Source organism: Camellia sinensis, chromosome 1 (assembly GCF_055761805.1).
Source record: "Camellia sinensis isolate YWXY chromosome 1, ASM5576180v1, whole genome shotgun sequence".
NCBI classification, from domain to species: domain Eukaryota; kingdom Viridiplantae; phylum Streptophyta; class Magnoliopsida; order Ericales; family Theaceae; genus Camellia; species Camellia sinensis.
The window spans coordinates 172,569,315-172,641,403 of NC_138961.1; the positions used below are offsets into that span (position 1 = coordinate 172,569,315).

Sequence of the window (72,089 nt, forward strand, 5' to 3'; positions counted from 1 at the left end):
TCCTAGTACTCAACAACACAATGGTGTAGTAGAGAATAAGGAATTAAATATTGTTAATGTTAGGTGGATAATGGCGCAAAATGTTTCCCAATTGGAAATTGAACTAGTTTGTTGCCTATATCCCTAATTAAGAGCCCTCCATATCAGATTTTACACTCCAATTTTGAGTAATAGGTTAGTGGAGAGCCATCTATGGGCGATCTGTAACCGTTAAGCAGCTTATCTTTATGTTACTTCTCATAAGATTGTGAAGTTAAGACCTAGGGTTCTATAGCGCATTATTGTATGTTGTCTTGTAAACATAAAGGGTCGTATGGCGCATTATTGTATGCGGTCATGCAAATCCTCCGGGTCATATGCATATAGGTAAGCAGCTTTGTGGTAGTGTAACTAAGTCACATAAAGTTTTATTAGTAAAGGTGACGTGAATAGAGTTTTCGAAACTTTATAAGATGGAGAATTCCAAGCATAGCGCTCTATGTAGCCTAGTTGAGAATGAAAGAAATTTCCAATATCCTAGGGACAGTGGGAGCGATGTGCCTACTAATGGATTACTCCATTAGAGAAGAATACTCTACATTCTTAGTTGCGTGGTAGCAAATATGAAAATTTTCCACGTCATCACTGGGTGATTGAGAGGAAAACATTCATGATTGCTCCGCAAGATGATAAAGAGCCTAGGATAATGCCTAAGGCTCTAGTCCCCTTTTTTTTTTAAAAAGTGGATCAATGTTGCGCAGTTTAAGACAAAGTCTTTGAGGATTAACCATTTTTTATAATTTGGTTGACTTTCCATTATGACGCAAAACTGTTATAAAGTTATGCGTAATTTGGATAGTCATTGTTGAGGCATAAGGCTCGCTAGATACCGAAAAGTCGCACCATTGAGGAAAGTGTAGACCATGAGAAGACTTCCTCCTGGGGAGTGAGGTTATTTTGACTTAGGCTATAATTGACATAAGTTCGGAACATTGATTTGTGGACATTGTGACCTGATTTCTCATTAGAGAATTGGATAAGTAGATCCGTAGAGATTTACCTTCTGCTTTTATGGTGAAAAGTTAGGAGTGTAAAAAGGTTGCTAGTTCCAATAAATCTTTTACAGCCTAAAGCAGTTATCCAAACAGCGGTTCTTAGATTTCGTCAAGCCATGATAGGGCAACAATGATCGATGAAGACCACTGAGGCATGGTCAATGGTCCAAAAGAAGTTTTTCCTTACTTAGTCATTATGAGCCAGGAATTTATAAGGTTGTCGCCACCTAGGGTGGGCAGTCCTCTATTTTAGATATGATGGACATGGGTGATGTAATTTATATGCTCGGATGTACGATCCTTAGGGATTGTTTTAGGAAAATTCTCGGTTTGTCTTCGATGACTTACATAGAGAATATCCTAGAATGATTCTAGATGCAAAATTGCAAATCCATTGACTGACCTATCGGTAAAAGCCAGAGCCTTAGCTATTGAGTGAATCCTCGGATTGTCTTTGGGAGGACCTATATTCCTTGATTTTCTTTGTTGTGGGAGCTTAAAGTACGCTATGTGGGCGTATTCGGCATGATAAGTGTTATCTTTGGTAAATGGTCAACTGAGTTGTTTAGACATTGACCTTGCTCATTAGATTGTGGATAAAATGCTTTATTAGAAGCATATTAATTTGCTCCTTGTAAAAATTCAATGCGCTAGTTGGGCGCATTAAGAATGAACGCAAATTGGTCACCAAAAATATCTTTAGAGAGGTTATTGCGCAAGAGGTAGTGATCTTAAATCATTTCATGTGAGGTGCACATGGTGGATTCCGTTGTATATACTTATCGCAAGAGGTGCTGATAAGGCTTATGTTTGGAATCTATAATTGCGCAAACTGTGGTCATTTTTTTTTTAAATTGATCACTTATTTTGAGATGATGGGATGTTGACACTATTATGGTTTGTGTCATAATGATTAGCAAATGATGATGTCAACAGGCAAGATTGGCTCCCTCACACGAGCAATCGCCCTTGGCGCTTGGGAGCGAGCAAGGATGAGACTGGTGGTTTATTTTTATTCGGAGCCAAGAGAGGCTTAAATCATCCACTATGTATGTCGCCTTGGTTATAACCAAGATGAGGTCGTGTTAAGGATCAAACATGGATGTTAGTACCCACTTTCCATGTTGTGCCTGTTATGATTAGCCAGATTCGAGATCTCATTTGGCGCCTAGAAGGCGAGCAAATAGAGAATTCGGGTTAGGCGTTAGAAAGCGACTAGACTAATATCTGTACGGTGTATCGAGTATGACGTCACTCTTTATGGAAGAGTTACTCCACCGTAGCATGTATTCATACTATATGTGCTTGGCGACCGAGTAATGAGGTGAGAGAATGGATCCTTGCTTCCTCACCGTGTGAGTCTTACGTGTCATTATTGATATGACTTTCATTTATGTACCCTTTTGTGACTTTTGACTATGTCATAAGGTAAGGGGTTGATGTTCTGCTACTTTGGTATGTTGCCTGCGGTCATGCATGATTCGGCCTTAAGGGACATCACTGGGAAAGCGGTCAATCCTAAACTAAATGGCATGAGTGCAAAGGGAAGATCATCTAGTATTACACCACTGTTGTATATTCATTGCCGGCAACTCACATCGCTCTGTATGAGAGGCGAATTGAGTGTGAATATATTACAAGAATTGAGAGGGTCAAACATGCTCTTTTTGAGGGATTAGAGATGTTTTTTGGACCGGTGTAATTAGATGGGTCTGGGGTATATGAGACACTATTTCTTTTCTTTTTGGGTTATGCTGGCTCATTTTGAGTTTCTAGTATAGAGCTCCCACATGCAGGTGTTCTCAGCAGTCGCACGATGCAGTGGCTAGTATGAGATTGTTTATTTTGGGGGAGATTGAGATTGAGACGTGGCAGTGTCATGCCAACTTATGTCCGAGTGGGAGATGTTAGAAATTGGGCGCCCATGTGGCATGACCCTTAGAACCTTTTGAACCTCATCCAAATGGGTTTTGAATTTGAATTCAAACCTATTTGGATAGCCACTCAGGATATATATCTATCATATCATGATATGGATAGATGATATAGATATCAGATATTATCTCATTTAACCAATGGATAAATGAGATAAATATATTATATATCTGATATATGGGATATGGGTGATTATGTGGAAAAACAACGTATGTTTGTTTTTTTCCAAGATACTGACTCTCTCCCAAAATAACGATCAAAGCCATTTGCACTATGGTTTGTGTGGGTGATATTCAATCTGTGATATCACTTCACTGCTGGGTTGGTTTATCAGACTCTGGAAGCACGTGATTTATCCACGAGGTTCTATCATCACAAAGGTATGATCTAAACATTTTATCCGCTGCATATTTTGTACTTTGATTTACAGGGTTATTAAAATTTTTTACAATATTCAGAATTTTAACAAATAAAAAACAGAATAATAATTATCAATATAAAAGTAAGAGAGATATGGAAAGAAAATCAAACACTGAGATTTATAGTGGTTCAGCACGCCAGACCTATGTCCACTCCCCAAGGAACCTCTTTGAGAATTTCTTTACTATCAAAATGAATTAATACACCACCAAATCTTCACCAAGCTTGTGGATTTTGCACATGATTTACTCTTATTTATTGAGTCTCACTCAACAATAAATGCCTTACCCTTTCAAAAATCTCTCACAGAAATAATAAATAAAAATAAGTGGTACTTAAACCCTCTTTTACAATAAATCTCTCACAAAGAGTAGATATGAAAGTGTAAGAACAAAGGCCACACTTAGATCTGAAAGTGAAAGAGCAGAATACAATATACTCAAAATTTTGGAGCACACAGAAATTTTTTCTCTTCAAGTTCTTGATTTTTTTTCACACACATCACTTCTATTTATACCTAAAAATATACCCGTTGGAAGAGACAGACGCTCCTCGAGACGTCAGCTGAATTAATTTAGAAGAGAATCACGTGAAAGAAAAATTTGCAATCATGTAAATCTGAACCTTTTTAGGCTTTAGTCAAAATTGTACAAAAAAGACAAAAAGAAAAGCTATTGGAAATGATGTCTTGTATGACTTTCCATATGCCAACATGCATCTATGTAACATGATATACTCAAAGGTAGTTTAATTGCTTTCGTGATGTATTCTATTAGATGCATTATATAAAATATTATAATCAAATATTTGCATACATAGTAAAATCTTTTTTATAATAGATCTAAAAATATATATATATACCATTTTTAAATTTTTGTAGAGATTTTAAACTAGACATAACCTATCACTTCATGTGGGTATATCAATTTTTTTAAAAGAAGACAACCCATCAATATCACATTTGTCAAGATAATACAACCAATCAATCAATTTTGTCAAAATTATACAATTAATCAATTTTAATTTTGTCAAAAAGTGAATAGTGATCAGCCAACCAATCAATCAGTTTGTCAAAATATGAATAGTGATTAGCCTAATTTTTCAAAAAGTGAATAGTAGAGTTTTCAAAAATATTTTTATTTATATAATATTTTACAAATATATATATATATATAATATTTTGTATCAAATAATATAAAATACGTATATTATTTACAAATTTTCAATTAATATTTTAGACATCATCAAAATTAAACAATATGATTAACAATCTCCCCCTCTTTTATGATGGCAATATTTGTATGGGTTTTGTATAAATTTGACACAAAATAAAAATCAACAAGTTATTTGATAATTTTGCAATATAAGATATTTAAAGTACATGCATGCACATCAATTCAAAATCATATTTTTTTCTCCCCCTTTGACATCATCAAAATAAAATATGGAGATAGGAAACAAATACATTTGATAAAATAATCTGAGATGCAAAAAATATAATAATAGTCCTTAGGTCTTGTTGAGATCATTGTGGGGATTTCGTAGCATCTCTGGCTCACAAAATATTAACAAATAAAAGATTTGAGCAGATATGTATCGAGTATTGGATCGATGGAGTGTATAAAAAGTGACAAGGATAATAAGCAAAAATATGAAATTATCAAGTGTTGGAGAGAAAAATTTGTTTTACCTTCTTGTGTAATCATGTCATTCCTTATCATAGCCATCAATGGTTCGGACATGATGAGGTGCCTATAATGCAAGCAAATGAGAGGTTACCAGTGGTGCAGGTACACGTTATTCCTGTAAATGAGGGTCCTAGTGTTATTGGTAATCATAATGATATCAATGTTGTTAATAACGCTATGGTTCTGAGTATACAGGCAATGACTGCAGTTTCCAATATGACTCGACGATTACAAGTAAGAATACAAGAAAATCAGCAATAGAGAGATGAGATGTGCTTGTTAAAACAACAACTGGTTAATATTCGTAAGGAGAAAAGAAAGCTAGAAAAGAAAAATGCACAGTTGAAAAATGCGGTGCAATATTATGCAATGGTTATAATGCCAAGACTCACAGAAGTCAAAAATAGAGAGATGCATGTAAATGAGGCTCACAAAAAGTTATTGAGAGAAGGGAAACGAAAAAAATTTGTAAAGCCTTCTGAAAATGTACATGTAATCGAGTAATATTTTCTCCTTCTAAAATAAAATTTCAAGCATTTCTCCCTTTTTCTTTTTTTAAAAAAAAAATTTCTTTTCTGTCTTTAAGAAAAATAGTTGGTGCAGATAAGGAGTAAAAATAATTATATATACTCCTCCTAAAATTATGCATAGGATATACCAACACCTTCAATTTTTTTATTTTTATTTTTATTATTAATCTCAAAATATTACATAATATGAGTCTCCTCCTAAATTAATGCACTAAAAATTATATAAATTGAAAGAAACAGATTACCAATTTATAATACCAAGGGCCATTAATAAGATCCGGCCATAAACAACTACACCAAGTGCACTAGCATAAAAAGAGAAAATGCAAATAAAAACATTTTCTTCAGACAAGGTACAAGCAATCATTATCAAATCCAAAAGAGTTTGGAGCACATACAACAAGATAAAAAATATAACACAGTGCAAAAATAATTTTAACATGTTGATCGGTGATGACCTTGATGATCAGAAAGAATGGAGAAGATCGTGTAGATCGGTGATGAATTTTTGTGGATCGGTGACGGATCTTGGTAGATCAGTAACTGATCTTGATGAATCGGTAATTGATCTTGATAAATCGAAAATGATGCTGAAGATCGGTGATGGAAGTAGAGCCGTGATGGATCTTGGTAAGTCGGTGAGGAATTTGAGAGGATGGCCCTGTTGGGTAGGGCTTATTTCCAGCTTATTTCAGCTTTTAGTTTAATTTAAGCTATTTTGATGTGTTTGGTTCAGCTTAACAATACAACTTATAGCTTTTTGTAAGTCAAAAACAACTTATTCTTTGAGTGGGGAGGAGAAGCTTAATTTATAAGTCAAAAATCAGCTTATGTTCACAGTTATAAGCTATAAGCTGTTAGGGTATAAGTTATAATCAATTTTCCACAGCTCTACCAAACGGGGCCGATGATGGTAGTGATGAAGGTGATGGATGATGTTGTGGATGGTGGAGCTGGCTATGAACAATGGTGAAGATGAAGATGTTATCGTATGAGAAAGAAAGGGAGAGCGACAGAGCGAGAGAAAGAGAAAATAAAAAGTGAGGGAGAGAGCGGGTGAGAGATAGAGACAAAGTTGGTGAGAGAGAAAGAATATATATATATATATAATTTATTAATATTTATTTATTTATTAAAAATTATTTTTAATATAAACATTATATTGGAGTATTCATCATACCAAGTTCAGTTCTAATATAACAAAATTGTTCTTTATTTAGAGGCTTGGTAAATATGTCTGCTAATTGACTTCGAGTTTAATGTCACATTTGAGTACATGATCTCTTGGAAAATGAAGCCTTATTTCAATGTGTTTAGTGCGTGAGTGCTGAATATGATTTTTTGAAAGGTTAATGGCTCTTGTGTTGGCACATTTTATTGGAATATGATCATATTGAAATCCAAAATCTTGAAGTTGTTGTTTCATCCAAAGCAATTGTATACAACGCCCAGCGGTACCAATGTATTCTGCTTCAATAGTTGACAAAGCCACTGAGTTTTGTTTTTTGCAAAACCAAGATGTGAGAGAGTGTCCAAAAAAATGATAAGTGCCACTAGTACTTTTTCGGTCAAGTTTACATCCCGCAAAGTCATCATCTGAGTAACCAAAAAGTTCAAAAGTGGTTCCCTTAGGATATCATAATCCCAAATTTGGAGTGTCAACAAGTTATCTGAAAATACATTTGACTATGGTGATGTGTGACTCTTTCAGTGCGGATTGAAAACGTGCACATATACAAATATTAAACATTATATCAGGTCTACTTGTAGTAAGATAGAGTAAGAAATCAATCATACCTCAATATTTCTTTTCATCTACAGGTTTACGATGCTCATCTTTGTCGATTTTTATTGATGTGTTCATTGGAGTTGCTACAAGCTTTGATGATTCTATTTCAAACCTTTTGAGTAGATCCTTAATATATTTTGTTTGATTTAAATGGATTTCATCATTAGTTTGTTTAATTTGTAGACCAAGGAAGTAATTTAACTCCCCTATCATACTCATTTCAAATTCACCTTACATATCTTTTGCAAACTTTTTGCACAAATTTTCATTAGTAGCACCAAAAATAATATCATCAACATAAATTTGAACAATTAGCATATCCCCCTTTTTGATTTTTATAAAAAGTGTTGTATCAATTTTTCCTCTAGAAAATCCTTTGTTAAGTAGAAAATTATTTAATCTTTCATACCACGCTCTAGGAGCTTGTTTTAAACCATATAAAGCTTTTGAAAGTTTGAAAACATGATTCGGATATTTATGACTTTCAAAACCTGGAGGTTGTTCAACATAAACTTCCTCCGAAATGTACTCATTTAAGAAAGCACTTTTAACATCCATTTGATACAATTTGAAATCTTTAAAACATGCAAAAGTAAGTAACATTCTAATAGCTTCAAGTTTATCAACCGGTGCAAAAGTTTCATCAAAATCAATGCCTTTTTCTTGATTATAACCTTGGGTTACCAATCTAGCTTTATTTCTAGTAACAACTCCAAATTCATCCATTTTGTTTTGAAAAACCCATTTTGTTTCAATAACTGGATGATCCTGAGGTCGATGAGTCAAACAGAAAACTTCATTTCTATCAAATTGATTTAATTCTTCTTACATTGCTAAAATCCAATTTTCATCTTTTTCAGCATGTAAAAACGATTTTGGTTCAATTTGTGAAACAAATGCTAAGTTACCACAAACATTTCTAATAGAGGAACGAGTTTTTATACCTTCCACTGCATCACCTATGATAAGGTCTTTAGGGTGGCCATGAGCATACCTCCAATCCTTTTGGTAGATTTGATTCGTTTTCTAGACGAGCATATTCTTCTTAAAGATTTTTCATTGTAATTTCTTCTTTTTGTTCAGGAGATGGATTTTCTTCATTTGTTATGTAAATGCTTTCTATTCTTGGATGTGTTTCTGCAGTGTCATCACTTGCAAGATTTTTGAAAACAATGTTGTTAGATTCATCAAAGGCAATGTGTACAGATTCTTCAACAAGTAAAGTTCTTTTATTGAATACTCTATATGCTGTACTAGAATTTGAATAACCAAGAAATACAGCTTCATCTGATTTTGCATCAAATTTCTTAAGTTATCTTTATTGTTATTTAATACAAAGCATTTACAACAAAAAGCACGTAAGTGGCTAATATTAGGCTTTCTACCTTTCCAAAGTTCATAAGGAGTTTTCTTAAGAATAGGTCTAATCATGACACGGTTTACAACATAACATGCAATGAAAATGGCTTTAGCCCAAAAATATCTAGGTAAATTATTCTCACAAAGTAGAGTACGAGCCATTTCTTCAAGAGTTATATTTTTTCTTTCAACCACACCGTTTTGTTGAAGAGTCCTAGGGGTTGAGAAATTATGATCTATTCCTAAGTCATCACAAAACATAAAAAATTCATCATTTTCAAATTCTCTACCATGATCACTTCTAATACTACAAATATTAAGATTTTTCTCATTTTGAATTATTTTACAAAGTTATGAGAAATTATAAAAAGCTTCATTTTTGTGTGCTAAAAATAATACCCATGTATATCTAGTATAATCATCAACACGAAAAAGGGCATAAGATTTTCCTCCTAAACTTAATGTTCTAAATGGTCCAAATATAATCAATATGCAAGAGTTGAAGCGGTCTAGTAGTTGAAACGATATTTTTGGATTTAAAAGAAATTCTAATTTGTTTTCCAAATTCATATGCATCACAAAGTTTGTCTTTTTCAAAAATAATTTTTGGTAAACCAATGACTAACGCATTTTTTGAAAGTTTGAAAATTAAATCAAAATGAGCATGTCCTAATCTTCTATGTCAAAGCCAACCATTATGATTTATAGCTGATAAACATTTAATGTTAAAATGAAAAGACAAATCATGTAAACCAAACGCATATACATTCTTATGTCTATAATTTACCAATAAGGTTTTGTTTTCTAGGGTGTTCTCAATAGCGCAATGAGTTTTCTAAAAAATAACTCTATAACCTTTATCACATAATTGACTAATGCTAAGTAAGTTATGTTTTAAACCTTCAACAAGTAGAACATTTTCAATAATAGAAGAAGGATTTTTACCGATACTACCTACACCTATGATTTTACCGTTGCTATTGTCACTGAAAGTCACATATCCGGCATCCTTTGGTTGGAGTGTGACAAACATAGCTTTATTTCCAGTCATGTGCCTCGAACATGCACTGTCAACTTACTATCTATCGTTACAGAATTTTGTCTTGAAACATACCTACACAAATTTGATTTTTCTATTGGTACCCATATTTTCTTAGGTCCATATAAGTTAGAATTTGACACTCTTGAAATGTCCTTGGGGACCCACATCTTTTTTATTTAAACAAAATGATTTCTTTTAACAGGACATGAAGGTGAAATATAATCTTTTGTACCACAAAAATGACATGTGAGATGAGAGTGACTAGAAGATGCACATACAAAACCATTTTTGACAGTTTTTACTTTTGAAAAAGGTTTATATCCAATTCCGGCTCTACTAAAAGTACGATTTTGATTTTTGAGAATTTTATCTAAAGTCTCTCTACCTTGAGTAAATTTTGAAAAAATATTTTTCAAGTCTTCAATATTTTCTTTCAAAATAATTTGCTCTTTTTTAAAAAACTCATTTTCTTTTTGCAATACAACTAATTTTTTTTTTCAGAAATTAAAAACTCTTTTTAAGTTAAAATCTCATTTTTCTTTTTTATTTTCATGGCTTTATTTTCTAAAACATTTATCTTAGAAGCTAAGTATTCATTTTCTTTTGATAAACTTAAAATCACTTTCTTCTGACAGTTACTTTTAAGTTTCTTAAATTCAATATACAATTCATCAAAAGCTGATTATAATTCATCAAACGTAAAAGATTCATCGTTTACCTCAAGTGCCATTAAGCATAGGTTAGCAACCTCATTTTTGCAAACTTCGGTTTCTAAGTCGCTTTCATCGCTATTTTCTCCCCATGCTGCAATCATGGCTTTCTTCTTGTCCTTCTTGAATTGTTTCTTAAGTTCCGGACATTCTGATTTGTAGTGTCCAGTTTGTTGCATTCGTAGCAGGTAACTTCAGATTTTTTGTGATTTTCTCCACTTTGAAAATCCTTGTTGTTAAAGTCTTTTCTGAAAAATTTTCGCACGCCTTGTTTTTTTTTTTTTACAAACCTTTTGAACTTCCTAGTGATGAATGTCATTTCCTCATTATCATCCGAATCATCTTCCTCATCCTCATGATGTCGAGGTGGATTTGAAGGCTATTCATTTCTTCTTTGTTGTTGTCCTCATCTTCTTTTCCTTCTTGCATTATAAACTAATGAGTTAAGAGAGATCCCATTAACTCATCTAGACTTAACTTTGATAAATCGTTGGCTTCGGTAATGGCAATGACTTTTGTCTCCCAACTTTTTGGCAATGACCTAAGCACTTTTCTTATAATTTAAGCATTAGTATATATTTTTCCAAGAGAAGTTAAACCATTAATAATATCAGTAAAGCGGGTAAACATTTGAGGAATAGTTTCATCAGGCTTCATTTTAAAGAGTTCATAATTATAGACTAGCAAACTGACTCTAGATTCTTTAACTTGTTTAGTTCTCTCATGAGTCACTATAAACTTATCCTAAATTTATTTTGCAATTTTACATGTGAAAATTATGTTGAACTCATTGGCATCTAAGGTGCAGTACAACATGTTTATGGCTTTGACATTAGTTTGGACCATCCTAGTATCTGATTCATTCCACTCATCTTCAGGTTTTGGTATCTTAAGGTCATCAACGATTTTGGTTAGAATTTTTGGACCATTGTAAATAATTTTTCAACATTCATAATCATTGGATTGAACATGTATGGACATTTTAGTTTTTCAATAGCTAAAATTTGTGCGACTAAACAGTGGTGGCCTATTGGATGCTTATCCCTCAGGTAATGAATAACTAGGGGTTGCCATGATTTACTCTAAGATGGTTAAGTCACACAAACTAGAGTTTAGGCTCTAATACCAATTGTTATCCCAGGTAGGCAACCCAAGAGGGGGGTGAATTGGGTTATTAAAAAATTTTACAATATTAAAATTTATAAACACAATATTTAGAATTTCAACAAATAAAAAACAAAATAATAATTATCAATATAAAAGTAAGAGAGATAGGGAAAGAAAATGAAACACTGAGATTTATAGTGGTTCGGCACGCCAGGCCTACGTCCACTCCCCAAGGAACCTCTTTGAGAATTTCTTTACGATCAAAATGAATTAATACACTACCAAGTCTTCACCAAACTTGTGGATTTTGCATAGGACTTACTCTTATCTATTGAGCCTCACTCAACAATAAATGTCTTACCCTTCAAAAATCTCTTACAAAAATAATAAATAAAATAAGTAGTACTTAAATAATCTTTTACAATAAATCTCTCACAAAGAGTAGATATGAAAGTGTAAGAACAAATGTCACACTTAGATCTGAAAATGAAATAGCATGATACAATATACTCAAAATTTTGGAACGCACATAAATTTTTTCTCTTCAAGTTCTTGATTTTTTTTCACACACATCACTTTTATTTATACCCAAAAATATACCTGTTGGAAGAGATAAACGCTCCTCAAGACGTCTGCTGAATCAATTTGGAAGAAAATCACGTGAAAGGAAAATTTGCAATCTTGCAAATCTAACCCTTTTAGACTTTAGTCAAAATTGTACAAAAAAGGCAAAAAGAAAAGCTATTAGAAATGATGTCTTGTATGACTTTCCACACATCAACATGCATACATGTAACATGATATACTCAAATGTAGTTTAATTACTTCTGTGATGTATTCTATTATATGCATTATATAAAATATTATAATCAAATATTTGCATACATAGTTAATTCTTTTTTATAATAGATCTGGAAATATATATATACCTTTTTTAAATTTTTGTAGAGATTTTGAACTAAACATAACCTACCACTCCATGTGGGTATATCAATTTTCTCAAAAAAAGACAACCCATCAATATCACATTTGTCAAGATAATACAACCAATCAATCAATTTTGTCAAAATAATACAATTAATCAATTTTAATTTTGTCAAAAAATGAATAGTGATCAGCCAACCAATCAATCAATTTGTCAAAATATGAATAGTGATTAGCCTAATTTTTCAAAAAGTGAATAGTAGAGTTTTCAAAAATATTTTTATTTAAATAATATTTAACAAATATATATATATATATAATATTTTGTGTCAAATAATATAAAATATGTATATTATTTACAAATTTTCAATTAATATTTTAGGCGCTATCAAAATTAAACAACATGATTAACATTATCGAACTAATGATTGGAAACAAAGAAGGGCAGTAACTCATAAGTTGTTAACAAAGACTTCTCTACATCTTTATCAAAGACTGCAACTCTAGATAAAATTTCAATGCTCAAACCTTGGTGAATCATTTACATTAATAATATTATGCATATGATATTTAGAAAATCAAGAGAAATGAAACAATTTGATTTCATTATACATATTTTGGACTCAAAAAGAGCAAGAAATTTTCATTTCCACAGGATTTCTAGAGTATATGGCAAATTTATTTGGGACAAAAGGTTTCTTAAAGTAGTTTTTTACTGATCTTTATTTACTGGAATGTCAAGTTAATTTTCTTTTCATTTTTATGTGCTTTTTAGTCTGAGTTTAGTTTTATTTATTTGTTTTGTTTTTTGTTTCTTTGGGATAATAAACAGTGAATGCATACTTTATTTCATTCTTTCCTCCAATCTTTTTTTATCACTCCAATTTTAGGCAAAAATTAATATTTGGTTGCAATGCTTATTTTTCATTGCCCATAAATATAATACAGTTTTTGTCCGTAAGTATCAAATATGTCATTGTATCAAACACTTCAGATGGAAGATAATCTTGTGTTTTCAGGCTCCTCCTCAGTCTGATGTTGTGAAAAGCTTGAAAAATGGAATATTAGTGAATCTTCTAGGTATGGGTGTTGTTGTCCTTGGTATGCAAGCCATGGTAGGATTGTTGGTTGCAAAAACTTTAACTTCTTCGGCCACTCCTTACTAACAGGGCATCTCATTTGGTTATCACCCTGTGAAAGCTACCACCACTCTCTGAAAATATTGAATATTTCACTTGATAACATGAAGAAGAAAAAAAATTGCCCCTCGGTATCATTTCAATTGAGAGAGAACATACGCCAACCATTACATCTCAATAACACCACTGTGGGGACATATTTTGTGAATGACAGCACGTGGCCAAGGTGACATCGAAGTGTCAGTCGCGATGCCATGTGGCCTGGTCATGCGCCGAGATGATCTTGGCTAGGCCGAGGTTATCTACGGAGATACCGAAATCTAAGATAAGCGAATAAGGAACAAGTGTCCTAAAACAGGGGAGGATCTCAATCTGGATAAAGATAAAGCTCTAAGCGAGTTTATCCCTATCTAACTGAGAGTTCAGGATGAGCATTGTGCCTGAGTCCACTAAAGTGAGGCTTCTACAGGGATCATGTCAGTGCTGGCTATAAAAGCAGGGCACCCCCGTGGGTCTCAGGTATGTGTAATATACTGTGAGCAATAAGTTCTTTCTAGTGAGATTAAGAACAATTTGCTATCTTTGAGAGATATTTGATTACTGACTTGGTCGTCGGAGTGCTCCCGGGTGGACGAACCACCGTTGGATTCTTATCTTTCTGTGACAGGTTGTTCGGGCTTAATTTATTCTACCGGTGCTCTCCAACTGAGTTTCCCGTTTGGTTGTGTGGTCAAAAAATAACACCCACAATTTGGCGCCGTCTATGGGAAACTAAGGAGAATAGATGGCCAACAACAGGCAGGGAGAAAAGATCGGGACAATGTCCCAGGCGAGAGTGGTAAACATGCCGATTCCAACATCGGGGAAGAAAACCATAATGGAGGAGCACGAGATCAGAATCCTAGGGATAACGACGTCGGTAAAAAGGGAGACATCCCAAAGAAATTAAGTCGAGATGAGTATTACAACAAAAGCGACCTCCAGGTATGAAAAGATAGATGTCTGAGAAGGGACGGCGAGATGAAGGGAATGGCCAACAAGTTGGCAGATCTACAATCGGTTGTTAACTTCATGATGTAGAACAACGCCATGCAACCACTGTTTCCGTTGCAGGACACGTCCATGCTAGGGGGCCAAGGCTGATGCCCAAAAAGGGGGGGAAAAATCCTAACAGTCCTGCAGCATGGCAAGGAAAATGAGCCCTTACATCGACCTTCACGGGATGTCGGGCGAGGAGAGTCGATCAGAGGCGACTGGTAGAGGACGCCTCGTACTAGGGGAACTTATGTCAAAGAACCCCGGCATATCCGGGGGCCTGTGTTTTGATATAGTGAATGAAGAGAAGTCTAAGAGGACACATAATGACATCGGGAGCAGCATACCAAAAAGACTAAAATCTGATAACATCCGAGCTTCTGGTCGGACTAAGGAGGATTTGAGGGACTACCTCCAGAGAAAGCGGCAAAATACCGAGGTCACATTCCCCGTCAAGTTGAGAATGCCATTCTTAGTGGAGTTGGATAAGTTTGAGGCCCCAAAAAGGTTCCATATGCCGAGGTTCCAGATTTATGACGGTAAGTCCGATCTGAACTTTCACGTCAGTCTATATCTGAATTCAATGGCTTTGTACACCAGGAACGAATAGTTACTGTGCAAGGTGTTCCCCTCATCCTTTGGGAAAATCACATCGGATTGGTTTCACAAGTTGCCAAAAAGAACTGTGAAGAGTTGGGAAGGCCTGGCTGAGATGTTTGTGGCTAGGTTTGTTACAAACAAGTTGCAGCCACTAAGGGTAGACTCCCTGATGGCTTTGAAAAGTAGCGAAGGTGAAAGCCTCAAGGCTTATGCCAAAAGGTATTATGAGATATTCAACCAAATACTGGGATGCAACAAGGAGTTGACGGTCATGTCTTTTAAGAACGGCTTGGAGGATAAATGCCCACTACGGAAGTCGTTGGCAAAAACTCTACCAAAGAGTATAAAGGAGCTCATGGCACGGATTGAGAAATATGCCAGAGCAGAAGATGATACGTTGGGAATGAAGGCGTCAAAGCAAGAGAAGAGAAACGGCTTGCCGAAGTGAAGCTAAGGTAATACTAGTTTTAATAGGCAGGAAACAGGGCTGAGGGCTGTACAGGCAGTTGTAGACGTCCCTGAACGTCCCGGGAGGGAATCCCGTTTTGTTCATTGGGCTCACTACAGTTCAGACTCAAATGTCACGGTTCTGAATCTAATCCCGCAAAGTGCAATGCGAGACCGATAAATCACCAAAGAGTCTAAATCTGGCAAATCGTTTTGAAAAATAGACTTTTAGAAAGAAGTGTCAGACATGGACTGCTTTGCCAGATACAGAGTCGCCACCTAAATGTTTTGTTTTGGGGGAATTTAGGAAACCCTGACTCGTGCCTAAGGCCACGTGTCCGTCATCACCAAAGTTACCTCGGCTCGGGAACTTGGATACGATTGGGGAAGGTCATTTCATGAGCACCCCCGCTCGCCCGAAAGAAGATCGGCCACTACTAAGCATGATATCGAGTTTTTGAAAACACATGTGCTCTTATTCCGGTTTATTAGCCTAGAATTACTATGTGATGCGCACAGCATACAAGTATAGACTGGATTGCCTAAGTTGGAACAAAGCATCGCATATCCGTTTGTTTTGAAAATGGATTGAAGTTTGCTACTCACAAATAGGCTAAAACACGGGTTTCGACGAATTATTCCAACTCAAGTAACCCAACCTTCACCCACAGGCATTCAGGCAGTTATATCACATAAGCACATAGCCTCATGGTAAGCATGCTATCATAGCAATCACTCACACACATGCAAGGATGCTAAAGCATAAACCCTTACTGAGTACTCTGAGCCAAAGAAAGAAGCTAATTAAAAATCATGCATGAATCCTAACTATGTTGAAATGCCTAATGCAACACATGTAAAAATGTAACTAAGATAGGCTCGATTATTCTAAAATGGCATATGAAATGCAACAACTGATACACGTATTCAACTCGGAATTGAAATACAATGCAGTTAGTATGATGCGCCGAGCCCGGTGCATGCAAGACAGATAAATAGATGCAAACATGCAAGCATAAGTATGCTAATTGAAACGTGCCCTAAACTAACCATCATAAGCTGGTAAATAAAAGGGAGAAAGACGTGGGGTTGGAAGACATGCATCACACACACACGCACACTTATTACAACATTGCCCTCCTTGGAGGGTCCGAATGAATAGTACAGAATAAACTAGCTAATCTAAACTAATTAAACTAATTATTACACAACATTAATTAATTAACGAATTAACTAAGTAAGTAAGGAAACTAGCATGCAAATTAAACAAAATGGACTGCCTCAGCTTTGTTCCGAATGATAGGGATGCATGCATGCTCAAGTCGCCTTGTCGGGAAATCTATCGCGATGCCCCGATTTGCCTCTGTTTGCAACTGGTCCCAGAACACTATACAAAGCTCCAGAAAGCTGCTGACCAGTTTTTGTTGTTGGTTTCCGGTTTGCTGTAACAGAGAGCGAGAAAGGGGCATGGCAAAGTATTTTCAACATATGTGTGCATGACCACTCTCCCCATCATTGCACAAGCTCCAGGGAGTGTATTCCTCGATCCTCGTGCCACCAATCACGCATCTCGATGCATGATGGCCGAGGAGTCAGATTGCACGACTCGATGTAAAATGAATGCATATATAAACACAACAAGGCCTAAACTCCATCATGGGTAATTCGGAGTGTCAACGACCGAAAATCGAGGCACGTTTCGTCACTTAGAGTACGAAACGTCCCTCGTTTCCCGTGTTTGGACTAAACCCTATTCCAAACACAATGCAATATACATGGCATACACAATACGACTAGCATGCAACCCTAAACGCAATGCAACCTAATCATGCTAGCATGCGAGGGATGATATGCAAACATGTAACTAGCATACACAATGCTATGAACTAAGAATGGCATACTCAATGCACATGAACTATATGGCATACGCAATGCACATACGGAGATGGACATGCACGAAGACATGAACAAGGCATACACAATGCGACGATCAAGCATGCGACAACATGGATATGGCATACATAATGCAAGATGGACTTAAACTAAAATGAATGGGCTTCAGCCACACTCAAATCAGTGGCCATACATGATGAAAATGAAGCAACAACACACATGCAAACATGCACAAATACAAGGGACCAAACCTAAGGCACAAAGTGCAACTCCACCAAAGCATGGTAATCATGAAATATGGCATACAATCACATATTTTCCAGCTCTGAAATGACATGCAAGATGGTCCCGAATCATGCAAACACCTCACACAATGCATGCTAGATGGCCCAAATACCGAAACTAGTGAAGTGGATTACACTATAGGCATGTAAAGCAATACTCAAATGGCCGAACCAGCCCCAAACAGTCCCTATGCAGGCCAAAACAGTAGCAAATATGGACTAAAATGATGGCTCGCAAAGCATGGAAATGAAGCTCATGCAATGGTCCAAAAATGAGGTATTCATGCATAACTCTCAAACACATTTAAAGAGTGGAAAACATGGGAATATGGCATACATATAAGCTCTGAAATATGATTCACAATGATTCCAAAACATGGAAACGCCTCAAAATACGCATGCAATAGGCTTCAAAACTCAAAGCTAGACAAGGGTATTGAACTACAACCATGCATAGAAAATATCATTCGACCATGAGGCCCAAAAAAAGAGCTAAGGCAGTCCAAAACATGCACAAAATTAGTTTAAGGTATGGCCAAAAAGTGCTAGAATCAAAGGCCAAAATAGCATGCAATGTAAGCTAGTAAAGAGGATTTGCACTACAAGCATGTGAGGCAATCAAGAGGCCACTAAACCAGCAAAAGTAAGAGGTATGACATGCCAAATAAAGCCCAAAAATCCACTGAAACATGGTTAATGCATGCAAGAATGAGATGCTCCTTTGATATGCTATGAAGAGGGTTATTTTACACATGCAAGATGGACATCCAATATAGAAAAACAAGCTCTGGAAAGAGCCTATGTAGGTCTTAAAACTCATAAAAAATGGCCTAAAACATGGCTTGGAAGCATACAAATAAGGGCTCCTTTGTAAGGCCAAAAATGCTAGAAAACAAAACAAGGAGAGAGAGGGTCACCCCTCTCTGATTTTGGCACTCAAAATAGCATATTAACCACTGAAAATCCGCTGGATTTCAGTGGTCAAAAGGCTAAACAAAGCTCAATACAAAGGCCATCATGTATGGCTCAAAACAAGGCAAAACGAAGCATGCAATGGGGTAGATGACCCCCAACAATAAAGTGACCTTAAACAAACATGAAAAGGACCTCAAAAAAAGACTTTTTTTCAGTTTACACCGAAGCTCAAATATGCTTTAAAATAAGGCAAGAGATGGATCAAAATAATGCTAAAAAGAGGGAAACAGTGTGTTACCCTTGAAGCTCAGCAAGACAGCAACTTTAAGACCAAAAACCCAGACCTTCAACCTCTGAAAATGACCTCCAAGGACCTCAAAGCAATGGTAGAGGTGTTAGGCTATGAGGTCGTGTGCAAAGGTGCAAGAACCAAGCACTTTCTAAGCCTAAGTGTAGAGATATAGAGAGGGAGATATATTTTTCCTTCAACCAATTGCTGAACCTTTAGCAAGGAAGAGGAGGGCCTCTCTTATAGAGATACAAGGCCAAAGCTTCTGAAGGAAACTACAAACCAAGGCCAAAGATCCTCCATACACTGTATAGAGGATGCAGTCTGTGCCTCCCAGCTGGCACAGCTAGAATCAACCCACTGAGACAGAACTGGAGGGAGTAGGCTGACCAGTTCAGGTGGTCGGCTAGCCAGTTCAAAAAGGTCAACTCAACAAAAAGTGGTCGGCAGTCCCATTTGGTGGTCTCCCAACTGAATGCAAGCTAGTGGTGTGGTGGGACACCAGCAATTGTGGCCCAAAAACCAAGGAGACTAGCTTCCTGTCAAGATAACCGGCCGGCGAAGAGAAAGGTGGTCTCCAAGGAGAAAATGTGGTCTCCCACCCTTGTACCACCTTTCAAACAATGAAAATAGGGTCCATGCCAAAAATGAACCAAGACGGATGCAAAACGAGGGTTCGGGGGCCAAAACGAGCAGCCGGGTGCCCTAAAAACTGACTGTTAAGCATCAAAAGTGGCGTGCAACCATGAAGGTGGTCTCCCTGGCCACAGTGTCCCTCTGGAGAGAGAAAACAAGGTGTGTACCAAAAACCGCGCCAAACGGAGAAAGTTAAGTGGTACCGAGGCGCACGACCGACGGCTGCAAAAACCAAAAACTGGTCTCCAAATGGGAACAGTGGCCTGCGACCACGAAAAGTAGCCTACGGCCACTGAGAGATGGTCTACAAGACCTCTCTCTCCCTTCGAGAAGAGAAAACAAGACCTTGTTTGCAAACCGAGGCAAACCACAAAAGGGTCTCGAGGTCCGGGGGTAAGGCTTTCAGCTGAAACTCTGAAACCTCAGAACGAGCACAACATGCACCATCACCGAGCGCTCAATCGATGACGTCTGAGTCTTAAGGTCGGTCAAAAATGGGGTGTCTACAGCAATTACCACTATGTTCCAAATCCCAGTTTATAAAGTTCTAGAAAGGATCAGGAACCAGTCATATTATAAAGAGCCGGAGAAGATTCCTGGTGAGTTCATGGGAAGAAGCCTTGGAAAGCACTGCGCTTACCACAATGAGGATGGGCACCTGACTCAGGGGCGCAAAGCCCTGAAGACGCACTTGGAAGACCTGGTCAGATAGGGTCACTTGAGGGACCTAGTAGATGAAGCCAGAATAAGGGAAGAGCATGCAAGGCTTCCTCCAGCACCAGCGGTACCACTACCGCCACAACCATAGCAAGCAGAACCTCGGGTGATCAATGTGATTTATTCGAAGGTTAATGAGAATGATATGTGATGAGAGACCCAAAAGGTGAGGCATTTACAGCATGTGTATCAGGTCCAGTAAAAGAGGCTCAGGACAAATAAGTACCAGAGACCAATAGTGTCCTTTACTGAGGCAAACCTAGACATGGTGCAACATCCACACAACAATGCTCTAGTAGTGACCCTTAAATTGAAGAATGCCAGGTAAGGGGCATTCTGATCGACCAAGGCAACTCTTGTGACATCATGTATGTCAAATGTTACAAGGAGCTTGGCCTTCACCGAGATAATTTGGAGCAGTCGAACAGCCCAATGGTCGGGTTCAATAAAACGTCAACATCCTCTAGGGGCAATAAATTTAGAGGTGTAAGTAGGCACTAGGAATGTTAGCTCATAATTTACGGTAATTGATAACTCTTTCTTTTACAATGCTATTAAAAGGAAGACTGTGGCTGTACGCAATGAGGGTTGTTCCCTCAATACTGCACTAGTTGTTACGATTTCCAACTGAATAGGGGATTGAGGAAGTTAGAGGGGATCAAGTGCAGGCAAAGAATTGCTCCATGGCAGCAATAAAATCCAACTGCAACGTGTGAGAGACAGAAACAATAGAAATTGAAGATGAGGATATAGAGGTCTCGAATAACGTCGGCAAAGAGCCAGCCGACAAGAGTGAGGAAGCCTTGAAGAAGATTCTAGTAAAAGAAGATGATGTAGAGTGCTTCTTCCTTCTCAGCTTGGGCTTAGCCGAGGAGGAGGAGAGGGAGTTGGAGGCTTTCTTAGGCTTAATATAGACAAGTCGGCTAAACCTATCATTTAGCGAGCAAGGAGGCATACGTTGATTCATGTGGAGACAGTAGAGGAGGAAGTGGACAAGTTGTTGGAAGCCAAGGCTATTCAGAAGGTGAACTACCCAACTTGCCTGTCCAACACAGTAGTTGTAAAAAAGAAGAATATGAAGTAGAGGGTCTGTATAGACTTCAACAACCTGAATAAGGCTTGTCCTAAAGATAGCTTCTCTCTGCCTAAAATTGATCAACTGGTGGATGCCACTTCAAGGCATGGGATGATGAGCTTCTTGGATGCTTACAGAAGATACCACCAGATAACAATGTATCCCTCTAACGAGGAGAAGACTGTATTCATCACCCCAAAAGGGCTGTACTGCTACAGAGTGATGCCTTTCGGGTTGAAAAAGGCAGGAGCAACCTACTAGAGGTTAGTGACCAAAATGTTCAGACATCTGATTGGTAAGATAGTAGAAGAGTACATTGATGACATGGTTGTGAAAATAAAAGAACTTGGGAATCATCTGGCCGACTTGAAAGCAATTTTTGATATCCTGAGAACATATCGGCTCTGAGTCAATGCTTCAAAATGCGCATTTGGAGTCGGGTCTGGTAAGTTCCTGTGATACTTGGTTACCAGAAAGGACATTAAGGCAAGCCCAGATCAAATCAAGGCCATTCTTGACTTAAAGAGCCCAATGTTAGCCAAGTAGGGCCAAATTTTGACCGACAAGGCGGCAGCCCTGAACAGGTTTATCAACCGAAGTTCTGATAAGTGTAAACCATTTTTTAGTTTGTTAAAGAAGGCCACAGATTTTTTGTAGACGAAAGAGTGCGAAATCGCCTTGGCCGACTTGAAAAAGTACCTGACAATAGCTCCGGTTTTGTCAAATCCAATACCTAGAGAAGAATTGTTCCTATACTTGGCAATTTTAGAACACGCAGTAAGCGCGATAGTAATCCGAGAGGAGGAAGGAGAACAAAAGGCGGTATACTATGCAAGTAAGACCCTAACAGGTGCAGAAACCAGGTAAATGCCCTTGGAGAAACTAATACTAGCCCTGATGATGGCTTCGAAAAAATTGATTCACTACTTCTAAGCCCACAAGATTGTGGTACTGACTGAGCATCCTTTGAAGTCCCTATTATAGCAAGGAGATCTGACAGGCAGGGTAGCCAGATGGGCAGTTGTGCTGGGTCAATATGACTTGGAATTTAGGCCCAGAACAGCAATTAAGGGCCAGGTTCTGGCTGACTTCGTGGCCGAGTTTACCCCTAGTACCATCCCGCGTTGGTCTCTGGTGAGCTGCGGCTTAGGATGCCCAAGGGAGCAGGAAGAAACCCAACTGGGGTCCAAGAACCCCACTCTAGCAAAACAAAAGAAATAAGAGAAACCAAAGCCTTGCGACATCTACATCGGCGACTTCTTCAGTTAAAGAACTTGACTTTTGGTTCTTGATCCTTGATAAAGATGGACAGTTGAGTCTTGGGTACTTGAAACCGACGAGTCATGACCTCGGTCGAAGGGAAGAATGAATTTTAGCCGACATACTATATGAATAAGCGATGTAAGTTCCATCACCTCAGGTTGCGGAGGTAATAGAACCTAGGGGGCAGTTGTGGGGACATATTTTGTGAATGACAGCACGTGGCCAAGGTGATACCGAAGTGGCAGTCGAGATGCCACATGGCCTGGTCATGCGCCGAGATGATCTTGGCTAGGCCGAGGTTATCTGCGGAGATACCGAAATTCAAGATGAGCGGATAAGGGATAAGAGTCCTAAAATAGGGGAGGATCTCAGTCTGGATAAAATTAAAGCTCTTAGGGAGTTTGTCCCTATCTAGCTGAGAGTCCAGGATGAGCATTGAGCCTGAGTCCACTGAAGTGAGGCTTCTACAGGGATCATGTTAGTGTTGGCTATAAAAGTAGGGCACCCCCATGGGTCTTAGGTATATATGATATACTGTGAGCAGTAAGTTCTTTCTTGTGAGATTAAGCACAATTTGCTATCTTTGAGAGATATTTGATTACTGACTTGATTGTCGGAGTGCCCCCAGGTGGACAAACCACCGCTGGATTCTTATCTTTCTGTGACAGGTTGTTTAGGCTTAATCTATTCTGCCAGTACTCTCCAGCTGAGTTTCCCATTTGGTTGTGTGGTCAAAAAACAACACCCACAATCACCATTAATGTCAGACATACTCTCGTCTGACATGTGCTCTGATGGCTGTGAAGCCTCTTAATCGAAGAGAATATTATCATTTTGGTCATTGATGTTGTTCCTTGTCCCATTGTGAAAATTTTACATTGGCCGATCGTTCGCCCAGTCAACTGGAGGTTTGATGAAAAGCCAAATCCTTCTATTGGAACAGGTGATACCAATGAGAGTTTTTATTCAAATCTAGTAAAAAAAGTAATGCACCGTTGGAGATATCCTAATAATAATAATAATAATAATAATAATAATAATTATTATTATTATTATTATAATTATAATAAAAATAAAGAAATAAATAAAATAAAAGCTGGTGATGGTAGGAAATAGGGCTGTGCAAAATACTACCTAATCCGCTAAAACGACACTGATCTACATTAATCTACACCGCTCTATCTGTTAACTGTGATTTAAACTTGAAAATTTATAAATCGTCTTCAAAACGCCTCCACTTCGCTATAATTAATACATATATATTTTTTAACCTATAATGAAATATCAAAGTAAAAATTAGTATCAAAGAGTTTTAATATGTGAAATTTATTACAAATTAATAGTTATATATATATATATATATAAATATTATGTAAAATTAGTTTATATTGTGGGTATTTGGGAAGTTGCTATTTTAGTAGTATCAGGGTCCTTTGAAGTTTCCTCCCTGAAGTAATCCTTAAAGTGGGGTGATCCAACGGCTCAAAATGTAACTAACCAAAACGACGTCGTTTTGGTTAGTAATTTCAAAAAAAAAAAAAAAATTGTTTTCATTCAAAATTCCAATTATTCCCTCTAATATAACAGAGCTGTGTGGCGAGAGTGCGAGAAAGAGAGAAGAAGACAGAGAGAGAAGAGAGGCGGGAGTGTCGTCCAGCCGTTTCTGCCGTTCAGTCGTCCCCACCGTTGTCCAGTCGTTGCCGCCATCGCTGAGGTGTGGGAATATTTCATTCATCCCTTTTGAATACAAATTCTGTAAATGGTTGTACAAATCTATACAAATCTGATGATGTATTTTTAACATATATATTTCATTCACATATACATTTCTGTTATTGATGATGTGTTTTTAACATTGTACAAATCTATACATATACAATCCCCCAATCTCTGCGCTTTATTTTATTTTTATGGAAGCAACCATGATTTTCTTGGTTGAACTAGCTATACATATATATAATTATATAGATATATACATATATAATCCAAAAACCATGGCTCCTCCCTTCTTTTAGTTCACTACCATGACAACCAACACACATATACATACTTTTATTTATATACATTATTTAATAACGAAGTATCTTTGACTGCTCCATTATATGTTGCGCATAAAAAGAAATTTGCAATTCATTGGATTGTGATCTTCTTTCACTGTGTAATATTAAAACCCAAAAGATGTAAAAAAAAATTGCATTCCTTTAATATTATATGTTATGTCTGGAGTTGCATTTTACATCATTAGATGGAATGTGCATTGGGGTTTTTTAGTTGTATTATGTTAATTTTTCAAACATTTTAGATCTCTTGCATTTCATTCATCTCTTTATTTTGTTTGTTTTTGTTGTTTAATTTTGATTTTGTATATTCACATGTTGATTATAAGAAAATTAAGGAATTTGTGTTAAATCTGGATCATTGAAAACATAATTTACCATTGAAGGGATTTGTTCCCCTTTGTTTATATAATCTAATATGATTCAATTCTTGTAGTATTTTTATTTAGTTTGTATTATTTTGCAAACATAATTTACAGTTTTTATGCTAATATTGAGCACTTTTTTTTTTTTGTTAAAGTGACTTGGCACATTGATATGAAACCTAACAATGTTGAGAATGACGGGGGTGATTGTGATTGGAAGCCTAGAGTTCACATGACATTTGATACAAAACAAAAAGCATATAATTTCTATAGTGCTTATGGAGGAAGGTTGGGCTTTAGTATTAGAAGGGGTTATGTAAACAAAAACAAGGAGGGGCAAATCACTTCAAGGCTATTTGTTTGTAATAAGGAGGGGTTTCGGGGTGTCGACAAGCGAGATCCATTAACAAAAAATCCTAGGCAGGAAGTAAGGACTAGTTGTCAAGCCCGACTTATCATTAAGTGGGATAGGAATATTCATAAATTTTTTGTTGGTGAGTTTGTTGAACAGCATAATCATATTTTTGTACCAACAGAATGAACGCATATGTTACCATCCCAAAAGAAGATATCTACATCAAAGGCAACTGAAATAGATTTAGCCGAAAAATCTGGAATCCGATTTAATGCTGCATTTGAGCTCATGGGTAATGAAGCTGGTGGAAGGGAGTCGCTTGGGTTCACAAAAGTGGACCAAAAAAATTATTTGAGAACGAAGGCAAAAGAGTTTAGCATATGGGGAGGCAGGTAGCATTTTGCAATATTTTCATGAAAAGACATTGGAGAATCCATCTTTTTTTTACTTGGTCCAATTAGATAGTGAGGAGCAGATTACAAACATATTTTGGGCCGATGCTCAGATGATCATGGATTATGGGCAATTTGGTGATGTTGCGACTTTCGACACTACTTACAAGTTAAATAGTGCACATGGACCATTTGCGTCTTTCGTTGGATTTAACCATCATAGGGAAACCGTTATATTTGGCACAGCTTTGATGTATGATGAGACTGCTAATTCTTTTATATGGCTTTTTAGAAGATTCTTGGAGGCAATGTCAAGTAAGGCTCCAAAAACAATTTTTATGAATCAGGCTATTGTAATGGCTAAGGCCATACCCATTGTCATGCCTAACACAAAATAACGCCTTTGCACTTGGCATTTGATGCAAAATGCATTAAGGCATGCAAATTCTATCTTCAAGGATAAGGAGGTGAAGGATAAGGGGATGAAGAGTGTTTTATCCAAATTTATGTACGACATTGAGGATGAGGATGATTTTATGTTAAAATGGGAGAAAATGCTTGACAAGTATGAAGTGTGAGATAATCATTGGTTGAAGTTAACATTTGGGATCAAGGAAAAATGGGGTTGGCCATATGTTAGAAATGCGTGGGGTGCGGGAATGAGTAGCACCCAACTTAGTGAATCCTTTAATGCATTCTTGAAGGATTTCATTCAGTCTGATCATAACTTAATACAATTTTTCATGCATTTTGATCACGTTCTTTGTGAGAAGAGGTACAAAAAGTTACAAGCCGAATATGCTCTATGCCAAAAGTTGCCAAGGGTGAATATTAAAGTGAAGATTATGGAGCAAGTTGCAGATGTTTACACAAATAAAATTTATGAAGAATTTCAAGATAAGTATGTCAAGTCCCTTGAAGTAAACATTGAAGAAACTAAAATTTATGGTGAGAGTACCATTCATACGGTTCTTGATAGTGATGGTGTAAAGGTGAGGAAGGTGAGAGTGGAGTGTGATGATTCACTCACTTGCAATTGTAAGAAGTTTGAAATGAAAGGCATTTTGTGTAGTCATTGTTTGAAGATCCTTAGAGAGACCCTCAAATTCAAAGAGATTCCTTCCTAATATATTCTCAAAAGATGGACTAAAAAAGCAAGAGCTGAAAATGTGAAAGATAGGTGCGGGCATGATATTAAGGTTGATGTAAGATTGCATCAAACTTCACGCGTTAGATCATTGATGGCAATTTTCAGAGCAGTAGCGTGTAGAGCTTCCGAAAGTGAGGAAACATATAACTTGACGGTAGAGAAAGCGGATGACTTAATTGCAAACATTGAAAGCATGTTAAGCGCAAAATTCAATATGCCTTTTTCAGATACTATTGAACAAGAAAGCCCTCCTAACACATGCCTCGAAAGCTTTGAAGTAGATGGTGTAGCGGATACAAATGTAGTTTAAGCAAAAGAACTCAAACGAAGAGAGTGTACTAGCAAGGGGCGAAGGCAGACAAAAGGTGGTTTGGAGCTTGCATTGGCAAAGAAAAATAAAACAAGTTCACATAATACTTCTCAAACTCCCATGTCTGTTGCTCCTCAACCTAGTTCACATAATACTTCTCAAACTCTCATGTCCGTTGCTCCTCAACCTCCTTCCTTATTTTCGGCGAGTGCTCCTGAACCACCTCTCTTGTTTTCGCCGAGTATTCCTCAATCAGCTCCTTTATTTTCAATAAGTGCTCCTCAATTTCCTCCAATCTCGACGTGTGTTCCTCAAGTTAATGCTTCGTCTTCTCAATTTATGTATCCCGCCTATGATGTAAGTTAGTTTAATAAGAAGTTTTATTATGTTTATTTGTAAATATTTTGTACCATTTAAAATTGATATGTGTTTGTTATTGTTGCAGCCAAGTTTTCTTCCTCACAATATGCCTTTTTCAATGCCATCGATGTATTCTGTCCATGGAAGCTATCAAGCCTTGCTTAACAACACAAGCAGTTATGATTTGCAAGCCTTGAATAGTCCTGCATGTAGTCAAGTAATTTATTTTTCACCTTTCCTCTTTTATTTTGCCATTCATTCATTTAAAGTTCTATTTTATTTTATGGTTCCTTTTATATATTTGTTTTCTTTTTTAGGTACTATATGGGCATGGGCGTGGTCGTGGGCGTGGCTAAGAGCATAGGAATGTGGATCACATATCAATATTGTAGTGTTGATTTTTTTTTTTTTGTTAGATATGTAATATTGAACACTTTTCATGTGAATATAGAAATTTGTGAAATTTGTAAAAAAATTTCTTGGATATGTAATATTGAAGACTTGGCAGATTTTGGTGCTGAAATTTGTGTTGATATGTTGCTGAAATAGTGCTCAAATTTGTGCTGATATGTTGTTAAAATTTGTGTTGATATGTTGCTGAAATATGTGCTGAAATGGTGCTCAAATTTGTGCTGATATGTTGCTAAAATTTGGTTGAAATGGTGCTCAAATTTGTGCTGATATGTTGTTGAAATTGCTGAAATTTGTGCTGATATGTTGCTGAATTTGGTTGAAATGGTGCTCAAATTTGTGCTGAAATGGTGCTCAAATTTGGTTGAAATGGTGCTCAAATTGTTACATGTGTTTTAGAGGAAGGATTATTTCACCATTCACCAATGACAAATTGATTGATTCCCCCCCCCCCCCAAATCAACTCTGACCAACTTTGTTGAAAATAACTATACCCCTAATCAGTCATGAGAACGTTGTAAATTTACCTATTTGATTTCTTTCTACACTGGTCAAACATATTGAATTTAATTTAATTTTTTTTCAAATGTACTCAACTAGGGAAATGGTGTTGTGATGTCATTAAGGTTTCTTGTTCTTCTCATTTCATCACCAAATAAAGAGAACACTAATAAGTTCCTTCCAGTACATTTCTATTCCTTCAATCCCATATTTAGTTCACAAAAGGCAAAGTCCAAATCCAAATTTAAATTACACTTAATATTTAAACAACAAAAGAAGTCCAAATCCAAATAACAGTATTACAATGGCATAGTGCAACTTTTCTCGAAGTTGTCTAATTTCTACAACCATTTATTTACTTTCTTTCGTAAACTTTGTAACCATCTCTTCAATCCATCATTGGATACAATCAGTTCGTTGACCAAATGGTTGATATTACAATTTTCGTCGCTTTCCTCCTTTATCATCTTCAACCATTGACGCTGTTTATATACAGGCATCCACCACTCAAAGAAGCCGCATCCATTGGTGTTGTTTGAAGGGCAAACAAAGTATACCATTCCTGGATTGTCTTTTGACTCTGAAATCCTGAATGTTGCTCTTACCTCGCAACGACATTTTCGATTTCTAAACTGAATTTCACTAATATCACTCACAGATGCATTTGATGTTGACATTTTTTTACCTGACATAGCAACAATGGAACAACAATGAGTAGGACTCAAATTCTAAATCACATGAAATGGGTAATGGGAGTGAATCCTGCCATCTATAAAGGTAAATAAGTGCATGAAATGGGTAATGGGAGTAGGGAATTTATAAATATTGAGTCAAGCAAATCTCAAGTAAAATGATATGGTGTAACACAATGATAACATAATCTATATCATCAATCAGATTTCTCCATCTGATTTGGGTTTTCCTCAAAATAATACACTACAATTACTTTTAAGAACTACATGGTACACTAAAAGATCAATTATCAAATCAGCTCCATAAGAAAATAAAATAACAGTTTTGATATTAAAAAAAATAAATTTTACAAGGGAATGTGATTAAATCTACAAGAATAATCCCAACAAAAGTTTCAGCATACAAAGTTTCATCACCATCAAACCATTCCTCATTCTGTTAAATGACCTTAAGCTACCAATATAACTGGAGAAACAAACAAATTATAACTAAACTCCATACTAGAGCACATTGCCAGACTTCATTATAAGAAACAAATCCAATTTAAGCAATCCCAATCTATAGAACCCACCAAGATTTTGGCACAAAATGTTACAAACTTTACAGCTTTATCCCAAATCTAATCCACATAGTTCAAATTAACAACTCATCCAGACACAACCTCACATCAAAGTAATCAGATTCACAAAGATTTCATGGTTGAACCTCACAGCAACAAAGTCGACGCAGCAAATACAAGGGGTATACACACCCAATCCAAACCCAAATCATAAAATTGACAATATAACATCAACAAGAGCGCAATTAACCAAATGGGTCACCATATATTCAACTTTGGATTAACAAAACACTACATACACAAAGATTCTTGTATAAACTAATCCAGAAGTAGAATTAGATACTCACGCAAGGGAGAGGGCTCAACAAAACAAACATATCATAAAACTTAATCAATAATAACTAATATGTTTAGGCTGATAGTTGAGCTCAAGCAGAAGAATCAGTAATATGGTTCATGTTGACTATTTTAACAAGGATTGATTTTGGATTAAAACCTCAAATGGAGCAAAATATAAAATGTGTTGAATAAACATCAATTGCAATAAACATCATGATCACAATTAGAATGGCAGAGTGTACCTCAGATCCAATTTTGCTTTCCTAGCTAACGTGAGGTTTTGATTTACAGAAATCAAAGAACCAATGAAGCAAAGAACACACGTTCAAATTTTGCATTTACAGAGAACACACATTCCCTAACACCAAATAAACAATCCCTAGTGCTCATGTTTGCAGAGATAAATAAACATATAATCAATCCACATTTCTCTATTAAACCAGATTTTCTTGAAAACACGAAGCAGAAAATTAAAGAAACTTTAATCAAAGTCAACATTGACACGAAGCAGAAAATTAAAGAAACTTTAATCAAAGTCAACATTGACATCCGGTAGCCAAGTTCAGATTTTTCCTAATTTTTGGATTCAAAGCCGTAATATTTTAAGTTTGGTGGATGAACGAACCTGTGCTTTTTTCCTTCAATCTGTTGGAGTATGGCGGGCAGCGGCGTGCCAGTGGCGAGTCGGGGGTGGATCGGAAGCTCCTCCTCTCAACCCTTTTCGTTCTCTATAATGCTTCACATATCAGATCTGAGGGAATTTTAAATGAAAATAAATTATTATTATTATTATTTTTTTGAAATTACTAACCAAAACGACGTTATTTTGGTTAGTTACATTTTGAGCCGTTGAATCACCCCACTTCAGGAGAGAAACTTCAGAGGATCTTGATACATTTTAATAGGTTATTTTAGTTTTTGACTATTTTAGGAGGTTAAAATTTTTTTGTTTGAAAAAATAGTTGGATTTTTTTGTAGTTAGATATGATGTTTGTAAGAGAAAAAATGAAATGATTATGAATTTGAAGTGATTTTAACGTATTTTGTCTTTTAATAAAAAAAAATCAAAAAAAATTCTTCCCAAACACCCCCATTATATACATATATATATATATATATATATTATATAAATTAATATTATATATTCTATAAATACTTAATAATTAATTAAAACACTTTTCAATCCACCTAAAATAACTCAAATCACAATTTATTAATCCGTTAATTTACTAATTCGACATTTAATTTAGAATTTTATGCTCGAATCGTCCGAATCGCACCATCACGACCTTAGCAGGAAATGGAACGGCAGATTAGGGAAGCAGTGCTGGCTGTTTATACAGAAGGAAAGAGAATGTCTGCCGCCACGCCATTCACCATTCACCATTCACCTGTATATATATAGAGAGAGAGGATATACATTGTTCCTTCTTTCCTTCCTTCCTTCCTGTCACTGTACCCCCATTTTGAATTGAGTCCCTCCCTCCCAACTCTCTCTCTCTCTCTCTCTCTCTCTCTCTCTCTCTCTATATATATATATATATATATCTGATTTTCATAGAGAGAGAGAGAAAGGGATATAGATACATATCGAAAGAGACAGAAGCAGATGGCCGTGGCGGCCTATGGTCAGCTCAATGTGGACGAGTTACCGTCATGGGGTTCTCGTACCGTAGACTGCTTCGAGAAATTGGAACAAATTGGTGAAGGAACCTACGGGTCTGTACTCTGATATCCAATCTCTCTCTTTTTTTTTTTTGGTACATTCGTTGTCTTTCAATTTCTTCAAGAAATTTTTGCATTTAGGTTAATCAATCAAGCGATTTCACTTTTGGGTCTTTTACCGATGAATTTTCTGATACCATAATCCAGTGTTGTGTTCTGAATATAGTTTGGTTCAACCTATTGTTTGTACGATGTAATTGAAGATCTCTTTTGCGTTGATTACAAATGTTACATGGCTGTACTTTGGGATGTGGACATGATTTTACTCCAAACAGTGGTGTAGCCATTACTATTCTTACTACACCCTTGATCTTACATGAGCTTCAATCTGGGGGTTATAGTCTAATAGTGCTAAACAAGAACACAAGAAGTAAGATAGGAATAACCCTTGAAAAGAAAATGTGGAATTTGGGCTATACCACTTCTTTCTTCATTTTTGGTTGAGCGGCTCGATTTTATTATTGGTAAAATCTTTTGTCAAAGTTTTGAGGGAGCCAATGCATCACACCTAATTGAACTCTTTTGTATAGTCAATACTGTCCTACATATATATATAATTATATTTAGGGTTTCTTGAAAATATAAGGGGCAGCATGGCCCCCTGGGGCCGCAATGTGGCTTCGTCCTTGGCTGTAAGGAATTCTTCACGTTGATGTGTTCATTCATTTAGTTTGATTGACAATTATACCCATTTGTTTTTCATATTCTCTTGTTTTTGTTGATTAGTCCAAACCAGGAACATTGCACGTTTCTGTTGCTGAATACAAGTGATGGTTTTGTGTTCTGATTAAACAAGGGATTGAACAATATTCATCTTAAACAAAAGAGGCTTGACACAATGTCAGACGAGTTTGTGTATGATTGAATCATTATGTTTATAGATGATGCTCAGATGATTTGCCTCTTTCCCACTCATTAGCAAGATGTCTTCGAAAAGATTGTATATATATATAATTCGAGCATTGTGCTACCTTTTCTTTTTTATCGGCCCACTGTACCACTTTTTTATTTTTCATTTTTTTGGTTGAGCCATATGACTTTATTTTTGGTAAAATCTCTTATTAGAGGTTCCTTTTTTTCTTTGGGGGTGGGGGGTGGAATGCAAGACATCTAATGAACTTTTTTGTGTAATGTCCTATATATAGGGTTTCTTGAAAACACGATGGCCCCATTGGGCCATAACATAGCTTTGTCACTGGCTGCAAGCATTTATTCACCTTTTTCTACTTCGTGATAATCGTATCTATCAAGTTTTATTCATTTGGTTTGATTATGTAATAACAATTCTATCCCACTTTTTTCAAGTTTTTTGTTCTCTCTCTCCTATCACATTTTTTTTTTTAAAAAAAAAGTTCTAGCTAGGAGCATTGAAGGATTTCCCTTGCTGAATATAAGTTTCAATTTTGTTTGGATGGTCTTTTGTATTGATTGTTAGCGTACCATAAGTGATGGTTTTTGTTTTCTTACTAAATGAGGGATTGAACAATATTTTATGTTGAGAAGAAAAGATTTGACACCAAGATTTTAAATAGAGTATTGGGAGACAAATTGTTATTGATCTTAGGGTAGCAATATTGGGAGTATGAGCAATACATATCGGGAATCAGGTGACGCAATTGTGATTTTTTTTAAATCATGAGGTGCGGAAGAGAGTTTTATAGCAACCTAACCGGATGTATCTACTGTGAGCTGGCTATATCAATTGTGAACTGGGTCATGAATCGATATGAATCACAAATCAGTTGATACGTAATCAAATTTCATTCCCATCGGTATATTGGGGTGTGTTGGCATTGGGAGGCTGAAAATCCTACATATTGGCCGGTATCTAGAACCTTGCTTGGCATTTTGTTAGATGTGGCTGTTTATAAAAGAAATTATTTACAAATTTAAATAATTATATTTATAGATGGTGCTTAGGTGATTGGTCTCCGTACCCCGTTCATTAACAAATTTGGGAAGAAAGAAGAACGTGTGGGGGAGGAGGTTTTGTGGGATAGCTTTAGGAAACATGGAACCATTTTACCTACAATAATTTTTGTAGTGGATTCTAACTACAAATAGTCATAGTTGCAGGTTAAGAGTCTTAGAAGGTGGAGGAAAGTTTGTAGGGTTTCTGAATAGATGGGCACTAAAATTGGCTTCGTTTTTGAGATGACAGGTTGCTGAATTTTGTGAAATGAGGTGCTGAAAGTTCTGACAGCAGCCCATTATAGATTTTGGCCATTAAATACTATATGGTAAAGTAAAGGATTAGGGTACATTATGACTCAATAAGAAAGGTTTTGGCTTTTGAGGTCTCTAATATGGGTTGTTCAAATAGTAACTGTGAATATAGCCTGACTATTTATTGAAAGAGAGGAGAAAAAGAAGAGATGAAGAAAAATATTCTAAATGGCTACATTATCACAAGGGTTAACTGAGCAATCTCTAATTTTCATCATTGTTTTTGACTAGTTATTTTCATCAACTTAACTCCATGGAATAAAGAGATGAACACTATGTTCACTTTTCTTAGTTTAGTAGGACTGAGACTTCAAAATAGGAAACTAAGAAATTTTAGTAACTGAATATGTGACATAAAATGACCATATGATGACAACAAAATAGGAGGCAACAATATGACCGACAGACTCATACTATTGCCAATGTCTGACAAATCATGAGTGTGAAAATCTACTTATGAGTAAATGCTGAAAGCAGCACATCTATCTATACTATTATATAATGTCAACAGCTATTTGGTGTGAACACTTTTGAAGATGTGCAGCACTTTTTACATACCTAAACTATCCCTGATCAAATAACTGTTCCTCTCACCTCTTGGTAAACCGATACAAATGAGTAGTGGGAGAAGAAATAGGGGCATGGGCAGTACTCAGGTCCTTTCATTGGGTTTGGACAAAACAAAAAATATAATATTGAGTCTATGACACACATTACATTTGCCAACAACTTATAGTTAATTTAAATAGATACAAATAAAGACTTAAAATTAATTCAATAGCATTGCATGATATCATAAGTAGGCTCCATATGAGATCCCCATTTGCCCTTATCCTTACTCGCATGCATTGCAATCAGAGGGGAGGGGCAAACGAAGGCGAAGACTAGCTAAACTAATCGATAAGCTTCTCTACCAAAGATTCCATAAATGTAACTAAACAAAGAGACAAAGTTGACCATTGAAGGGGGAAAAAATGCCCAAAATGGAAATGCATCTAAAACGAGCTAACATAGTGATACAAACCAAATACAAATCAAGAATCAAATAGAGAGAGAGAAAACAAATGCCCCAATTAGGGGTAAAACCCCCGAGGGTTAGAGAGAGAGAAACCAAGCTCTACGCCAACCTTAATGTATATTCTTATTCCAAAAACTAAGTACAAATGGGTATTACATCTCCTATTTATAGACTACAACTAGTAGGCTATTTTACATGCACCTAATTTATTTATTCTACTACATTATACTCTCCCTCTTTAAGAAACTTGTCCTCAAGTTTAAGTAGCAACTAAGTAAACTCAATGTAACACTATTCATGTAACCATAGATGAGGGATAGGTTTTGCTTTTCCTCGCCCAATTCTCACAACTTAGCCATTTGCGATTATATCGAACTTCATCCTTGCATCCTTGGCTCAACAACCATAGGTGTGTCCATACTCTCTCGTTAAAACTTGGATAGACCCCCACGTCCAAACCTGTTCACCTCTAACCTGCATACTTGTGCAGAAGAGTACTCATTCTATCTCAATGAGACCAATGGCCTGGCAAATGACATCTTCCAAAGCAAACTTGAGAAACAGTGACACAATAAGAGGATGGACGATGCATCCAACAGGCAAAATATATGAGAACAACTAATCACGAGTTGGAATTCGGCATTGCACGCGTTCTGTCTTTCCTCCCTTGGCACAAAATGTGAACTGAGCACACAAGAAGCAACCTACTCAACTAAAAACAATTTTGTAAAGAGGTATGAAAGAGTCCTAACGATAAACTTCAAGTAATATCTTTGAAGCTTTCAAAAATTTCAGTGGCGGCTTGTGATGCGACAAGTCATCCACTCATTTGCTTCAACTCATCTCTTTGATTATGAGTTTGATTTGGATTAGCATCATACCCCTTCCAATTGAGATATTCATCATAGTACCTTCACCCAAATTCGCAGCATAAGCTCTACTTTGGCCACCTCTTCGACCATGACCCCAATTAGCCATTGACACAAACAACCCAATCTAGCAAAGCAACACAATTCAATAAGTATGCTAGGTCACAACACAGTGAAACCACACAATATGACTACCCAGAGCAAGAAATGGAATTCAGCAGTTAAAAGAAATTCTAGGTATAATTGCACATGCAAGATCAAAATCAAAGGCTAGATTTCCCACAACATCAATCTAGGACCAATTCCGGAACAAAAGTCAATACAACCATCTCAAGAACTGAACATAATGGTTTCCCTTGTTACTGAAATCGACTCGAAGCAAGAAACTGGAAAAGGAGAAGTCAAATCACATACCCACACGTTGCTTTTAGTCAGTCGAGCCCAAGAACAAGGTTTGTTCAACCCAGGTTGCTAGATAATCAAGGTTTACTTTGCAGATTGCTAGATCAAGTTGACTTTCAGTTGCAAACACTAGTTGGAAATCATAATTTGCAGATAGCAAGAAATCCAGACTTCGATTGTAAGGCGTGAGCAGCAAACCACGTTGGAACTCAGCACGCGAAATCAACTGGTCTCGAACTCAAATCAAATGTACCAGGTCGCGATTGTGAAAGTCCAACAAACTTCGAATCGATGTGTTCTGTGATTTTGAAATCGCAATGTGAACAGCAACTTTGATTTGCGACTGTGACGAATCGAAATTGGATCTTGACTAGGACTTGGACTTGAGTTCGAATCTAGGCTCTGAATTCGACCGTGAGAATCCCAACTTCGAAGAATTGCAAGTCGAATCTTAATCACGAAGTCAAATACATGTCGTAATCAAACCAGATTGCAAGTTGAATGGGGATTGTGAATTGAGAACTGAAAATTTTTAATCGAGCACCCAGAAATCACGTAGGACAACTTTCGAAATCAATTCAACCCCAAGTTGCGATTCACTCGCGAATTCGAATCAAGAATACTTTTGCGATTGCGAGCTGAGAACACCTTCACGATTTGAGACAGATTTGCGAACCACGAGCTTCAATTCTATGTCTTGAGTTCGACGGGATTTCCACTACTGCTTCGTCATGGCTTCTCACACAACTGTGATCGTGATTGTAATTCGTGGTTCTTGCCAATCCAAATTGCTAAGTCACTTGGTAACCAAACAAAGACATGAAGAGATTGGGGCTTCGTATCAAAATCGAGAATGGCTACGAATTAGGGTTTCAAATTTTAGGTACGTATCTCTCTCACAATTCATGCATTTAGAACATGAATTAGGAACAATAAACTTGAGGCTCTGATACCAAATGATACAAACCAAATGCAAATCAAGAATCAAATAGAGAGAGAGAAAACAAATGCCCCAATTAGGGGTAAAACCCCCGAGGGCTAGAGAGAGAAACCAAGCTCTACTCCAAAATTAATGTATATTCTTATTTCAAAAACAAGTACAAATGGGTATTACATCTCCTATTTATAGACTACAACTAATAGGCTATTTAACATATACCTAATCTATTTATTCTACTACATTACATAGTAACAGTCCTGATGACGTTAAGATTGATAAGTGGGAAAATTATAAAATGTAGATATCATAAAACAAGAATTGAAAAGGTTCGGACTCATAGAGGATAACAGTGGGAATTTTGGCAAGAGATAAGAAAGACGCTGCAGGTTCAGGATGAAAAAGACAAATAGTCCATAAAAGGAATTTGTTGAAAAAGATTTAGGCTAGATGTTCTAGCATGCAGACCATGGTTTATTTTCCTGAACTCACATAGTTTTATGGGACAGTGATGGTTATTGTATGGGAAAAATGACGCTTTATATGACTTACTGTTAAATCCCTGCTAAAGACTACATTTTACGGAGTGTTATTATATATGTGTAGCATTAGCAGTCTTTAGTCTACAATTTTACTGCGCTGCAGTCATGGAAATTTGTGATGCATTGAAGTAGTATTCATGAAATATAATTGAAAGGAGTAAGCTACCCCTTGTAGAAAGTATCTGTTTTTTTTTTTTTTACAATCCTCTCTCTCTCTCTCTCTCTCGCTCTCGTCTTTTCTAATAAGGGCTTGTGACTATCTCCTACCAGCATATTAGGCGAATTCTTTTAGTTTTGTTTGTGGACATTGGTGAACAACATTCTAGTGCAATTACTCAATTTCTGGGTATTTACTTTTCTGTTTCTTTGTGGTTTCTTTTACTTTTCTTTTCCCCAGTCAAGTATACATGGCCAGAGAAATTAGAACAGGGGAAATTGTCGCTTTGAAAAAGATTCGCATGGACAATGAAAAAGAAGGGGTATTCTTCATTTCTTTAGATTTCATGTTGGTTTCATCTATTATAAGCTTTTACAGTATGGTATAGTTTCAAATGTGTAACATTTGCTGTAGTAGAACCTAGAAGAAAAAAGTACACCTTTGTGATAAATGGTCTGGCATCTTACCTTGTTTCTGCAGTTTCCTATAACTGCTATCCGGGAGATTAAAATCCTAAAAAAGCTGCACCATGAAAATATCATTAAGCTGAAAGAGATTGTGACCTCACAAGGTAATTTGTTCTCCAGATTCTTAGAGTTAAATATTCCTTTTAAATTTAAACGGTGTTACCCCATTGTGTTCCTTATATTTAAATATTTTGATCTCTCTTTAAGGTCCTGAGGTGGATGGGCAAGGGAAACCAGGTGAATAGACTTTTTGCACACAATTTAATCTTATGCTATTTTCTTAGGTTGATTCTTCTTGTTTATATCCTATTATACGGGTACTTCTAATTTCTGAGCATCTTGCTTACCAGTTGCTGTTTTTGTTAATACAGATGGTAATAAGTTCAATTGCAACATTTATATGGTTTTTGAGTACATGGATCATGACTTGACTGGTCTTGCTGATCGTCCTGGACTGAGATTTACAATTCCCCAGATTAAGGTATTAGGCACTCAAATTGTTTGAAAATATTTTGCTATAAATATGTTTATGTATATTTACATGTATATATAGCAAAGAACAGCTCAAACTTAACAGTTTGCCACAATATTTCTTCAGTGTTATATGAGGCAACTACTGACCGGGCTTCATTACTGTCATGTCAATCAAGTACTTCACCGGGACATAAAAGGTTACTGCCAAAATTGAACCTTATTTCACATTGGATCTGATATTTTTTCTCTGCAATTGGAGCTATACCTGTTCAGCACCTATTCTCGCAGGTTCTAATCTTCTGATAGATAATGAGGGAAATCTCAAGCTTGCAGATTTTGGGCTGGCACGGTCATTTTCCAATGACCACAATGCAAATCTTACAAATCGTGTTATTACTTTGTGGTACAGGTAAGTAAATATTACACTGTAATTGGCTCAATTGGTCAAGTGGCAAGTAGGGATGGCAATTTGAAACCGGACCGACGGTGACCCGACCCCCCGACCCCGAATTCAACGGTTATTCACCGAAAAATATCCCCTACGGGCCGGGGACGGTATTTAAAAATTCATCCCCGATGATATCCGGGCCGGGGACGGGGATATGTGTTTCAGAACCGGCCCCGGCCCGGCCCCGGCCCCGGCCCCGCCCCGCATGGTCCCCGAGCTGAAATTACCCTTTTGTCCCTGGATATATATATGCATATGTTGTCTTGGTTAGGTTTCATCACAGACACTCAAAGCCTCTCATCATCCCTCACGCCGCTCCTCTCTCTCTCTCTCTCGCCACTACTGGTCTGTTCCTCTCTCTTCCCTCCGTCACCGCCGCGGCTCCCTCCGTCACCGGCGATCCTCCATCCGTCACTCAAAGCCTCTCACACTCACTCACGCCGCTCCCCTCTCTCTCTCTCGCCACTGGTCTGTCCCTCTCTCTTCCCTCCGTCACCGCCGCGCCTCCCTCTGTCACCAGCGATCACCGGCGATCTTGGCCGCTGCATGATCGATCGATTACCACCAGATCTAGTTTCTCTCTCTCTCTCTCTCTCTCTCTCTCTCCCTCCCTTCTCCGTCGTCCTCTCAGATCTGTGTCTTTTTCTATCAATTTTTTTTTTTTTTTTTTTGATGTTAATAATTTGTTGTTGATGTTGATGATATTGATGATTTTGTGCCTCTCAGATCTCAGATCTGTGTTGTTGTTGTTAATGTTGTTATTCATGTTGTTGAAACAAATTTAGGCCAGGTAATTTTCGGGGTCGGGGAAACCCGATCCCCGATCGGGGGTGGGGATGGGGAGAGTAATAGGTTCCCCGTCGGGGATCGGGGCCGGGGATGGGGCAATGTTCACCATCGGGGATCGGGGACGGGGAGGGTGATCCCCGGCCCCGCCCCGCCCCGTTGCCATTCCTAGTGGCAAGCACTACAGTGGAATTCCTTGTAATTAATCTGACTTTTTAAGAACGTTGCTGATAAAATAATATGATTTGAGCAGACCTCCAGAGTTGCTGCTTGGAGCCACAAAGTATGGCCCAGCTGTTGATATGTGGTCAGTTGGATGTATTGTTGCTGAGCTTTTGCATGGAAAACCAATCTTGCCTGGGAAAAATGAGGTTAGACATTTGCCATGAATTTTTATGTATTGTTCTATATGATATTCAGTTTAAGTCTTAGGATTTTTTATCATCATTATTTTTTTACAATTTATGATTGGCATAAAGTGTAATTGGCTATCTGAATGGATGCAAATGCTTGCTATATCCTTCAATTTAAGTACTACCACGTCTGGCCTTTTCTTGATCATTTTTATGTCAGGTTTATTTTTTCGGACATTTATGTTGGAATTGTGTTTGTTCTTTAGTTTTTGTGCATCTTAAGTGCCAATAAAAATTATGTAGTTTCAGATTATTTAATGCAGACGCATTTATTCTACCCTAATTATCCTTGCCACCTTAGTTTCCTGTAGAAGATCTATATCTACATTCATTGGCCTAGTGATGAAAGAAATCTTTATTATTTGACATATTTTTAAAGCCCCGATAAAATATTGCAACCCCACCAAGATGAAAGACTTTAATGGTTTAGTTTGTAATCACCTGTGTTGAAGATGAAAAATTCATAACTGTATTGTGGTGTATTATGCTTGACCTTATGATTAACTATCACAACCTTGTCATAAATTAATTTTCAAAATTGATTGCAGCATTAATTTTATTATTTTACAATAGATGAAACCAAATTTAGATTTTACTTAATAAAAAATTAAAAATAATTTGTCCACTTGTTCTATATTTTATTCATGGTCTTATTGCTATTATTTCTTTTCATATAGAATTTAAGTTTCATCTAGATTATGTATAATTAATGCAGTGTTCTATTTGTTGAATATTTACTACAGCCTGAACAATTGAACAAGATATTTGAGCTGTGTGGATCTCCAGATGAGATTATTTGGCCTGGGGTTTCCAAGATTCCCTGGTATAACAAGTTCAAGCCAACAAGGCCGATGAAGAGGCGAGTGAGGGAGGTTTTTAGACAGTAAGTATACAAATTGAAGTTGTTAGTTAGACTTGGATTTTTTGGTGTCCATTTTAGTGCAAGAAGTTTGATATCCATAATTCTTATATTGCTTTGCAGTTTTGACCGTCATGCGCTGGATTTACTAGAGAAAATGCTAACCCTTGATCCATCTCAGGTACACATAAATCTCAGGCTAAGTGAACTTGTTATTATAGACTATCAGACACTTCACAGCCATAGCATTTTTATTTAGGTGTGCCAGTGAACACAATTATGCGATAATGTGATGTACCAAAATTTGTTTGTTTGTTTTAGGTCAAGCAACAGGGAGTGGAAGGATTTTAGTTTGTCTATAAATTTCAGACTAAAATGACTAGTTTATTGACAAACTAAATGATGATTTTTTTTACTTCATTAGTTTGGAGAAACTGACACTACAATGTCAATAAAATGACTTTATTAGTTTGGAAAATGACAATATAAATCTGAGTTTTGACTTATTGCAGAAAGGGTGTGGAGAAAATGCTAACCCTTTATTAGTTGTTATAGGTCTACCAAAATTCAATCTTTTAACAAATAAAACCGAGATCCATTTTTTGACTGACTTTGTGATTAAGTACATTAAATATATATTTCATTAACTTAAATAGAACATAATGATTTTGGATGCTTTTCATGCCCTAATTGTTTCTTCATAAAATAAATAAAAAATTTACATGTATACAAATAAAATAAAAATTGAATTAAAAGTTTAGATCTTGTTGGTTAAGCAACCATGTATCCAAGGTATTGGCCATTTATAGTGCTCTATAAAACAGGATTTAAAACCTTAGTTGCAAGAAACTCCTGTTGGGGGTGAGTTTCTGCTCTAGAACCATGACTCCGCGATTCAGTGTAAGAATATTGCTGAGATGGAATTGAGGTTGAGACTAGGATAGGACCACTCAAACATATGAATTTCAAGGAAATAAAAGAAGGATGGGCATTTTTTGATGGAATTTTCAATTTTGGTTTGTGAGCGTTGAGGAGTAGAGATATATGTTGTTGGTGTTAAATTGCTACTTGTGCAATGATTATAATGGGTATTCACTGTACTTATATTTAACAGTTGAAGTGCTAGTATAATGTAGACATTTTTTTTGGGTTGATAAATTAGTATAATGTAGACATTTAACACATTACAACTAAGCAACAAAAATATTTCTTATTAAATATTTATTTATAAAATATGTAAATGCTCTCTTAGGCGCATCCAATCTTTAGACTCTTCTATGCCCCTGCTTCGTGCAACTAAGTTTAAAATTGGTAGGAAGCAGAAACAAAGTTTAAAATAGGTTGTCATTTTTGGTATATATGGAACCAAACAAAAACAAACAATTGACAACCCCAAGCCCCCAATGCTTTGTTTAGTCCAATTTGAACAAAGACATGTTGGTTGGGTTAAGTAATCAAATTACAAAATTAAAACCACAATTAAGACTATGTCAATTATTGACATCACTTCACTGTAAGGTGTGTATGATTTATTTATTTCTTTATCCTTTTTGCTAGCCAAGATAAGGGGACTTGAGCCCCTAACATAGATGTTGAGAGACCCATTGGTACCATGTGGCCTGTACAGCTGTTGTAATGTGAATGTGAATTGGTGAACGGTTGAAGCTTTATTTAGTCATTATACAAATATTTTTGCACGTGCATAGGAACAATTATAAAATAAAAAAGGACAGACGCAATCAATGGAACATACTGTTGGATGATTGGGGCTTCTTTTTTTATTTTTATTTTTATTTTTTTTCTTTCTAGTTGAGCACTTTGGTCTTCATATTTGTATGATTCACAGAACCTGTCTGGAATTTCCCCATTGTACCAGAAACTGTCTGGACAAGCTAGATTCTCTATTATTATATTTATTAGGCAATTCTATGAAGTACTTATGCTCTCTTGGATGAAAGCACAATCAAATAGACCTTGATTCTTTGCAATGGACTTATATATATGTATGTATATAAATTTGAATTCCCATTTGGAGAAGGAAAATACGGTTTATTCCTCTTGGATGATTTCAATTTTGAACCTAGTGTTGGTTACATTCGTCTCCTTAAGATAACAACCAACTGTTATCAAATTCTATGATCTATTTTTGCTTGGACTACTCTTGGGTTTCATGAGAGTGAACATTTATGTTGTTGTATCTAAATCAATAAATTGTTATTCGGCTCCTTTCTTTTTACCTGGAAAGAATCAATTCCCTTTGGTAGGTGTATGAGGAACCTTTGAAGGATGACAAAATTTCCAAGGGTTTTTCCATGCCCCATTGCTATTATGCCTAATTGCTACAACTGGCCAGAGAGTTCTTCTTGACAGAGAAAGGATTAGCTAGTTGCTTTGAAATGAAGGCATATCAAACAAAGTTGGGCTTTGGAAGGACCAGGAGGATCACTATTTTTTTGCGAGTATAATTTGGGGAAATGATACATTCCGCCGCTTCATTGTAAAATCCTTCTGAGCTTATAATTTAATAATTGAGGTGGCTTGCAGAATCTGAAAATAGTCTGATTCCAAAATCCCATCAAAACACATTCATCCCGAATCATCTAATTAATGACACATTTTTATATGCAGTTGAGGATCACGATGGTTTCATCTGTGTGTCTTCAGGGATTGTTGATTTTTGGTAGCTTATGGATTGCTTTGGTGACTGCATTTTGCAATTCTGTTTCCAAAAACTCGATTAGAAAGGCCATGAACATATAAGCACAGATTATCAGATTTGGTGCAGTTCTATGTATATATTTTTCATTTTTGTTCTACCACTTTCAATTCCTTGAATTTTTTTTTTCCTTCTGCCTTTTTCCATTTCATGCAGAGAATATCTGCAAAGGATGCCCTTGATGCTGAATATTTTTGGACTGACCCCTTACCTTGCGATCCTAGAAGGTATGTCTCGCATCTTTCTTCTTAGCTATGCTGCATGAATTTTACTTACTGATTCATTGTACTAAGGAAAAGATTTGGTAATAATCATATACCTTCAACGAGACTTGGAAAATTCAGTGTGCCAAACCTTCTGCATTTCACATGTTTACACATCAAATTGAGGTTTCCTGAAGCCTCTCTATTAATATTTTGACTGATCTCTGCTTGTCAAATAAAGGTGTCTCGGTTTTGTTTATATTAAATTAATCTTTCCTGTTCTTTGATTGCATAGTTTGCCTAAATATGAATCATCACACGAGTTCCAGACAAAGAAAAAAAGGCAACAGCAGCGACAAAACGAAGAGATGGCAAAGAGACAGAAATTGCAGCACCCACAACAACATGCTCGTCTGCCTCCAATCCAACAAACAGGGCAAACTCATCCTCAGCATTGGTCCGGGCCTAATCCCATGAACAATTCCCAGGCTCCAGTGTCAGCTGGACCTAGTCACCACCACTACGGAAAGCCTCGTGGTCCTCCCGGAGGGCCAAATAGGTACCCTCCTAGCGGTAATCCTAGTGGTGGGTATTATCCTGATCGTGGGGGTCAAGGGGGAGGTTACAGCAGCGGATCGTATCCACCACAGGGGCGAGGACCTCCATATCCTGGAAGCGGTGTCCCTGCAACTGGTGGTCCCCGAGGAGCCCCTCCTAGTGGTTATGGAGTTGGTGCACCTAACTACTCCCAGGGCGGTCAATATGGAGGTTCTGTTGCGGGTAGAGGTCAAAACCCAATGGGCGGTAATCGTAATCAGCAGTATGGTTGGCAGCAATAAGTGAAATAATTGCAAGTTGGAAGATACACAGACTGAATAGCAATGATTTAAAAGAGTTTTTACAGTGTCAGATTTAGGAACTTTGAATCTAGAAATGTACAGGTGCTTTTGTGTCGTGCCTTGTTTATTTGTGAAACTGATTTAGAAATGGTAGGGAAATTTAGAGATGACAATGATTTGTAGCTTTGGTTTCTAGGAAGCAGTTATGTTTGTTTGCTTGCTTTTGCTTAATGATAGAGAAGGGAATGGTGGATTTGTAGTTTGAGTTTGTGGATTATGCTCGTTCAAAAAAAAAAAAGTTTGTGGATTATGCTTTGCATCCTTGTCCAGCTGTGGCTCAGGAACACAAGTTTTCTGAGGAGAGCAACATCTTGTGAATGAAAGTGGTTACTAGATGGTTTGGCACTACCTCAAAAAAGTCAAAAAAAAATTATTAAAAAAATTAAAAAATTATCACTATTCACAAAAAAAAAAAAATAAAAAAATAAAAAAAAATAATAATAATAATAATTTTACAATAAAAAAAGTACAACTCACATGTCATGTGAGTTGTACTTTAGTTGCCCCCCATTTGTATAAAGGGAACAAGCGGAGAAGCAAACAAGACGGTGTTGTTCGGCTCGTAAGGGTTCATCACTGGTCCTGTTTTGATAATCTGAATCGTTCAATTTTAAGAAATCGTCGAGTATCGGATATCGCCAACTATATGATCAAATCAGTTTTGTATAAAAAATAGATGGTGTTATAGTTAGCGGTTGACAAAAAATTAATCCGATCAGATAGCTATCGATGTCCGAACAATATGATTTTTTACAAGCATATAGTACTCGACGAGTTCTATACATTGAACTGTTCTGATTAGTAAAACAGGATCCGTGGTGGGCCCCCATGGGCCAAACAACACCGTCAAATTCAATACCCAATAAGGAAGCATCCATTTTCTATACACTACTCTGCACACGTTGCCAGCTAGGACATCTACCGAATTGCCTATTCTATCTTAAATTTTTCCTATACACTAATTTATACAATTTTTTAATACATATTTTTTTTGTAAAAAGTCAAAAAATTATCCCAAACAATCATCTTTTTTTTCTCAACTTTTTAGTCTAAAAAGTCAAAAAGTGCATCTCAAACAACCAAGGATGTTGCAACCACTGTTTTCTTAGGTAGCTGTCATTTTAACCTTTTGATAAATGACTTTACAGTGTAGACTAATCTGCAGAAGTTCACCTGGATTTGGGATAAGGTTAGTTGAGATCTTGGGTGGAATCTCACCCAAAACTTGATTATAAATGGTCTGAGTTTGTCAAATTGTGTTGATTTATGGATTGACAGAAAAAAAAAATTGTGGATTATTTGTTCAAACAGAAAAACATTCCAAAAAAAATATTATATCATATTATGAATCTCATGCTAATTATAGCCTTGTTTACTGTCGTGAAGGAGCAAATAATATCAAAATAGTTATAATTTTAGTGCACATTTTACATGTTCTTATACATTTAACACATTTCTATACACTTCTACATATATATATATATATATATATAAGACAGTAAGATGATGAGAGAGTTGATTAGGGTTTAAGAATTTAATTGGATGAGAGGGAGACTACAGGGGTTCGTTTACGCCATGTTTGTTTACTAGCGTAGGTGAGGAGATTGGAGTGCTATCACACCCATAGCTTGTTTAGTAATGATTTGGGAGGGAGGAGTAATAGTCTGAGCGGCTTAGTAATCCCCTCAGTAAGGGATTAGCTTAGTTGGATTTTAGGTGAGATTAGAAAATAGTGAGCAGATTGAGTTTATCTTATATAAAAAATTTATATATTTATTTATTTTTTTTTTACCAAGTGCACCTATTTGTTTTATTTATTTTTAATATAGAAATAATTTATTTATTTATTTATTTTATATAAAAATAATTTAATAATTCTATTACTAATCATCTCCCATAATATCATCATAACAAGCACACTTTTATTTAATCCCCTCACTAACAATTTCCACATTAACACTCACTTCACTAATCATCTTCTCATTAATAATTTCATCCAATTTAATTCATCAAACAAATATGGTCCTAGAACTTTTGCACAATGTTTTTCTTTTTGTTTTGGAATAAAATATATCTTTTCCTCCTAAACTTTCTCTTAAATTTAATTTTAATCCCTCATCTTCTAAAAGTAATGATGAAGTCGTTTGACTAGACTTGTATTTCAAAGTGGTCTTCTTGTCACTCATTGTTAAAAATTGAATAAAAATAAGTATGTTTAAGAAGAATTAGAGAAAAAGAATTATAAAAAATTACAATTTTTATTTTAACTGTCACATAAATTTTACTTTGATTCATCATATTTCAAATTTTACATAGATTTTAAATGGTGGAATGATGAGAGGATCAACATTAAAACATGATTTGAAATATGAGAACTTAATTGTTGCAATTAAAAGCAACAGACCAAAGTGAAATTCAAGCTAAAGTTTGAGAGCAAAAAGTGTAATTTATCTTCTTCGTTAGAAATATATATATATATATATTATTCAATTTTAAGCTAAACAAACAAGCTAACCTCGTTAATTTCCCCCAACTTAGATTCTTCCCTCACCAACAATCCAACACTCTCACCTTCAGCCTTAGCCTTAGTGGTTGGACAAACTTCAACTCATGGAGTTTGGAGTGTTTTGGAGAAACGATTCACCTCCATCCCAAGAACTAACATCTTGAATCCCAAGCCTGAACTACATAGTCGGATTATTTGGTATAGTTTATTTGAGCTGCTTATAGCTTTTTTTATTTTTATGTTAAAAGTCTTGTGTCAAGTTATTTAGTGCAACTTCTACTTACAATTATTAAACAAAAATAACATACACAAAAATGATTTTCTAAAAGTTGAGGGATGCTTTTGGTCCCTATTTTTTATTGTTAGTTTTTAACTTAAAATAAGTTACACTAAATAGGCCCGATATCTGAAAGGAGAATGATCCTATAGAGGCTTATTTGCAAAAAAAAAAAAAAAAAAAAACCAAAGAGATCATGTACAAGCATGTTGATGTATCAATGATATCAGTGTTTATCAGTGATGAAGAACTTTTTACATATTGCTCTCAAAGGTCTTCCCAGTGAATTCCATGCTTTCAGAAATGCAATCAGGACTAGCAAGAACCAATCTCTTTTGATGATCTACATGCACTTTCACATTCTGAAGCATTGTTTATTGAAGAAAAAGTTCATGACATTTCCTTCAAGCACATCAATTTGCTTTACGTGCCTAAAATTTCTTCAAGTCTTCTTGCAGTTCACAAATTATGCAAACATCGATTATTCTTTTTCTATTTTGATGCTAATCAATTCATTATCCAGGACATACCCTCGGGAAAAATCCTCTACAGAGGCCTGAGTAACAATGGTGTCTCCATCGTCTTCACACCACAAGAGCATGTGTTTCAGCAACAACTTGCTTCATTCTCCTACGAATCTTGGCACAAGAACAAATCACAGGTTGTGGCATTACAAGCTAGGTCACCAACATAATAAGGTTTCTTCTTGTTAAATGTCACCCCTTCTCCTTGTCCCCATGTTAATACCAATTCTCATACTTTATATGAACCACTAGTATGGAAAAATGACTCAAACCTCTTTTTAGTTGTTCCAAATCTAGAGCTGAATTTCTCCTTTTTAATATGTCTCTTTGGTCAATCACCTGATTATTCCATTCTAAAATAGATCATCAGCTTCATTTTGTGATTTATGCTTTCTAATATTAGTGCACTTTCCTTTTTTTTCTTCTTTTTCTAATTGGTCTATGGATTAGGTCTCGGGTGAAGTGTTAAGTGTGGGACATGAGAATTAGATAAATCTAACACTTGGACGCATACCCACACTTGATACTCCACCCGAGTCCTAATCCATAGACCAAAGATATACTAGAACACGACTAGCTTTTATATTTCTTAAGAACTTATTCTACTTTTCTATTAAAGGATAAAATAGAGTTTATAAACTAACAATAGAGCATTTTATGCATTAAATGGAAGTTTTAAACATAGTTAAATAGTAAATCACTGGTTGCGTGTTCAACTAAGCATGTCAACATATATTTCCATACTCTTGTTCAAGTGTCGAGTGTCTGACATAGTCTCATTATCATATAACATAAAGCATGTCAACATATATTTCCATACTCTTGTTCAAGTGTCGAGTGTCTGACATAGTCTCATTATCATATAACATAAGGTCAAAGAAGTTTGCATTAACCTTGAGCATTGCACAATAACTAAAAATAGATGATCCAATTCAGGCCATCTGATATTCTATGCTACATTAAAAAAAGTTGAAAGTGAGATAATTTTCATCTCAGTTCCTCGTAAAATTGCTTTGAATCTGTGTGAAAAGATGTATGAACCAAATATTCATGTTTGCCTCACTAAAGCCCACAAAAAGCATTATTGAGTAAATTCAGGGGGAAAACACACAAAAATCAGGTGCTCCTTGAGAAAAATAACGCAACCACATGATCGACATTAACTTACGCAAGTGTCTCCCGGTGTAGCACTAGCTAAATTTATGTTGACTCCACCTTGAGAACTATTTTCATGAACTCGTACACGAAGTAACTTATAGCAGCTGATGGTAGAACCTGAAGAAGCAAAACCAAAGGAGCACGGAATGTTAGAACTTTGAAGCAGTTAAATCGTGGCAAACATCAAGTGTTAAATAAAATTGTGGTGCATGGTCAAAATCATCTCATCAAGGAACTCACGCCATGGTAATTTTCAATAAAACACATTTTCACATAAACAATAAAACTATAACAAAATAACTTAACAAATCGTTTTTGTTACTCAAATGTTGTTGTATATGTAAAGGCAAGTTCACCTGTTTCAGGAACAAAATTATTTCAATTTCATCATTTTACTTTGCTGTTCTTAAGGAAACTATAGGCCGTTAAGTATAAATGAAGTTGCTTAAAACTTGGGATATGGCATAGATACTGATGCTCAAACCTAGACCATGAAAAATAATAGCAGATTTCGCCTACTTGTCAAAAGTTCATGTGCCACATAACTCCTCATATCTTGTTCCCTTTAAGGGTGAAAAGTACTTTGTACAGGAAACATTATCCAAGGACTTGATGTCCATTTGATTTCACCAAAAGTACAAGGAAGATCTGAAAACTTTTCAATACTCTTTCTAATATGTGGCTTCATATTTGATAGCACTTACCAGTATAAGCCAATTTTCAGTCTCATAGAGCGTAAATCCCAATAACAAGAGAGAATAGCCTAGGCACTTTTTCAAGAGAGATGTTACGGAGAAAATGCCTGCTGCACTATATGGTGGCAATAATCAAATCAAATACAAGGGAGTTGGAGGGAGATTTCCTAACCCGCAGCTTGCTATTGTTCATTCCTTCAAATGCTTGCTTACTCCAGTGCTTAGCATCTCGAGTAAGGGCAATGCAAATCTTCCATCTGGGGGCACCACATTTCAAACCCTTGCAGTTTTCACTCAAAGCTGCCTCTCAAGCTAACATGAGATATTATGATTTTGTTATTTCGAAGTAGTTATTTGATTCATGTTAAGGTGGAGTTCAGCAATTGCCTTTTTAGTTTCTATTTTTTTTTTTTTTTTTTTTGCTTTTTTTATGAAATTAAAGAAAAGAAAGGTTAGTAATGATTAAAATATAGCACAATTTGATGAAATTTATTTACAAATTTATAATATTGTTTTTAATATTATAATATTAAATTTATTTATTTATTTTTAATTATAGTTTAATTAGGAGTCTTATCAAACCAAACCAAGCCTTAACTCCCATCAATTGGGTCGGCTACATGAATCCTTCATTTGTGTGATTAGGGTTGTGGCCTTTGTGTTTTTCCTCTCTTCCCTTTCTATCTTCTTCTCTCTCTCTGTTCTACATCATCCTGTCTATGCAACTTGCAAATGCATCTCAAACTAAATCTTGTTACTTGAACCAGTGTTCATTTCCAGGCCTTTACTTTTCAATTGAGGTATATGATTCAAGACAATTTTTTTCCTTACAAAAGGTGTACGTCTAAATGGATTAGCGAAGCCTATCAACAGAAGTATATGAAGGATATATCACTTTAAAAACTTTCTACAGCACCATACGGAATAGGTGGTTTTCATATTAAACTCTTAAAATCCAAGTATTTTAAAATTTCAACTAATGAGAAAATTTATTCTAAAATTATGTTCAAGAAGTTTTCATACCTATTCCTGCAAGAGAAACATTGGTTGCGTTTGGTAGAGCTTTGTAACTATAATTTGAGAGTATGAGTTGTATTTTGAGTTTGTGAGGTTTGAAATTATGATTTGAGTGTGGAAAATTTGTTTGGTAAAGAGTTTTGAATTGAGTGGGGAATTGTTGATGTGACATTTGATATAAAAATTTACAACTCATAGCCAAACATACAACTCAAAATTATTTTAAAGCACATAAATTTTTTTTAAAAATTCAAAAAATATTTTTTTCGAATATATAAAAATTAACATATCAATTGCACACAAAAAAAAAAAAATCACTGTTCCGGTCAACTGGCCGGACGACCAGTTAGGCCAAATTTGGAATTTTTTTTTGAAAATAGTGCTCTGTTTGACAGAGTTTTCTGCAGAGTTGTGGAAAATTAATTCCACAACTCTATCCAAACACCGCGCGCGAACTCAAGCGTAGAAAACAATTTTGAGAATCGTTCCAAACAGAGCCATAAATCATCATTCTACAGTTTCATTCCCAGGGCTTCCAATGATAATAAAAACCTAAAACCCCTGCATGTAATAATATAGAAGTTCACTTGACACAAAAATCTATGTCATACCTGCAATAAGCTAGGAATTAGTCCTGCATACAGAGCAGGAACACCACCTTGGTCAACCAACTTCACACAAGTTGCCAGTGCACTCATCTTCGTTTCCCGGGCTTGCATCTGAAGCTGTCTCCTCACAACTTCAAATGGGTATGTAGCAGCTTCAGAACAAGCACCAGCAATTGCCCCATATATTAATGTTCTAACAGTACCCAACTCCAGTTGTTCAAAAGCATTAAGTTCCCCTACTTGTTCTTTCATGTGTTGAATTCTTTTCCTTCCTTCTGGTGAATGCAGATAAGCTGACTTCAATATATCATAAACACCGTAAAAGACAGCACCTGAAGGTGCCATGCTTATAATTGAGGGCACTAAGCCCTTGTAAAGAGAAAAAAACCCTTCATTTTGGATCATGTAGCGGAAAGCACCAATCACACCACCCAATGCTTCCCCACCAGGTGCTACCATCTTTGTCCTGATCTGAAACATTTAGCATGTTGAGGTGTAACTCAGATAAAAATTTGCCTACAAAGCCTTACAAACACAGTAGTAATAGCCAATTAATAATAATGGGAAACTGCTTGAAATTTCCCTGTGCTCAACCACTTATGGCTTGTTTTTAAATCAATGGCCAACAAAAGCACCAAGTGCTTAATTCAGAAAATAGCTTAACTACTATATGAAGTCCAAAAGATAGAGATGATTTTATGTTTAAGATTCTTAAAATCCATATGGATGTCCAATTGACAAAAAAAAAAAAAAAAAAAACATTCAAATGTCTTTCATGTTCATATTACGGCCTTAGAATGTGCACAAGGCAATATGTTCGAATGTAACTGAATATGACTGGGCCTAAACAAACCAACCCTACATTCAACCCCAGCTCTTGAACACGAAAGTTAGTCATGTCATGTCACCATATTTTTAGAATTGTGTAACATAAATGGGACTGCTTTAAAAATTTCAATAAGAACTTAAATGACCAAGAAGAAGAAACCATATACTATCCAAATTCCTACAAATACAGATGTATTCATGCCACCAAAATGATTATGATAAAAAAGGCCATGCCAAATCCAATTTACTAATCTTTAGTGAAGCAAAACCACAGGGTTTAAGACATAAATCAGGGGCAAATTCATCTCAGAAAGATCAGATGGTGACTGAGGCCAAAGATGGGCTCCCAGATAGAGATAAACTACATATATTCTTTACAGGTCCCCAAAACCTCCTAATCCAGGCTAAAAAGCCAATAACAGTTTCAATACTACAAATAGCAAAGATTTGTATGTTTGATCTTGTATGCATGCCAGGTATAACCTCAATCATACAATTGAATTTTCAAAATGATTGTCAGAAACAAGACTGGTCTCTGACAAGAACAATACTAATTGCAACAAGATTTTCTATGGTAAATGAATTGTTTTAGATCATAAAGTTTCTCCATGTTTGACTCATGCAACGGTGGGTAGTCCCCTTTGTGCACACTAGATAAACAGGACAACCAAAGGTACATGTGCTATTTTTGTGCAATCTAACTTTGCATGTTTCCTATTACATAACAAGAGAATATATGAGGACTATGCAATGGAAATGGAAAATGAATAGATACTCCAAGATGCTCAACTAGAAAAATGAATCTCACTGCAACAAGAAACCAAAATAACAAAGTTCAAATCACCACATACCGTGTCCATAGGTATGCAAAGCACAGTAGCTGTAATTCCAGCTGCAGCACCAGCAAGGAACCTTTCAAAATTGGTTGTTTCCTCATTCCCGGACATCCTGAGCAGTTGATTTCTATACGTATCATAAGCATAAAAGTTGATAGCCTTAAAAGGAGCCGTGCGGAGAATATTGACAAAATTTCCTTTCCAAAACCCTTTCAGACCTTGAGAAGCTGCAATGGCCTTGATTAGCTCAAAAAGATTCTTCTGCTCACCACGAACCATATATTCCAACTTTAGTCTCTCAAGTGGGGCAACAAAAGTTCTAATACAACAAAAAAATGCATATGAGTATGATGTCAACATGGATTCCAAGACTAAGGAGTACTATTTGTACTGTAAACTAGTTCATGAAATGCAAAGTCGAAAACAAAAAAAAATAACAGAGCAGCAATCCACCTTTTTGCAGGTATTACGATCATCATAACATATAGTTTGTATTAAGAGTATATGAATACATTTATGAAAACTTCTTTCTTAAGGCGCTTAAGTATCTAAGATGCTTGTAATAATCCCTTACCATTCTTAAATAAATCAAATTATTTTACTGAACAGTGAAATGCCCTCTTTAGTGGCATTAGCACCAATGTAACAGAGATGTACTCTGGAATGTCCTGTGCTGAAGCTATTTTTTGTTGATGACAATTAAATATGCCATATAGCTTTACCTAGAAGAACAAACAGTCATCCACAAAGATATAAAAATGTGTCCATCATAGTAGCGGCATAAGCCACAATGTTGTTGGTAATGTAATCTTAATTTTCTCTATGAAAAAGGTTGTTTGCTGTATGGGGCACGGGTAAGCGGTTGTGAAGATTTATTAAGAAGTACAAACATGACTGGGAGATAAGCAGTAACACTGAAACACAAATCCTAGTTCTACCACTAATTATGAGTGATTCAGGGCCATAGGAGTTAATTAAGGCAAGCTGAACCACCTTCACCAATTATTGTCCCCCTAGAGTAATTTATTGGCTCTGCCACAGATTCAAGGGTTCCTTCACTACTTATAAAATTAAAAGCAGAACAACTTGTCTCCTAATTCTACAACGAAATCTAGTGCTCTATGATCAGGAATTGCATTTGGCAAGTGATTCCTCAATTCTCTTCTATGATGCAACTTCAAAAAAAAGACGTTTTGAACAGGCTTGATCTACAAGGGATTAGTTAGCAAGCAGGCATTTTTAGGAATATTAAATAATAAAATTATTCATTAAAAAAGAAAGAAAGAAAACAAGAAAAGGAAAAAATACACTGCCAAAAACTAGTTTTCAGTCTATTTTACAAAGAAAAGAAAACGAAAAAGAACCAAAAAGCTTCTATATCGTAACAGTAACAAAGCAAGACATAAACACAGAAAAAAGAAAAATAAAAAGGAAACATTTTTTTTTTAATTTTTAGAAATTTCAAAACACTTTTTTACCCAATCTGATGCTAAATAAGGCACTCTGAATAAAATATCTGTCTTTTTCTAAGATTTTTCAGATCAAATATGCAAAAATAGCATAAGAACAATGAAAATGAACCTTGAAACCATAGCAGCAACAGCACCAGCCCATAGGTGCTTGGTGGTATTCATAGCACCTCCTCCTCCTCCTCCTCGCCGCAACTTCTCCTCCTTCCTAACCTCCTCCAACACCACCGCCTCCTCCTCCTCCTCCTCCTCACTCTTCTCTCCATTTTGCCCCGAAATCTCGGTCGATTCCTGACCAAACCCTACCTCACTTCCCTTAATCGTCAAGCTCACCGACAAAAACCCTCCGATCGGCCGCCGGCGAGTCCGCCGAAAACAGGACAAAGCATTCGAAGAGGTCTTCGTCGAAACAAAGGAGAGGAAGTTAGAAGGAAGAGTCGAATCGAGGAACAAACCTCCGCTGGCGAAGCAGATCGTAGTGGAATCGTTGGTGAATCGAAGATCGTGCGATTCCGATGCAATCAACTCATTGAACCAGAGCTCTAATCCACGCATTGCAGACTACAATGGAGAGAGAAAGAGAGACAGAGAGTGTGAACAGGTTGGAGATTGAGGAAGTGAATGAGGAGGATTTAAGAGAGGGAAAGAAGAGAGGGAGGCTTGAAGAGGAAGAGAGAATGGAACAAAAAGAGAATGGATTCTGAGAGCGACGAGGGAGCAGGAGGAGGAATGGACTTGGCTTGTATCGCCGTCATTTTAAAAAAGTTGGTCGACGACTACTTGAAAGCGTAGAAAGGGAGGGTAGTTTGTTTGTTTTTCTGTTTGTGTTTGTGCTTTTGTTTTTGTGTGTTTTGTTTGTTAATCGGTTACAAACAACTTGACAAGGAACTGTTCTCCACTTCCCGGCAACAACGACAAATAGATGGTCAATTCGGCTTGCACAATTACAACTTTTTTACTTTTTATTTTTTATTTTATTATCATCGAGAAAAACGTCACAACAACTACATAGAATAGGAAGATAAGCACTTAACAAAACTCATAGGTGGTTGGACAACCCAATCAACGGGTAGAGAATTGCGAAAACAAGCCGAAGCAACCCAATGGGCTGTCCTATTGCCAATTTTCGGACACCAAAGAAATTTTAGTTGTCGGCTCATGGCCATCGATCTAACGTCACTCAGCATAGCAAGAAGCTCCTACGGAGGGACTCCTTCAGATACACAGAGGTGAATCACGAATTTATAGTCACTTTCCATTTCCACTCCAGCAAGGTTGAGTGCAACGGCCATAAGACTAGTGTACCGAATTGCCAACAATTCTCCTTGAGCAACTGACCTCACTCGAATCTTGCAAACCATGCCATCCACCAGTAGGCCCATTTGGTCCCGGAGAAGGATTGCTACTGCACCAGTTCCTTGCTTCAAGTCAACGGTTGCGTCGCAATTGAATTTCCACTTTCCTCGTAAAGGAGAAACCCATGTAGACCCTCTGTTGTTCACACTCGTTACTGCAATCGAAGGGGTTGTTGTCACTGTGCAGGTGGCCAAGAATTCAGCTTCATCGCGCTTGGCCTTCGCTATCACCCCTGCTAGATCAACTAAGCAGTGGTTGAATAGATGATCATTCCGACCTTTCCATACGGTCCAAGCCACCTAAACCATGGAACAAATCACAGACTTCCCCCAACTAGAAGCCCCTAAAGATGTAAAACATTTTCCAAACCAATCTCTAACCAAAAGCCTGCCAGGATCGTCGCATCGAAGGCCAAGATTACACCCAAACCAAACTCTCTTAGACCATTCATAGTCAAACAAAAGGTGCTCAATACATTCAGTTGTTGTCAAACACACAAGGCAGCAGGTTGTAGTGGCACACCGTTTAGCAAAAAGATTCTAACAAGTGGCCAGAGCATTATGATAGATTTTCCAGACGAAGTGCTTGAGTTTAGAGGGTAAATTCAGATTCCATAAAAACATCCATTATTTCTTAGACCAACTCATAGAAGAAGATGGTAGATTGGAACCCAAGTGCGCTTGTTTCACTGCTTCATGATACCCCGACTTAACCGTATAACAGCTTTTTAAATCATGGTGCCATAGTAGAATATCATCCTTATCCTTAACTGAAACTGGAAGAGATAATATAGCATCGCAATCCGCTTCAAACACTAGGCTTCGAAGCTTCCTTTCATCCCACTGCTTACGTGAAGAATTAATGACCTCATTGACCTTTTGCACCAAAACCCCACCGTGCCTCACTGATTGAACACGAAAGCCTGGATTAGATGGTATCCATTGGTCATCTCAGGAATTGATAGATTTACCATTCAGATTCTGCCACCGTAAGCCTCCTGTAAGAATGTCTCTTCCCCGAAGTAAGCTGAGCCAAGCCCATGAAGGTCACGCCCCTCGTGTGGCATGACAAAAATTCGAGTTGGGGTAGTATATGCCTTTTATAATTTTTGCAAATAAGGAATCCGGTAATTTAATTAATCACCAACCTTGACGAGCGAGAAGAGTTCTATTAAAAGCCCGAAAGTCTCGGAAGCCCAAACCACCATTTCTTTTCGTCAAGCACAGTTTATTCCAGTTGGCCTAATATATACCTCTCCCCTCCGGATCACCTTTCCACCAGAAATTCCTAATATAGGAGCTCAATTTATCACACAGCTTGTTGGGGAACAAGAAACAAGCCATAACATAAGTGGGCATTGCCTGGGCGACCGATTTAATGAGGACTTCCCGACCTGCTTGGAAAATCAACTTCGCCTTCCATCCTTGCAATTTGGACAACACTTTCTCGCACAAAAAATTATAAGCTTCAGCCTTAGAGCGACCCCAACACAACGGCAGGCCCAAGTATCTTGCATTAGCGTGTATCCGCGGAATACCAAGCAAACCACACACCTCCATCTATCGAGAGTTAGAGACATTACCTAAGAATTACACTCCCGACTTATCAAAGTTAACCGATTGCCCCGAAGCTTGGCTATAGATTTGTATCAATCTGCAGATTTCAAGACACTCCGCCCTGTTGGCCTTGACAAAAAGCACCGCATCATCCACAAAGAACAAGTGTGACAACGATGGACAACCCCGTCGAATTCGCAACCCGGTCAATCTTTCATTGTGAACACTATGATCGATCAATTTCGAAAACACATCCATGACAAGGATAAATAGATATGGGGAGAGAGGGACCCCTTGACGAAGACCCAATAGAGGTTTAAACTAGTCTGTTTGGCCCCATTAACGAATACTGAAAAAGAAACTGTGGTGATGCATTCCATCACCCATTGAATCCATTGAGAATGAAATCCCATCTTTACCAACAAGGCCTTTAGGAAATTCCAATCCACACGATCATAAGCTTTGTTGAAATCCACTTTAATCGCTACATCCTCCATCTTCCCTTTTCGAAGTTTCATTACATGGAAAGCCTCATGAGCCACAATGATGTTGTCTTGGATCAGTCTTCCCCCCACAAAAGTTGATTGATTTTGCGAGACCACAGCACTTAGAATCCCCTTCAGCCGGTTGGCAAGAATTTTGGTGATCACTTTCATGTTAAAGTTGCATAAGCTTATTGGTCTAAACTGCGCTAACGTTCTCGGTGCTGGCACTTTGGGAATGAGCACCAAGTTCGTGTGATTTAGTTCCTTCAACAAAAAGCCCTCCGAAAGAAACTCTTCACCACAGAGCACAAAGAGGGCCCCACAATATCCCAATGGTGGTGATAAAAGTACCCTGGGAAACCATCCAGTCCAGGAGCTTTCAATGAACCGAGCTGAAAAGCTGTTGTTTTAATCTCCTCATCTAACACATCTCGAATCAACATTGTATTCATGTCATCTAATATAACTCTGTGAACCACAACAAGAGCTTCATCCATCTCACGTCTATCACTATTGGAAAAAAAAATCAAGAAATAAGTAAACATGTGAGAATTAATGCTTGACTCTGAACTCAGTAGGCTGCCATTATCACATTTCAGTTGCAAGATTTGGTTCCGTTGGCGTTGTTGATTGATTGTAGCATGAAAGAAAGCAGAATTACGATCTCCAAAATTGAGCCAATTGTAGACACCCCATTTTTGACCGTCTTTAAGACTTGGACGTCATCGTTTGAACACTCGATGATTACCCTTGTTTGTGTTCGTCTTGAGTTCTCGGAGGTTTCGGCTACGCGCCTTACCTCAAGACCTCTCGACTTGTTTGTTTTGTGTTTGGTTTTGCATCAAACACTTGTTGTTTTGCTTCTGAGGGTGGGAAATAGCTTGTAGGCCATCCCCACACTTCACCGGCCATGGCTTGAGGCCACCGGCCTTGTTTCTTTGCTGCCGGCCATTGGTGATGGCCGGTCGGCACTATTGATGGTCGGTCGGCATTGTGTTTGGTCGGCCGGCGACTGATTTTGGTCAATCGGCCACTTTTTCTGGCTGAGACCTTTTCTTGAGGGGGTTTGAACCCTTTGAACCTTTGGTTTTGGCTTCTTGGGGAAGCTTGAACCTTTTGAACCCTTGGTTTTAGCTTCTTGAGAAAGCTTGAACCTTTTGAATCTTTTGCCTAGCTTCTCCAAGAAGCTTGGCCCTTTTGTCTAGCTTCTCTAAGAAGCTTGGCCTTCTTGGCCCTTTTGCTCCTAGCTTCTAAGAGAAGCTTGGACCCTTCTTCCTCTATAAAAGAAGACCTCCTCTTCCATTGCAAGGGTTCCAACACTTTTTTCTAAGATAAAAACATATATCTCTCTTGATATCTCTACATCCAAGCCTCCAAAGTGCTTGGTTCTTGACCCCTTTGCACCACAACTCCTAAGCACACACCTCCACCACTCATCTAAGGTTCTTGGAGGGTCTTTTGGGGACTCAAGACTTGGTTTTAACACAGAAAAATCTGCTGGAGTGCTGGTTTTGAAGAAGGTTTTCAAGGGTGAGTTTCTAAGCCTTAAATCCCCCTTTCTTGCACAAGCTTTTAGCCTATCTTGCATGCTATTTTGGGCTTTATAATAAACTAAAAAAGTCTTGTTTTTGAGTGCTTTAAATAGTTGTTTAAGGTCACTTTGTTGTTTGGAGTTGTTTAACCCCTCTAAGGCCTTGTTTGGCCCCCATTTTGTGCTATTTTGGTGAGCTCAGGGACCACCTTGTTTGGGCCTCCTCACCACTGAAATCTTGAGGGATTTCAGTGGTGGGGATGGTGCTTTAAGGTCCTAAGAAGGAGAGGGCCATCCCCTCTCCTTATTGTCTTCAAAATGTGCCATTTTAGCCTCATGTGTGAGCACCATTCTTGAGTTCATGTTGGCCATGTCTTAAGTGTTATTTGTGCTTATTTTGCCATGATATAGCACTGTTTTAAGTTGGTTTAGACACACCATGCATGCTTAGCATACTTGTCTTGTAATGCCATGAAATTGCCTTAACATGCTTTGTGCTTTGAGCCTTGTTTCTAGCATGATTTTGGCTTAGCTTTGTGAAGCTTTTATGCATATTTTGGCATGATTTAGGTCTAATTTTGGTTGTTTGGGTCATCCATGACTTTCTTTGTATAGCTACCATGCAATCTAGCTTGTATGCTTTGAGTGTTGGCTTCTCTACCATGCTCTATTTGCATCATTTCAGTGGTTTGGCACCATTAGTTATGATATTTCAGCCCTTGCTCCATGCTTGTATGCTTGCATTTGATGCTCCTTTAATGCTTTAAGAGGTTGGTGTCTTATACTCCATGTTTGGCCCCTTTTGCATGCCTTTAGAATTAGGCCATTTAGATGCCATCTAGGTGTGTCTTTGACCTTGTTTTGGCATGATTTGGGGCTGTTTTGTTTCACTTTGGTCATTTGCTTCATGTGTCACATTACCATAGTTTAAGTCCTTGGGCTTGGTTCCGTGCCTTGCATGCTTGTTAGCTTAGGTTGTGTGCCTAGTATACATTGCTTGCGCCTATGCTCATGTTGCATACTTAGCTCACATGCTTAGGTTGCATTCGGCATGCATGCCTTGCCTTTTGATTAACCATAATTGAGGTTGGGCCCCTTGTTTGTTTGTATGCATTTCATTCTAATATTGAATTGCATGCTTTGGCTTCTTAGGCCATCACGCATTGAAATGCGCGATTGGTGGTCCGAGGGTCGAGGACCATCCTCCTTTGAGTCACGAACATAATAAGGAGGGTGTTGGTGCGAACATTGCTTTGAAAATACTTTGCCATGCCTTGTCTGTCCTCTGCTGCTGTCAAAATAGGTTTCTGCAGGCATGTTTGGCCGGCCGACCATCTATACTGCCGACCGACCAAATATTTGTGGCCGAGAGCTCCATAATTGGTCGATGACCAACTCCCTTTGGCCGGTGGTGATTCCCCTTGGTCGGTGGTGTTCCACAGTGTCCATGGAGTGTACCTTGGGACTTGTGCAATTTTCAGAGGAGCAGAGTAGGGAAAACAGAGGCAGCTTGTGCATGGCAACAGATTTCTGAGCAAACCCGAGCACACATGCATCGGACCCTCTTCTCGAGGCTGTTTATTGCTTTCTACTAGTTAGGTGGTCTGTAATAATTAATTAGTTTGTAGGTTAATTAATTTGTATATTCTTTTGGTTCCTCCAAGCGAGGGCGAATTTGTAATAAATGTGGGTGCGTGTGTGCATGTCTTCCAACCCCCACTTCTTTCTCCCTTTTAGTTACCTGCTTTCAATGGTTAGTATTAGGGCATGTTTCAATTAGCATACTTATGCTCGCATGTTTGCATCATTCATTTGTCTTGCATGTACCGGGCTCGGTGCATCATACTAACTGCATTTGTATTTCAATTCTAAGTTAAATACGCGTTAGCTGTAGCATCATCATATGCCATCTTAGAATAGCCGAGCCTATTGTAGTTACATCTTGCATGTGTTGCATTAGTCATCTTAACATGAACTAGGATCATGCATTTGATTACTAACTAGTTTCTGTTTTGGCTTGGAGTACTCGGTAAGCATTTACGCTTTAGCATCCTTGCATGTGTGTGAGTGTTGCCATGATAGTATGCTTACCATGAGTCTATGTGCTTATGTGATATATCTGCCTGAATGCCTGTAGGTGAAGGTTGGATTATCTGAATTAGAAAAATGCATTGACTGTGAGTTTTAAGCCCACTAAATAGTGGAAAAATCATGTTTTCCTAAGCCCACCCGATGGTGGAAAAATCTACATTTTAGCCTACTTACGAGTAGCAAACCATTTTCAAAACAAACATGAAATGTTTTGTTCCAATTCAGGCGACCCAGTCTATACTTGTATGCTGTGTGTATCACATAGTAAATCTAGGCTAATAACCGGAATAAGAACGCATAACGCTTTCAAAACTAGATATCATGGTTAGTAGAGGCCGATCTTCGGATTGGGCGAGAGGGGGTGCTCATAGCTGACCTTCCCCAATCGTACCCAAGTTCTCGAGCCGAGGCTACTTTGGTGATGACAAACACGTGACCTTAGGCAGACGAGTCAGGGTTTCCTAAATTCCCCCATAAAAAATATTTAGGTGGCGACTCTGTATCTGGCAAAGCAGTCCATGTTTGGCACTTCTTTCTAAAAATCTGTTTTCCAAAACGATTTGCCGGATTTGGACTCTTTGGTTCAGATTAAGAACCGTGACGATTTGAGTCCGAATTGTAGCGAGCCCACAATTGAACAGAACGGGGGTTCTCCCTCCCAGGACATTCGGGGACGTCTACAGTTTCTGGCGACTCTGCTGGGGATTTAGAGAAGTTGACTCAAACTCATGATATCTTGTTTTGACTACACTTATGTGTTTCTTTGCATTGCATGTGTATTAGGACACCGTGTTTGCCGTATTCTATTCCTGAACGATTTGCCAGAGGCTCGCTTCGAGAAGCGTGCCATAAGGCTGACCGGTTACGGGCTCTGCCATGATGGGAACACAAACCCCGATTTTTACTGGGGCACCCTTTTGACCATTCGACCTAGTGCATATTCAGAATCCATAGTGACCATTCCAAAGCTAGGACATGTTGCTTACCCGATTTTAGGTTGTTTGAAATCGCTGCGTGCGTAGTGAAACCCTAGCTCCTGACAAAATAGGACAGGGAAACCCTACCCCCAACATAGGAGTGTTTTGGCTCTCACTTGCTTGTTATGTGCTTTTAGAGTGTGTCTCTACAGGGAATGCATGTATCAGTTTGCAAGTCTGGGTATCAGGCCTGCGGGCATCAGTATTTGGAAGAATCGTTTTACCTGAGGGTGTCAGTTTACAGGGCAAAATTTTGGGCAGAATTCTGTAGGGAGCGCAGTCATTCAGCTTCGCTCATGATGGTTCTGGTGAAATCAGGCTGAGATGCTGTCTGTTTTCTCTTTTGCTAAGTAGTCTTGGAACCATAGCTTCAGAAGGGTCTGATATCCCTCGGGTACTCTGGACCTGTGTTGTTATGTGATCAAGGGATGAACCACCTGCAGGCGGCACTCAGTTTACTCCAGATGTGGCGTATGGCATGCACTGTTTTGAGCATTTGTAAATGCTGATTTTTGTACTTTCTGACTTAGGTATTGAGTCTATCTTGTTATATCGAGTCAAACCTGTCGAGTTTGTCTTGTTGTATCAAGTCAGTCCTGTCGAGTCTGTCTTATTGTATCGAGTCAGTCCTGTCGAGTCTGTCTTATTGTATCGAGTCAGTCCTGTTGAGTCTGTCTTGTTGTATCGAGTCAATCCTGTTGAGTCTGTCTTGTTGTATCGAGTCAATCCTGTTTTGTTAGAGTCGGGTGATTCCGGGGGTGTTCCCTCGGGTATCACTGTTTTGTTTTGTGTTTGTCTTTTTGCTTTCTCTTGAGTCTGTTTTTTTCTTGGAGCTAGTTACGCCAGAAGTTACAGTGAATTTTCACACTCTTGTGTTTGCTTCTGCCTTGCGCTTGTTGTGCTAGTAAATTTGAGTGAAACGGTAGTCCATCTCACCTGCTCTTCTACACCTTTAAATCATTGCATTGACCTAAGTTTTTCAAAATTTTTTGAATACTGCGGTGAAAACAAGGAGGAATGAATTCCTCGAGTTTTGCAAAATTTGATCAACTGAAAGAAAGAGAGGCATGCTAAGCCCTTAATGATTGAGATCATGCTTGTTAGTGTGAGTACTGAGAAGGATCCTAGCTTGACCCAGATTGGTTCTACACTTTCATCAGCGCGAGCGATTTGTCACTTTGTCAAAAAATTTCAAAAAATGTTTTGCGCGGTCCTGCGAAGACCTGTGTGGAATCGTTCTTGAGATTGTGCAGCCTAGGATCGCTCTCAGCCTCGAGACTCAACCCCTTTGCTTCCAAATCTTGAACCTCAGTTCAGAATGTTCAACGGTCAACCACAATGTAAGGCCTGTGTGGCCGGATCAAAAGCAGCCCATGAACTAGGGACGAAAATATCAGATGTGATCAAAGGAAGCTTGCAAAGCTAGATCAGAGGCACCCCTGGAACTAGGGGCAGAAAAATGTCAGATGTACTCGAAGAGCGAAAGATGAGTCATTCCTGCAAACCAATGAAGACTGGCAAGAGTGCCAAATCCCAGAAGGGAGGAAAGAAAAAAGTATTGCTGAAGGACAACCGAGTTCTTATCCACAACACTAGGGGCAAATTCACCCTCTATTGGATGGACTTCTGCATCGCTAGCGAACAGCAGCCATTCTCCTAGATTCAGATGACTTTGGGATCTCAAAACCATTTGACATGGACAAAGCTACACTTTTACCCTTAAGAGGCTCACTGGGCCGAAAACCCGGAAGGGCTACCCGGGCAAAAGTTAGAGCAAAGAAAAGAACAAGAAAAAAAGAAAAAAAAGAAAAAATACAAAGATAAAAAAAATGAAAATGAAAAAAGAAGAAAAGAAAAGAAAAAAAAAGAAAGGAAGAAAAGAAAAGAATAAAAGAAAAAGAGAAGAATTGAAAAAAAGAAAAGAAGAACAGAGCTCCCAAGGTTGAAAACCCGGAAGGGCGGTCTTGGCAAAAGTTAGAGCGTAAAAGGAGAGGTTAATACCCGAGTGTACCTTAACCGGAACTACATAAGGCTTGATTCCCATGTTTGGGATACGTAAGCAACTTCATCCTGAAGTCTAGCCACAAACACTTCCAAATCGATTATGTCCATGTAATGGTTTTGATCATCTTGACCTTATCTGTATCCAAGAGTTTGGTTGTGTTCGTCACTCTAAGGAGTGACTACAATGCACTATGGCGCCATTCAAATAAGGGGCAACTTTCCGTTGCCATTCAATGCGCTGCGGTGCCATTCAAACAAGGGGTAACTTTCCGTTGCCATGCAGTGTCCTTCAGACAAGGGACAGTTTTCTTTCCGATCTGAGGTTGTGCATCTCAAGAGTAAGTTCTGTACTCGTTGAGCAGTGACTGTTTGCCAAAATGGTTTTTGAGAATTTTTACTGAGGTTGACTGATTCTCTTGAAAATTATCCCATTTTTCCAAAACTGGACCATTTCGTGGACCCAAAACAGGAAAATTTTCAGTGCTCATAGCCTAACTTGCATGATTTCAAATCAGAAAATTGAACAAGCATGTTAATCTAACTCTCATTTTAGTCAAAATTGTTTTAGTAAAAAGCCAAAAACAAGAAATGGTCAAAATGATGAACTAGGGGCACAGTTGAGTCAGGTGCTCTGTTTGTTTCCCTTTATCAACGCACTTGCCAGAAAGGGCACTCTACTTGCCGGAAAGGGCACCGTATTCCCCAAAAAAGGGCACCACTGAAGCTGACCGCAAAAGGGCAAAAAGCTCTCACATCCTCCAAGTAACGAGGTATCAATGCAAGTATGAAGCACGAATTGGAATGGATCAAGATATTCCACTTCCTCATCTGGACAGATCTGATCACGTCCAAACTCCCCAGCAAAGCATCATCAACCGATGTCAGCTGCAAATTTGCTACACACCCCATCTTAGTGCAACCCCTCTGTGGGAGGAACTCACTGGCTGTGAGCAGAAGAAAGAGAATCTAGCAGAATGCTAGGGGCAAGAACCCGCGACTTCCTGTTTATCCATCAACCACCCAGGGGAGGGATTGAAAATGAGAGATTAAAAAATAGAGAGATGTGCGATGAGAGGAAAAGTGAGAAAAGGACTTTTTCAGAAAAACAGAGCTTGGGGGCCAAGTGATGTGAGAATCACAAATGAGAAAAGGTGGGAAACAATACCCGAAGAAACAGGCTCCCCGTGCACGTCTGTATGTCGTGTCTTTTGTTTTATTTGTCTCAAATCTTGTTTTTAGTCGTTCCGAGCGTGTCTCGTTGTGTTTAGGTTATTTTACCTTTGTTTTCCATTTTTGAGTCGTTTTGGCTGTGGTCAGTTGTAGGCTCAATACTCGGTCGAGAACTCATTCTCAATTTAAAAAATGAATCATTTTGTGCTCAGAGTATTGTGCCATTCTCTACATTTGTGCAAAACAAGATTTGTTCTTTCATAAAAACCACAGGGTTCAACCCAGGTCATGTGAGAACAGTAAAACCAGGACCTATCTGAAGCTGTATAGGTTCCAGGCTGCAAAGTAAAAGAAAAGAGAGAAAATTTGGAGCATCTGAGTTTGTTTCAACTTCAGAAAATTCTGAAATTGCATTCCGTGTGTACCTCTTCAGGTCTTGTTAATGCTACCGAAGTATGAGTGCGCCTCTAACTCAAGCTTAACCCTGCTTCAAGTCAGAATGGCAATTAAAGCAAAAACAGATGTTATCTCTCGCCAATATAAACAGGGTGTACCCTTTTCAAGCGGAGTGTGTTACAAACCCCTCTGAGAGGTAAATCGGATGTCGCGTTTGGATTTGGTCTCGTTAAGGCTTGTATTTCCTTATTCGGTATTTTGTTTCAAACATGCTTTTGAAGTTGCACATTTGTCGCATCGTTATGCACACCATTTCTCGCATTGTTGCACATACCATTCGTTGCATTGTTATGCACATCTATCTAGCATTGTTATGCTTGTTACTTGCATTTTTATGCACATCTATCTTGCATTGTCATGCACCTCTTTACTTGCGTTGTCATACTTCACTTGCATTGTTATGCACCCATTCCTCCTGCATTGTGATGCACGTTCCAGTTGCATTCTTATGCACCTTTCCACTTGCATTGCTGTTCTTTCTTCTCGCGCGTGCGACAGGTTAGACCTCCTTTGGTTTAGAGCATTTGGAACACGTTCCAATGCTTATATCTTTCTGAAACACTGGGATACGTCCCTATGTTTCCCCTTCTCTCTGAAACACCGGGATACATCCCTATGTTTCTTCTCCTTTTCAAAACACCGGGATACGTCCCTATGTTTCTTCTCATTTTCCGAAGCACCGGGATACGTCCCTATGTCTCTTCTCCGTTTTCGAAACATCGGGATACGTCCTTATGTTTCTTCTCCCTTTCTGAAACACTGGGATACGTCCTTATGTTTCTCCCTCTTTGGTTAAGAGCATTCGAAATACGTTCCAATGCTTGAACTATTCTGAAACATTGGGATACGTCCCTATGTTTCTCCCTCTTTGGTTAAGAGCATTCGGAATATGTTCCAATGCTTGAACCATTCCTAAACCCTGGGATACGTCCCTAAACATCGGGATACGTCCCTATGCTTCTCTCATTTGGTTAAGAGCATTTGGAATATGTTCCAATGCTTATACCTTTTCGAAACACCGAGATACGTCCCTACGTTTCTCTCTTTCCGAAACACCGGGATACGTCCCTATGTTTCTCTCTCTCCGAAACACCGGGATACGTCCCTATGTTTTTTCTCCTTTTCCGAAACACCGGGATACGTCCCTATGTTTCTTCTCCTTCATTCCGATACACTGGGATACATCCCTATGTTTCTTCTTCATTCCGAAACACCGGGATACGTCCCCATATTTCTTCTCCTTTTCGAAACACCCAGGATACGTCCCTATGTTTCTCCTTCTTTTTCCGAAACACTGGGATACGTCCCTATGTTTCTCCTTCATTCCGAAACACAGGGATACATCCCCATGTTTCTCTACCTCTCTGAAACACCAGGATACGTCCCTATGTTTCTCCCTCTTTGGTTAAGAGCATTTGGAATACGTTCCAGTGCTTGAACCACTTTGAAACACCAGGATACGTCCCTATGTTTCTCTCTCTTTCTGAAACACCGGGATACATCCCTATGTTTCTCCCTCTTTGGTTAAGAGCATTTGGAATATGTTCTGGTGCTTGAACCACTCTGAAACACCGGGATACGTCTCTATGTTTCTCTCTTTCCGAAACACCGGGATACGTCCCTATGTTTCTCCCTCTTTGGTTAAAAGCATTTGGAATACGTTCCGGTGCTTGAACCACTCTGAAACACTGGGATACGTCCCTATGTTTCTCCTTCATTTCGAAACACCGGGATACGTCACTATGTTTCTCTCTCTTTCCGAAATACCGAGATACGTCCCTATGTTTCTCCCTCTTTGGTTAAGAGCATTTAGAATACGTTCCGGTGCTTGAACCACTCTAAAACACTGGGATACGTCCCTATATTTCTCATTCGTTTTGAAACACCGGGATACGTCCCTATGTTTCTCCCTTTTTGGTTAAGAGCATTTGGAATACGTTCCGGTGCTTGAACCACTCTGAAACACTAGGATATGTCCCTATGTTTCTCATTCCTTTCGAAACACCGGGATACGTCCCTATGTTTCTCTCTCTTTCCGAAACACCGGGATACGTCCCTATGTTTCTCCCTCTTTGGTTAAGAGCATTTGGAATATGTTCCGGTGCTTGAACCACTCTGAAATACCAGGATACGTCCCTATGTTTCTCCTTCGTTTCGAAACACTGGGATACATCCCTATGTTTCTCCCTCTTTGTTTAAGAGCATTTGGAATACGTTCCAGTGCTTGAACCACTCTGAAACACTGGGATACGTCCCTATGTTTCTTCTTCGTTTCGAAACACCGGGATATGTCCCTATGTTTCTCCCTCTTTGGTTAAGTGCATTTGGAATACATTCCAATGCTTATACCTTTCCGAAACACCGGGATACGTCCCTATGTTTCTTACATGATCATAAGTTATGCTCGGCTTTGTGCATTGTCTTGCATTTTGCCCCTGCCCTTGGGCGCATATCTTTGTCTGCTACTTGTATGCTTTGTCTAAGTCTTCGGCCTTGTCAAAAATGGGTCGTCTCTGGGCTTTGACATTCACTTCCGTCATTTTTATGACTTTCGAGTTCTGTCAAAGAGGGGCAACTGTAGACACCCCATTTTTGACCATCCTTAAGACTTGGACGTCATCGTTTGAACACTCGATGATTACCCTTGTTTGTGTTCGTCTTGAGTTCTCGGAGGTTTCGGCTACGCGCCTTACCTCCAGACCTCTCGACTTGTTTGTTTTGTGTTTGGTTTTGCATCAAACACTTGTTGTTTTGCTTCTGAGGGTGGGAAATAGCTTGTAGGCCATCCCTACACCTCACCGACCATGGCTTGAGGCCATTGGCCTTGTTTCCTTGCCACCGGCCATTGGTGATAGCCGGTCGGCACTATTGATGGTCGGTCGGCATTGTGTTTGGTCGGCCGGCCATTGATTTTGGTCAATCGGCCACTTTTTCTGGCCGAAACCTTTTCTTGAGGGGATTTGAACCTTTTGAACCCTTGGTTTTAGCTTCTTGAGGAAGCTTGAACCTTTTGAATCTTTGTTCTAGCTTCTCCAAGTAGCTTGAACCCTTTGTCTAGCTTCTCCAAGAAGCTTGGCCCTTTTGTCTAGCTTCTCCAAGAAACTTGGCCTTCTTGGCCCTTTTGCTCCTAGCTTCTAAGAGAAGCTTGGCCCCTTTGCTCCAAGCTTCTAAGAGAAGCTTGGACCCTTCTTCCTCTATAAAAGAAGACCTCCTCTTCCATTGCAAGGGTTCTAACACTTTTGTCTAAGACAAAAACATATATCTCTCTTGATATCTCTACATCCAAGCCTCCAAAGTGCTTGGTTCTTGACCCCTTTGCACCACAACTCCTAAGCACACACCTCCACCACTCATCTAAGGTTCTTGGAAGGTCTTGTAGGGACTCAAGACTTGGTTTTAACTCAGAAAAATTTGTTGGAGTGCTAGTTTTGAAGAAGGTTTTCAAGGGTGAGTTTCTAAGCCTTAAATCCCCCTTTCTTGCACAAGCTTTTAGCCTATCTTGTATGCTGTTTTGGGCTTTGTCATAAACTGAAAAAGTCTTGTTTTTTAGTGCTTTAAATAGTTTTTTAAGGTCACTTTGTTGTTTGGGGTTGTTTGACCCCTCTAAGGCCTTGTTTGGCCCCCATTTTGTGCTATTTTGGTGAGCTCCAGGATCACCTTGTTTGGGCCTCCTCACCACTGAAATCTTGAGGGATTTCAGTGGTGGGGATGGTGCTTTAAGGTCTTAAGAAGGAGAGGGCCATCCCCTCTCCTTATTGTCTTCAAAATGTGACATTTTAGCCTCATGTGTGAGCACCATTCTTGAGTTCATGTTGGCCATGTCTTAAGTGTTATTTGTGCTTATTTTTCCATGATATAGCACCGTTTTAAGTTGATTTAGACACACCATGCATGCTTAGCATACTTGTCTTGTAATGCCATGAAATTGCCTTAACATGCTTTGTGCTTTGAGCCTTGTTTCTAGCATGATTTTGGCTTAGCTTTGTGAAGCTTTTATGCATATTTTGGCATGATTTAGGTCTGATTTTGGTTGTTTGGGTCATCCATGACTTGCTTTGTATAGCTACCATGCAATCTAGCTTGTATGCTTTGAGTGTTGGCTCCTCTACCATGCTCTATTTGCATCATTTCAGTGGTTTGTCACCATTAGTTATGATATTTCTGCCCTTGCTCCATTCTTGTATGCTTGCATTTGATGCCCCTTTAATGCTTTAAGAGGTTGGTGTCTTATATTCCATGTTTGGCCCCTTTTGCATGCCTTTAGAATTAGGCCATTTAGATGCCATCTAAGTGTGTCTTTGACCTTGTTTTGGCATGATTTGGGGCTATTTTGTTTCACTTTGGTCATGTGCTTCATGTGTCACATTACCATAGTTTAAGTCCTTGGGCTTGGTTCCGTGCCTTGCATGCTTGTTAGCTTAGGTTGTGTGCCTAGTATACATTGCTTGCGCTTATGCTCATGTTGCATACTTAGCTCACATGCTTAGGTTGCATTCGGCATGCATGCCTTGCCTTTTGATTAACCATGATTGAGGTTGGGCCCCTTGTTTGTTTGTATGCATTTCATTCTAATATTGAATTGCATGCTTTGGCTTCTTGGTCCATCACGCATTGAAATGCGCGATTGGTGGTCTGAGGGTCGAGGACCATCCTCCTTTGAGTCATGAACATAATAAGGAGGGTGTTGGTGCAAACATTGCTTTGAAAATACTTTGTCATGCCTTGTCTGTCCTCTGCTGCTGTCAAAACAGGTTTCTGCAGGAATCTTTGGCCGGCCGACCATCTATACTGCCGACCAACCAAATATTTGTGGTCGAGAGCTCCATAATTGGTCGATGACCAACTCCCTTTGGCCGGTGGTGATTCCCCTTGGTCGGTGGTGTTCCACAGTGTCCATGGAGTGTACCTTGGGACTTGTGCAATTTTCAGAGGAGCAGAGCAGGGAAAATAGAGGCAGCTTGTGCATGGCGACGGATTTCCAAGCAAACCCGAGCACGCATGCATCGGACCCTCTTCCCGAGGCTGTTTATTGCTTTCTACTAGTTAGGTGGTCTGTAATAATTAATTAGTTTGTAGGTTAA

The 72,089-nt window shown here is 37.8% G+C and overlaps 4 protein-coding genes across 5 annotated transcripts; 3 read left to right on the plus strand and 1 right to left on the minus strand.

Annotated features, from left to right (window-relative positions):
* The first annotated feature begins 25,800 nt into the window (after window positions 1-25,800).
* LOC145820773 (protein FAR1-RELATED SEQUENCE 5-like) lies at window positions 25,801-26,578 on the plus strand. Its single transcript, XM_082917348.1, has 3 exons — window positions 25,801-25,900; window positions 26,070-26,353; window positions 26,459-26,578. Exons 1-3 carry the CDS (start codon window positions 25,801-25,803, stop codon window positions 26,576-26,578), a joined length of 504 nt encoding a protein of 167 aa, XP_082773474.1.
* Window positions 26,579-26,659: 81 nt separating this feature from the next.
* LOC114300844 (protein FAR1-RELATED SEQUENCE 5-like) lies at window positions 26,660-27,127 on the plus strand. Its single transcript, XM_028245732.2, has one exon. The coding sequence runs from the start codon at window positions 26,660-26,662 to the stop codon at window positions 27,125-27,127; it is 468 nt and encodes a 155-aa protein (XP_028101533.2).
* A 1,848-nt stretch (window positions 27,128-28,975) lies between these two features.
* Window positions 28,976-56,212, minus strand: LOC114272407 (putative mitochondrial adenine nucleotide transporter BTL3). Of its 2 annotated transcripts, none has more exons than XM_028214094.2 (5): window positions 55,495-56,212; window positions 53,929-54,232; window positions 52,253-52,720; window positions 49,940-50,046; window positions 28,976-29,417 (listed from the first exon to the last, which is right to left on the minus strand). In XM_028214094.2, the coding sequence occupies exons 1-4, from the start codon at window positions 55,935-55,937 to the stop codon at window positions 49,972-49,974; spliced, it is 1,290 nt and encodes a 429-aa protein (XP_028069895.2). In that variant the 5' UTR covers window positions 55,938-56,212; the 3' UTR covers window positions 28,976-29,417; window positions 49,940-49,971. The 2 variants fall into 2 exon arrangements, with proteins under 2 accessions (XP_028069895.2, XP_028069898.2); XM_028214097.2 differs by lacking the exon at window positions 28,976-29,417 and adding an exon at window positions 48,608-48,885.
* LOC114272414 (cyclin-dependent kinase C-1) lies at window positions 31,600-45,714 on the plus strand. Its single transcript, XM_028214104.2, has 12 exons — window positions 31,600-32,042; window positions 38,440-38,521; window positions 38,680-38,770; window positions 38,874-38,903; window positions 39,038-39,147; window positions 39,265-39,337; window positions 39,429-39,549; window positions 40,628-40,745; window positions 41,531-41,670; window positions 41,770-41,827; window positions 44,519-44,589; window positions 44,861-45,714. The coding sequence occupies exons 1-12, from the start codon at window positions 31,933-31,935 to the stop codon at window positions 45,402-45,404; spliced, it is 1,548 nt and encodes a 515-aa protein (XP_028069905.2). The 5' UTR covers window positions 31,600-31,932; the 3' UTR covers window positions 45,405-45,714.
* Window positions 56,213-72,089: the final 15,877 nt, after the last annotated feature.

Coding starts and splice junctions, on each gene's coding strand:
- LOC114272414 (XM_028214104.2), top strand. CDS start 31,933: ATGGCCGTGGCGGCCTATGGTCAGCTCAATGTGGACGAGTTACCGTCA. Junction 40,746..41,530: donor TCTTGCCTGGGAAAAATGAG/GTTAGACATTTG, acceptor TATTTACTACAG/CCTGAACAATTGAACAAGAT. Junction 44,590..44,860: donor TTACCTTGCGATCCTAGAAG/GTATGTCTCGCA, acceptor TTGATTGCATAG/TTTGCCTAAATATGAATCAT.
- LOC114300844 (XM_028245732.2), top strand. CDS start 26,660: ATGAGTAGCACCCAACTTAGTGAATCCTTTAATGCATTCTTGAAGGAT.
- LOC114272407 (XM_028214094.2), bottom strand. CDS start 55,937: ATGCGTGGATTAGAGCTCTGGTTCAATGAGTTGATTGCATCGGAATCG. Junction 52,721..53,928: donor TTTGCATACCTATGGACACG/GTATGTGGTGAT, acceptor TAAATGTTTCAG/ATCAGGACAAAGATGGTAGC. Junction 50,047..52,252: donor TAATTCCTAGCTTATTGCAG/GTATGACATAGA, acceptor TTGCTTCTTCAG/GTTCTACCATCAGCTGCTAT.
- LOC145820773 (XM_082917348.1), top strand. CDS start 25,801: ATGTTACCATCCCAAAAGAAGATATCTACATCAAAGGCAACTGAAATA. Junction 25,901..26,069: donor TGCTGCATTTGAGCTCATGG/GTAATGAAGCTG, acceptor TGGTCCAATTAG/ATAGTGAGGAGCAGATTACA. Junction 26,354..26,458: donor TTTTTATGAATCAGGCTATT/GTAATGGCTAAG, acceptor TCTATCTTCAAG/GATAAGGAGGTGAAGGATAA.